Source organism: Rana temporaria, chromosome 3 (genome assembly GCF_905171775.1).
Source record: "Rana temporaria chromosome 3, aRanTem1.1, whole genome shotgun sequence".
In the NCBI taxonomy this organism is placed as follows: domain Eukaryota; kingdom Metazoa; phylum Chordata; class Amphibia; order Anura; family Ranidae; genus Rana; species Rana temporaria.
Window position 1 is genome coordinate 436,748,945 of NC_053491.1, and position 72,089 is coordinate 436,821,033.

Sequence of the window (72,089 nt, forward strand, 5' to 3'; positions counted from 1 at the left end):
ACCACCACAATCACTACTTGTACCCACCACTACTGTACCCACCACTACCACCCCCATTACTAGTACTGTACACACCACAATACCTACCTCTACCACCCCCATCACTGTTGTACCCACCACAATCACTACTGTACCCACTAATACCACCACAATCACTACTGTACCCACTAATACCACCACAATCACTACTGTACCCACCACTACCACCCCCATCACTACTGTAGCCACTACAATACCTACTGCACCCACCAATACCACCACAATCACTACTTGTACCCACCACTACTGTACCCACCACTACCACCCCCATTACTAGTACTGTACACACCACAATACCTACCTCTACCACCCCCATCACTGTTGTACCCACCACAATCACTACTGTACCCACTAATACCACCACAATCACTACTGTACCCACTAATACCACCACAATCACTACTGTACCCACCACTACCACCCCCATCACTACTGTAGCCACTACAATACCTACTGCACCCACCAATACCACCACAATCACTACTTGTACCCACCACTACTGTACCCACCACTACCACCCCCATTACTAGTACTGTACACACCACAATACCTACCTCTACCACCCCCATCACTGTTGTACCCACCACAATCACTACTGTACCCACTAATACCACCACAATCACTACTGTACCCACTAATACCACCACAATCACTACTGTACCCACCACTACCACCCCCATCACTACTGTAGCCACCACAATACCTACTGTACCCACCAATACCACCACAATCACTACTTGTACCCACCACTACCATTACTACTGTACCCACCACTACCACCCCATCACTACTATTGTACCCACCACAATACCTACCCCTACCACAATCACTACTGTACCCACCAATACCACCACAATCACTACTGTACCCACTAATACCACCACAATCACTAGTGTAGCCACCACTACCACCCCCATTACTACTGTACCCACCACAATACCTACTACACCCATCACTATTGTACCCACCACTATCGCCACAATCACTACTGTACCCACCACTAACCCCCCCATCACTAGTGTACCCACCACAATTGCTACTGTAACCAAAACCACCCCCATTACTACTGTACCCATCACCACTACCACCCCCAACACTACTGTAGCCACAATACCTACCACCTCCATCACTACTGTACCCACCACAATCACTACTGTACCCACCAATACCACCGCAATCACTACTTGTACCCACAACTACCACCCCCATTACTACTGTACCCACCACAATACCTACCCCTACCACCCCCATCACTGCTGTACCCACCACAATCACTACTGTACCCACAATACCTACCACTACTGTACCCACCACTATCGCCAAAATCACTACTGTACCCACCAATACCCCCCCCCCCATCACTACTGCACCCACCACTCCCCCCCCCCCCCCCCTCCATCACTAGTGTACCCACCACAATTGCCACTGTAACCAAAACCCCCCCATTACTACTGTACCCACCACTACCACCCCCATGATCTCCAGTACTACTGTACACAATATTATCACCTACATCACCCCCACCCATAACTTCTTTAGTCATTGAAACCACCCACTTCATGTCCACCACTACCGTATCCATTGCTAGCACTCCATCAACTTCACCTGCCCCAACCATAACATTGTTCATCATCCCAGTCATACCCATCACTACTAATTCCATTCCTCTCCTCCACCATCCCTTTCACTAGTGCACTCATCACTACCATCTCCATCAACCCTACTAGCCCCAGCCTCCCCCATTATTCCTACCATACTCACCTTTACCACCCAACCTCCTTAACCCCTCCATCTAGCATATTCAGTACTACTGTACCCACCAATATCACACTCTCAAGCCCAACCAATACCACCCATAACTACTGTACTCATCACAAGTACCCCCATCATGTACACCACTACAGTACCCATCAACCCCACATGCCCTATTACAACGCTCATCATCCCCCATCACTAATGGTCTTTCATTTCCACCACTACATCACCCCCCCATCATTACTACCCCTAAGTACCATTAACCCCATCATCCCCAGAACAACTGTAACCACCACTACCGGCACCATCATCCTGGCCATACTCATCTCTATCACTACCACCTCCATACAAACGCTCATCACCCTCCACTAGCACACAATCACTACCACCCTCAGTACTATTAACCCCATTATTTTTCAATACTACTGTAACCACCACTATTGGCACCATCAACCCTACCTGCCCCCCCCCCCCCCCCCCAATCATCCTGGCCATACTCATCTCTACCATCCCCCCTCATCCACTATTATTACTCATCACTATCATCCCCAATACTACTGTGCCCCCCAGTATCACCCCCTCAACAATTACAACACTCATCATCATCAATACTGTGCAATCCTCCCACCCCCTTCCATATTACCCCCTCCCCCCACCATTATCAGCGCCACCATCCCTCCCTACCATAACCTCCCCCACCATCACAGCCATACTTCTCTCCATCACCCCCACCAACCACCTGCATCACCCTAACCAAACCCCATCACAACCCTCCCCCGGTCAGTATACCTCCGACGTCACCTTCCACGATATGTCCCGCATGTCAGAATCCCCCTCCCCGGTATACTCACTCGTAGTCTCCGGTCGGCATGTTCCAGGCTGTGGTGATGGCGCCGCCGGAAGCTGAAGAGAAACTCACAGCAAGACACAGCACACAGGAAGGAGAGCCGGGGAGGAGAGCACACTTCCGGCGCCGCTCTGGCTACACAGCTCTGTGGTGCTGGAGGACTTCTTTGGTCATGTGGCTGCAGTGTGACTCTGCCATGTGTGCTTTCTACTGAGTACTTCATAGTACAGGTACAGCAATGTCTGCTAGAGGTTCTCTGCTATGTCCTGCACAGTATGGACACAATAATAGCACTAGAGGGGTTCCTCGCTATGTCCTGCACAGTATGGACCCAATAATGTCTGTTAGAGGTTCTCTGCTATGTCCTGCACAGTATGGACACAATAATGTCGCTAGAAGGGTTCCCCGCTATGTCCTGCACAGTATGGACACAATAATATTTAATAGAGGTTCCCCGCTATGTCCTGCACAGTATGGACACAATAATGTCTGCTAGAGGGGTTCCCCGCTATGTCCTGCACAGTATGGACACAATAATGTCTGCTGGAGGGGTTCCCCACTATGTCCTGCACAGTATGGACACAATAATGTCTTCTAAAGGGGTTCCCCGCTATGTCCTGCACAGTATGGACACAATAATGTCTGCTGGAGGGGTTCCCCGCTATGTCCTGCACAGTATGGACACAATAATGTCTGCTAGAGGGGTTCCCCGCTATGTCCTGCACAGTATGGACACAATAATGTCTACTAGAGGGGTTCCCCGCTATGTCCTGCACAGTATGGACACGATAATGTCTGCTAGAGGGGTTCACCACTATGTCCTGCACAGTATGGACACAATAATGTCTGCTAGAGGGGTTCCCCGCTATGTCCTGCACAGTATGGACACAATAATGTCTGCTGGAGGGGTTCCCCGCTATGTCCTGCACAGTATGGACACAATAATGTCTGCTGGAGGGGTTCCCCGCTATGTCCTGCACAGTATGGACACAATAATGTCTGCTGGAGGGGTTCCCCGCTATGTCCTGCACAGTATGGACACAATAATGTCTGCTAGAGGGGTTCCCCGCTATGTCCTGCACAGTATGGACACAATAATGTCTGCTAGAGGGGTTCCCCGCTATGTCCTGCACAGTATGGACACAATAATGTCTGCTGGAGGGGTTCCCCGCTATGTCCTGCACAGTATGGACACAATAATGTCTGCTGGAGGGGTTCCCCGCTATGTCCTGCACAGTATGGACACAATAATGTCTGCTAGAGGGGTTCCCCGCTATGTCCTGCACAGTATGGCCACAATAATGTCTGCTAGAGGGGTTCCCCGCTATGTCCTGCACAGTATGGACACAATAATGTCTGCTAGAGGGGTTCACCACTATGTCCTGCACAGTATGGCCACAATAATGTCTGCTAGAGGGGTTCCCCGCTATGTCCTGCACAGTATGGACACAATAATGTCTGCTAGAGGGGTTCCCCGCTATGTCCTGCACAGTATGGACACAATAATGTCTGCTAGAGGGGTTCCCCGCTATGTCCTGCACAGTATGGACACAATAATGTCTGCTAGAGGGGTTCCCCGCTATGTCCTGCACAGTATGGACACAATAATGTCTACTAGAGGGGTTCCCCGCTATGTCCTGCACAGTATGGACACGATAATGTCTGCTAGAGGGGTTCACCACTATGTCCTGCACAGTATGGACACAATAATGTCTGCTAGAGGGGTTCCCCGCTATGTCCTGCACAGTATGGACACAATAATGTCTGCTAGAGGGGTTCCCCGCTATGTCCTGCACAGTATGGACACAATAATGTCTGCTAGAGGGGTTCCCCGCAATGTCCTGCACAGTATGGAGACGATAATACCTGCAATATTCTGATGTTTCATTGGGTTGCAATGTTCCTATTCATCAATTTTAAGGGTCTCCAAACTTTCTAAACAAAGGGGCAGTTTACTGTCCTTCAGACTTTGAGGGGGCCGGACTGTGGCCAGTGAGAGCAGAAAATGCCCCATTATTGGTGTCAGTGGGAGGAATAGTGCCCCATTGTTGGGGTCTTTTACACAGATCATGCCGACCCTAGGCCCTATGATTGTAGCAATTCCAGTTGTGTGGGCCTAACTTCATTCAAGAAGACCTCAACGTTTTCTGCTGGAGAGGTATGACCGAATGGATACGAGTGTGTTGCTTCCAAAGGAAAAGTCTCTGCTCCTCCCCATGCAGGATAAGTCCAGGAGGGTGGATTTTGTAGAGCAGTCCCCCAATTACAGAGTTGCTAGCGGTGGGAGAAGCATTGTTATTTAACCACTTAAGGACCGCCTAACGCCGATATACGTTGGCAGAATGGCGCGGCTGGGCACAATCACATACCTGCACGTCCTCTTTAAGTGCCGAGCTGTGGGTCGCAACCGCGACACGTTCCGAAAGCCCCGTGACCGCAGCCGCGGGACCCGCGGACCCGATCGACGCCAAAGTCGGTCACAGGAGCTGAAGAATGGGGAGAGGTGTCTGTAAACACACCTTCCCCGTTCTTCACAGTGGCACTGTCATTGATCGTCTGTTCCCTGATAAAGGGAAAGGTGATCAATGACGCCACACGTCCAGCCCCACCCCTACAGTTAGAAACACATATGAGGTCAAACTGCAATTGTCATTTTCACAGTAATCAATGCATTTTTATAGCACTTTTTGCTGTGAAAATGACAATGGTCCCAAAAATGTGTAAAAATTGTCCGATGTGTCCGCCATAATTTTGCAGTCATGAAAAAAAACGCTGATTAGTAGTAAAAAAAAAAATATTAATAAAAATGCAATAAAACGATCCCCTATTTTGTAAACGCTATAAATTTTGCGCAAACAAATCGATAAATGCTTATTGCAATTTTTTTTTTTACCAAAAATAGGTATAAGAATACGTATCGGCCTAAACTGAGGATTTTTTTTTTTTCGATTTTTTTGGGGGATATTTATCATAGCAAAAAGTAAAAAATATTGAATTTTTTTCAAAATTGTCGCTCTATTTTTGTTTATAGCGCAAACAATAAAAACTGCAGAGGTGATCAAATACCACCAAAAGAAAGCTCTATTTGTGGGGAAAAAAGGGCACAAATTTTGTTTGGGAGCCATGCCGTACGACCACGCAATTGTCAGTTAAAGCGACGCAGTGCCGAATCGCAAAAAGGGGCCTGGTCCTTTACCTGCATATTGGTCCGGGTCTTAAGTGGTTAAAAAAAACATTATGGGGAAAGGTGTGTTAATCTTTTCAGACAATGCTACAGTGGTGGCATACATCAATAGGCAAGGGGGATTATGGTCTGGCACCCTCATATCTCTGGTGCAGGAAATTCACACATGGGGAAAAACAACATTAAGTGCCTATGGATAGTCCATATCAAAGCTACCTTGAATGTCCTAGCACACTACCTAAATGGGATCACTGTAAAATAAGAAGGCGCTACACGTGGACTTTTTCACCTCCAATCAAACAAGGACAGAGGAGAATTATTTATCGCTGTACAATTTCCTTTAGATTTACCAAAACTATGGAAAAGGATGTCCCACCTACCTATTCATTCACTCTGTATCCAATCAGGCAGGCTCTTGCACTACTTCGGGGTGTCCAACGCGCTGCCCCAGAGAGTTTCGCATGCAGCCTGGGCCCATCAGCTGTGGCAGCTTACATTGACAAGCCAGGCAAATGCACACCTAGAGGTATGCCGAGGCTGTGCAAACCTAGTTGATGGGTGCAAGGTGTGTGTGCTCATGAGGTTACGTCTTACAGGCTCTTACATCCCAAACCTACATACCAGAAAATCATGACGTTTTCTATAAACGGGGCTAAGGTAAGGCCTTGTTTTAAAAATCAAAGACAGCTTATATTTCTGCAACCAAAGTACATTAATGGTATATTGGTACATAGGGAAGCTGGATTTTAGAAAAAAAAAAAAAGTGAACTTAGTCTGGTCCAGCTAGGACTTCTCCTCTGAAAGGAAGATGTAAAAAGGTGTAGTTCTTCCCTATCGTATGAAGGTAACTTTTTTATCTTTTGAAAGTAGCTGCCCTGGAAAATGATTTAGGAAATAACTAGTAATGGTACTTCTGGGACAGCGTCAATATTTCCACCTAGGGATTTTTTTTTTCGCTTTTGATGGTTGGTAAGTGCATGCTTTTTTTCTGGTCTCCCCACCGTGCACATGGTGACGTTTTTTGCTTTATCGTAAATGAGGGCAAGAGAGTCGGAGTCGGACTCGGAGGGGCTTTTTGGTTTGAGTTTCCTATTGAAGGCAAAGCCAATCATGTCACAAGTAGCTGTCCTGGAAGATTCCCAGAAATATCATTACTGGGTTTTTCCTTTTTCATAATTTCATCTAATGCTTTTTCTATTTAAATGTTTTTCTTATTTTACTTTACTATCACCGGGGAGAAAAGAAGACTATACACAGCCGTGACAAGTCCTCTTTATGGAGACCAATTTAGACCTCTGATGTCTCCATGGTATTCTAATTAAATAAATGGAGGAAAGCAAACTATCAGCTGCACACAATGACAGCACTGGTCGATGAAAGTTTTCCTACCTGAACACCACTGATGCATTTCACCCTTATGAGCTTAGTGAGAGATCTGTACAGTTAGGCTCCTTTCACATTGGAGCGGGAGCCGCGGTGGCGGTATAGCGGCGCTAAAAATAGCGGCGCTATACCGCCGGGATTGCTGCGGGAATCGGCCGCTAGCGGTGCAGTAATAACCCCCCCTAGTGGCCAATAAAGGGTTAATACCACCTGCAATGCGCCTCTGCAGAGGCGCATTGCGGGTGGTATTGCCACGGTTTCCCATTGTTTTCAATGGGAAGGAGCGGTATACATGCCGCTTCTCTCACCGCTCCAAAGATGCTGCTGACAGGAGATTTTTTTCTCTCCCGCCAGCGCATCACCTCAGTGTGAAAGCCCTCAGGCCTTCACATTGAGTAGGCAGTGTAGGAGTTTTTCAGACAGTATAGCAGCGCTATACCGCCAGAACAACTCCGCAGTGTGAAAGGGTCTTAAAGGGGTTGTAAAGGTTTGTGTTTTTTCACCTTAATGAATCCTATGCATTAGGGGAAAAAACACCTGGCAATGACAGCCCCCCCCCCCCCCCCCGTTTACTTGCTGTGCGCATCCCCCGGCGTCCTCTTCTCCACGGAGTCTGGCTGATTGGCTACATTGACAGCAGTGCGAGCTAATGGCTGTGCTGCTATCAATTACATCCAATAATGCGGCCACCGGGGGTGGGACAGAGTCATACACTCTGTGTCTATGGACGGTGCGTCCATAGACACAGTCTGTCGTGTACGACAGGGCGCAAGCTAACCCACTCAGGATAGAGCTTCTCAGAGAGGGGGTTAGCTATTGTGGGGAGGAGCCGCCGAGGGATCCCAGAACAGCAGGATCGGGGCCACTCTGTGCAAAGCGAACTGTACATTGGAGGCAAGTATGTTTGTTATTTAAAAAAAACCCAAAAAAAACCACAAACCCATACAATCACTGAGGCTTATATGGGTGAAATGCATCAGTAGAGGCAGTCTTGAGGAAGGGATAGTAGAATCTTTGTGTAAAGGTTGTTTGAATAATGCTTTTGTAAGCTGGTGACATCACAAGAGTGCAGCTGGTTTGCTTTAGGCGTGCATGGACAGGCTCCCGAGCCTGCAGAGTGCTTGGACAAGAGGAAACAGAGTTTGGAGCATCAACATCTTCCGGTCTTTCACAAAAGTAGATTTGGAACAGGTACGTGGGTAACACAAAACAGCTACAAAACCAGAACAGGGTAAACCCCCACTATAGAGTTGCCTGCAGAACCTTTTGCCCCAAACTGCTGTCTGCACAGGCAAGAATATCTGCCTGGTAAACTTGTAATCAGAAGACCAGGTAGCAGACCTGCAAACTTGAACAGCTGAAGCTTGATTCTGCACTGCCCAGGAAGCACTGACTCAGTAGAATGGGCCTTTACTGGAAAAGGAGGAACTTTGTACTAGTAGATCAGGAAACAGTCCATCACTTACAAGGGCCATCAGGCAGAACAAACCAGGAACTAGACTACCAAAATGAACTTGTAAATTTCAGGTATACCCACACAGCGCAGAGCACATCCAAGGAGTGAAGAGCCATCTCCTAAGGGTGTTTTAGATTGAGACAGAAAGATGGTAACACAATGTTCTGATTCAAGTGGAAAGACGCAACTAGACAAAAAAAAGCCAAGGCCTCGAAATGACTATCTTGGTTAATGACTAGAATAGGCTCCTTACAAGTGCAGCTAGTTCTGAGATTCCGTGAGCCAAAGTAATGGCCACACTAAAAACACCAACTTGCGTGTAAGAAGCCAAAAAAAAAAAAAAAAATCCGTTACGTACCGGTAACATCTTTTTCCAGGAGTCTTTCAGGACAGCCACCTTTGAGACCTCGACTCCTCTCTTCACAGGAAACTTAGCTTCAAGATTTAAGCCCCTCTTGCCCTACTGGACCCTCAGTCTTCTAAAATACCTCCGGCCAGCTGGGGAGACATAAGAACATGTTATACATATAACATTTAATTCTCCTGACTGTTCCCCTGTCAGGGACTCCATTAGCATGTAGGGGGATTGAACCGGCAACCCCAGTACTGCTAGATGGAAATGCTGCCCACTGGCCAACACATTTTTCAGGTGGGTATCTGTGCTGTCCTGAGAGACTCATGGAAAAATACGTTTCCAGTACGCAACTCTGATTTTACCTAACCGTATTTCACCTTTGAGAGGATAAACTAGCACTTAACCCTAGGATGGGTCAACCACAACCCTTTTTCCAAAGGTCCGATTCTTTCGCCAAACTCTACAGGTTGGACCTATGGATCGCTAAGGTGCTATGACCTTTTAACATCCAACTTATGTTCACTCACAGGATTTGAACAGAAAGTTGGCAAAATTATTTCTTGGCCTCTGTAAAACTTTAAGGTTACTCTCAAAAAAAATAACAGAAATTTGTAGAAAAGGGGGCCCCTGATTGGAAATGCCCTCTGCGTACCAGCTGTTGAAAATGTCCACAGTAAATGGAGCGGGTTTCCCTTTTCCCACCCGAGCAGCTCTTGCCTTTAGCAATTTTCTCGGAAGCCATGCAGGGAGAATCCACCGCGCCACCTGAGGACAGCAGAATGCACAGAGATGAAGGTCCTCCCGGATTGGCAGTATCCAGGAAGGTTCCCTGTCAGAATGTACTGGCTTGGGAACCACAGCCTTCTGAGCCAATGCGGTGCAATGAGAATAGGAGACATAACCTTGGTTTTGGGGTGCAAACCCAGAAACTCAGTGCCGATAGGCAGAAATGCTAACCCATTAGCCACTGTTCTGCAACTTTTATCCTTCAGGTCATGGAGTGATAACTTCTACTCCTTGATTCCCAGGGTGGCACAGATGACTCCCAAGAGACCCTCCTCCAGGGAAGGCTCTTCGGAGGTAGAGCGGTTGGACGGCGAGTCCATTAGACCCTCTTGCTGACTCCACCTGGGAGCCCACGTGCCAACTGGCTCCTCAAATCTTTTCAAGGGAAGGTAGTCACCGGGTCTTTCCATCATTTCATGGCTTCCAAGCAGGCGATACCCTGTCCGAGACTGAACCTATGGTTTGAGTGCTGCTAATCCGGAGTGCCAGCCCCCAAGCCACTGTTGATACAATGTTTAGTATTTTTCAGGGAGGGTAGTAAGGCCAACGCTTTTTCCGTGCAGACTGGCAATAAGTGGTCAGGGATGGGCTTGCAAATTCAAGCTGGTGATACCTTACAATCCCCAAAATCAATGACTGGAGGAGACCACTACTCGCTATGGGAGGAAGGCCTCCAATCTTGCTTCAGGACCGTTCTGGGGGGGGGGGGACTAAATCTTTTGCGCCTTTGACCCCAAGCACTCTTTGAAACATCAGCCTTTGGGACCCTGAATACTCTGGTGTTGTAGGGGATGCAAGGAATAAGTCTATAGTAGATATAAAGATATGAGGCTTGTAGTTGTTATATATGTAAATAAGTCAGGTTTCCAGTCCTATAATTGCATATATGAAACAAAATGTTTGAACAAGAGGGTCAAACCAAAGAGAAGGACTATAAGGAAATACACCTGACTAAATAATTATTCAAAGGTAAAAAATTTTTAATTAAATATTAATAATACATATAATGGAAGAACTTGATTGGATAAGGAATAAGTCTACCTCCTCAGACAGGAAAGGACCCTCACCCATTAGCTGTCCGTTCTAAATGTTTTTCAGACCAGGACCGAACCAAAACAAGCCCTCCATGAGAATCCCACAAAGCTTAGCCTTGGATGCACTGTCCTACTGCCAAGCTTTAACCGAGAGGACTAGGGCTGAGGATCTTGCAGATATATGCAGTGAATCAGTTGAGGCATCCCCACCCCCACCCCCTGCAAGAGCATGGCAAAGGATGACAAGATGATCTCTGTCCCTATGCAAAGGCAGAGTCCTAGGTGTTCTTGTCCATGGAATCTCTCCAGGTAAGGTCTGCATGCCTGATAGAAGGCTGCCTCTGGGTACCCTACCGACTGATGGACCGCCAGATCTTGCCAATCTTTGATGGCTTTCACCAGACCGAAAATAACTTCTGCTCCCCAAGGCCCTGATGCATCTGGTCATAAACAGATAGCGGCTTCTTCTCCTGGGATTCCAAGGGTGGTACGGATGTCCCAAGAGATCCTCCACCCCCTCAAGGGAAAGCTTGTAGCAAGAGGGTACACCATCTAACCCCTCTCCCTATGACCCCACCTGGGAGCCTGAAGAAGCACCAACTAGCTCCTCACTAGTGCCCCCCCCCCCCCTCATTAGTCAGGATTAGAAGCGGGCTGATGCAATACTTTTGAGCCAACTAGGGGCTGAACTTGTCCAAAAAATATGGGGATCGCAGTTCCTCAGGCATACTGGGCACTGCAGTCCTCCAGCTCACCTTTAAACCAACCAAGTGCAAGGCCATACTCCTAAGCAAAGTGTCATCCCAACCCCCAGAGGGGGGTCTACACCTGTAGAGCCATTGGGTAAAAGGCAATACTCACCCCAGGGTTGCTCTCACCTTAGTGGCTGGCATAAGGAGTAGTCTGCGCCGCCTCTGCCACAGACATCTCCGGCTGAGGATCGTGGTGGTCCCGCCTCTGACATAAGGCTCGTGCCAGCCAGAGCCTGGCCCTCTGACTGCGGCTGGAACCGAAAGCTGCGGTCCCAGCAGAAGTGCACACCCCCACTACGCCCTCTGGTCCAGCTTTGAGCTCCCTCACTGGCCACAGAATGCAGGGAGGAACAGTGCACCTCCAACAACACCCCCTGGACAGAATGAGTGGAGCCCCCAAAACTGGAGGGGGGCTAGGTGGCGGACCCAACAGTAACTTCCAAGGCTCCAACGAAAATAGAAAAAGTCTCCCAATATAAAAAAAAAAAAAAAAAAAAAAAACACGCTTCAACGTCACCAGTTGATCGGCCCTGGTTCCCAGCAATGACTCCGTCAGAGGAAACACTGAAACCGAGTGTCCAGTTGGGTTTAAGTCTTAAAGCCAAAGCAGTGTTTCCTGTGAAGGGAGAAACTGCATGTTTTTTCCCCCTCAAGGTGACTGAACCAAAAGACATTTAGGGGAATAAATACTACTTTTGAATCTATATGGGATAGTCTGCATAAAACAGACAATACTATGAGGGTTGCCCAGATGCAATAGTGGCCTTTAATAAAGGAAATATTCAATAGGCCTCTGGAACAGAATAGTCAAGGATGGAATCTGACCCTTACAGGAAAATGGAATGTTGGGTTTACATATTTATGTGAGATTGCTGTACCATATGAAAAAAGTTTTTGGATCGCTTCTTTATGCAAAATCCCTGGTGTCACACACCCCCACTATAAGCAGGAACCATGTCTTGTCTTCTCCAATGGAGACATTGTTTTGACTCCTTCCCCCACAGCCTTTCACTGGTGAAGTTTAGTGCACTGTGGTTGCCCCCCCATATCTATACACAATGTTTGGTATAGAATTTGTATTTTGAATAAATGGTTTTATTTTACAATGCAGGGGTTTACAATCACATTAATAGTACTATAGGCCAGAGTAAACTCCAGGCCAGACTGTTGTGGGTATATTTTGTCATTTCCACATAATAGGATGAAACATTTGAGCCTTGCACCAGGCCAAATAAGCCTGTCATGTATGATGGTACACCTTCCTACAGGTCAGCTTCCTTACCCTGAGAAGGGTGGGAATAACAGTCAGAAATACTCTATCACCCCACTTCATTCATATATATATATATATATATATATATATATATATATATATACACACACACACACATACATATACACACACACACACACACACACACATATATACACATATATATACACACACACACACACACACACACTGTACCTGCAGATCAAGACATGCGCCTCCTGACAACTTATTTTGTCAAGCAGCAATCAGGAGTATTCTGTTAGCCACTGAAAACACACTTGGCACAGAACTGTTGCTGCTGAGCAGCTGCACATTTGTGCGCATTAATGCAAAAGGCCAGCTGCCCAATATTAGCATGCAGCCGGCACAAAAGTTCAAATTTAGCATCAGGTCATGAATTTTAGATTGCCAAGGGGGTGGGTTTAATGTAATCTGTATCCAAACAAATACCTTATTACCTGCAAAAGCCATATGGCCCAAAGAAATGTTAAATAAAAAAATTTACAAGACAGTTTTTATTTGAAATATTACAACATATAAAACCTACATATTATGTTCCATGAGTACAAAGTGGATAAAATGTAATACAGTGAATAAAATCCAACAATCTTAAAAACAGTTTATCAAAAAGACATTTAAATTGCCTTGCAAGCTGATAAGAAGATCAGAGTCTCAACAAAGTTGATGTTGCATTGCACAGATGTGAAGACTTTATACGGATGGAGCTTGAAGTGCTGTAGGAGGTAGCATTCTGGATGATTAATCCATTTCCATCTTCTCTTTCTTTACAACCTCTGCCAAAAAAATAAAAACATTTTTACACGGTGGAAGATAGTAAAGGCAGAAATCTCTGGGGCTAAAGCCATCTAAAAAGAAATTCATGTGCTGGGTAGGTGTTATTTATGAGCAACAGGCTAAATACACACCCGTTTCCTGCTCTTTAAGCCTTGCCACGACACAGGCCTTTATCTCTAAACCAATGGCTCTTGATAGTGGTGGAGGTACAGCATTACCAACCTGAGTGGAGAAAAAAAATAAAGTGTCAAGCATATGATCCTCAAACCCTTGCATTTTGCGATACGGTGTGGCCAATATATTTCACTTTCCTAACTAAAAGACATTTGCAACATTTTCCTTGATGTTTCAAGATGACCAGTTCACTGCCAAGCAGCAAGTACATACTTTAAGGCCTTGATTAGAGGATTTGGCACATGTACTGCATGCAGTCTACAGTAGGGGGGGAGATGATGCTGCATGTCTACATTCAGGCCTGTGCAGCTATTGCTGCACCACTGTCAAATTTTGACTGCTTGACAATTGAATAGTCCCAAATTTGACATGACAGTCCATGCTGCATCTGCCTACACAGCTTGGGGCAGATGCAGGGAGAAGAAAAAAAAAGAAGAAAAAGAAAGAGTGCCAGCCTTACAGCCAAGTATATGGTAAAGCTGGCCATACAGTGAGGGGGATTGATCCCTGCCGATTTTGTATGTGTCCCACCGACAAAGAAATTAGTCTACAATTTTAAATGGCGTTTATTTCAACAGTGAAGCAGAAATAAAATTGCATTTCAAGAAGTTAAATTGACTTGCATTTAAATGAGTAAAATAAGCTTAAAAAAAAATTAAGATCTGCAAAGCGGAGTAGGACAAAATCCCTTCTGAGGTGTGAAAACCTGTTGGCCAACTACAAGAAACGTCTGACCTCTGAATGCCAAAGGGTTTTGCCACAAAGTCATGTTTTGCGAAGGGGTCAAATACCAATTTCACTCATTAAAATGCAAATGAATTTATAACTTTTGAAATGCATTTCTGGAATTTGTTACTGTCTCATCGTTAAAATAAACCTACAATTATATAGACTGATCATTTGTCAGTGGGCAAATTTACAAAATTAGCAGGGGGAAACAATGCAACCAGTTTATATAAGCAGGGGAGGTTGTACCGAAGCAGTCACTTGATCAGCGCTGCCATCTATATAAGGTCCCCCCCATGTCAAAATACATGAACTCAATAGGGAGAAAAAAAGTCTCAAGAAATAAAAAAAACTCATTAACTATGAAATGTATGACATTTGCCTAAGCCTGGAAACCAGGAACTAAAGAAATGGGTTTTAATTTTTTTGTAAAATAGGAAAGTATTTTATTTATATACTTTACTCATACGAAATTGACTATTTTTATCCTTATGCTGCTAGTGTTAAGTTTCACTTTAACAGGAGACCTACTTGTCTGTGTTTATCCAATACGTTTCCAAAGAATCTGTAGGTGTCTGGAAAGCCCTGAGACCGCGAACACTCCCTTACACTCACAACACGGTGCTGCTCTGGGTGAAGAACACGGCCCTGTGGAAAAAACAAAGTTAGAAATGAGATCAATGTCATGAAAAATGAATTTCTTTACAGCTTTGAGTCTATAGAGTGACACAGGGAGCAATCAACCTTTTCTTTATACCACCGACTAGACAATTGGATACTGGAAAACTGTAGGCCAACACAAGATAAGCTTTTCCACCAACAGCATGCCTCAGATTTTGTACCGAAGCATTCAACAAGAACATGTTCAAAACAGGAGGGGTGGGGCAACTGGGTGCCTCAATTGATGAAGCAAAAAGGATGTGATGGAGGAGAAAATAAAAAGTGGGAAGTTCCACATCAACAGCTCCTTACCCTCTCCTACGTTGGAGGTTTGTACTAGCTACCCACTTCTGCCGCTGATCGGAGTGGAAGTCTCCCTTCCACACCCCCCCCCCCCCCAGAAAACTAGAACACTTCACAGGAGGCTGTGGGACCATTTACACAGCTCATGCATACTGGGAAGCCAGCTGTGAAGACCAAAGATCCTCTAACCTTCAGGATATCCAAGACGACATGAACAGGCCAAAACGCCAGACTGGTTCCACCAGTGGGCCAGTAGCCGTCTACAGGAACTTGTGCTTTAAACACCACCGTTTAAGTCGGTAAACATGAATGGAAATACTAGTCCTTGACAGACTCCAATGATCTGGTAGCACTCATGGTGTGTCTGCCAGAAGTCTTACAAGGCCAGTTGTGAGCAGTTTTAAAGCAGATTAAAGCCTCGTACACACTATCAGATTTTCTGCTTGTCTTGCATACAAATGGCACACAATTGTCGACCAAACAAAAACCATAGTTTGGTACTACGTAGTTTTTTGGTGAGCATTGCTTCCAAGCATGCGCGTTTCGACTTTTGCATTCGATCAGAAAAATCTAAAGGCCGTGCGGACAATTTTAAAGCCTGCCATCCAACATTTGTCTGCGGAATAGATGTCAATTGTCCGATGGAAAAAAGTCGGATTTTCTGCCAAAAGCCTGTCACAAAAGTCACCAGACAATCCGATAGTGTGTACGAGGCTCAAGTTTCAGGGGAGGCAAGACATAATCATGAAAATATAGCCTGTACCTGGGAGGCAAGCCTATCTGGTTTTAGCCTGAAATCCCCACCTGCAACAGGTCCTAAATACATCAGTGTCCACTCCCCCCCGGTAATGCCCACAAGAAGTCTGCCCGTCAATGTCTAATGTACATTACTGACATATTAATGTGCCAGTTAGGACAGGGTCCAAGCCACTTTTATTGCCGTGTAGAGACAGTTCATCCCTCACGGAAAGGCCCACCAACATAGAACATTACTGCAAAGACTGCCAACCCCCCCCCCCCTCAGCATTCAGGGTGAACCAACATCTGCAATTTTAGGTTCTGCACAAAAAATTAAGCCATGCCTTGTCCCAATCATCTCACCTGCTTGCCCATAGGTTCAGGGTTAGTTACGGTAGTGCTGAAGAAGCCATCCCACTCCAGTCTGCCATAAAGACCGGCCCAGTGATTGTGCCTGTTCCCTGTGTGTGGCAGACACCAGGGAATAAGTGTGCCAAACTGTCGGTCTGCTGGATCGCACGGTTTACCTGGGGATTAGAAATTATATTAAAACATGCTGCAAAGTTCTGAAAGTTAAGACAGCTTTTGTAATTCAAGCCTTAAAAAAAATGGGTTCTGTGAAAGCAAATACCTTCAGCACAGCTACAAACACCCCTTAGAGCACCAGTACTGCTGCGCCCATTCTTCTTGTCGTTGTGAGTGTAACGCAGCTTCCGTGTGGTTGTACCATCAGTTAAGCGAACTTCAATGCTTGGAAGGTCTCGCCAGTCAGAGCCAGGTGCAAGAGGTATGTGTCTCATTCTAGCAGCCACCAAGGCGCTCATATCCTGCAAGCAAAAAAGAAAATTAAAAGTTACCAATATGCCAGAATTGTGCATTTTACCATTTGGGCAGTAAACTTGAAAAAAACCTACTGCCAAGTGTGGACCCCACATCTGTAGATTTGATTCTAGGACAATACCTTACATTTACAGAATTAGGCAAAGCCCCGCCCTCTTGCTAAACACCAAGCCTATGATCTGTACTGTAAATCCTCAGTGGACAAGATGTTTGGCTATGGACAGCAAAACCAGCATTTAAAGCGGTGGTTCCCCCTAAAACACATTTCTAACAATAGATTCGTAAGACCCGTTACACTGCGGGTAGGCTGGCTTTTTTTTTTTTTTTCGCACATACCGAGATCTCTGCGTCTCGTCCCTTGGCGGTGGGCGTTCCTATTTGATTGACGTTCCTCGGACGGGCGCATACGTGACGTCACGACTTTCCGACAGAAGCCGAACATCATTGCGCATGCGCCGTATAGAGTCGGCTCTATACGGCACCTGCGCGACGTTCGGCTTCTGTCGGAAAGTCGTGACGTCACGTATGCGCCCGTCCGAGGAACGTCAATCAAATAGGAACGCCCACCGCCAAGGGACGAGACGCCGAGATCTCGGTATGTACGAAAAAAAAAAAAGCCAGCCTACCCGCAGTGTAACGGGTCTTACGAATCTATTGTTAAAGGGGTGGTTCCCCCTAAAACACATTTCTAAGTGCTAGTCGAATACATTCTGCCACCACAAGATGCCAGATTAGATAGCACTGCTGGGAACCGAACATTAAGCCTTTGAGGTATGGGAGGAGTTTGTTTGCATGGTACTCATGCTACATTTGAATTAGGGCATGCCAAGCTTTCAGAAAGTTTAAATATTTAACAGGGCTTTTCCCTATTGCTAGTAGAATTAAAGATGGCCGACAGATTGATGGAAACAGGGGCATGCAATCTCACCTTACATATGTGATCCCTGAGTATAGGCTGATATTGTGAGCCCCGAATTTGCCTCTGGAACCAGGACTGGGGTTCACCATTGTAGGAAATCTCAAGAGCCGATGCACCATTGCGGATCTCTGGAAGGTCTGACATTGAATCGCGCACAGTGATTGTTCTAAAGAGGCTGGAGTTTGTCCTGCAATAGAAAACAGATTAAGTTCAGGGCAGCCGCCAACTCAGATTCACAATACTGACTGAAATTAAGGACCTGGTAAGGTTCTAAAAAAAAAAAAAAAGTTTTAAAGTCCCAAAGTTTTTCATCTTAATGCATTCCAACTGCACAGTGGAGGCAAGTTTTTAGCATGCCCCCTGATCCTCTTCTCGGTTCCCCCAACAGCACTAGTAGCTCCTCCACGCATTGTGTCCCATCAGGAAAGGACTCTATGGGACACCTGTGCAGGCGTGTTTGAGTCCTGCATCTATTAACACAGAAAGCAAGATTCTGCCCTGAGTCATTGGATATGACAGCAGCGGGTGCCAATGGCTGCACTGCTATCAATCTATCCAATCAGGACACGAGATACCAGCTAGAGCTGGTGTGCTTGTCCCCAGGGAGATGAAAACCAGGGAAGCAGCACTACAGAAGGTTTTCCCTAATGCATTTCTCCATGAATGTGTACAGCCCATTAAAAAAAAATAAAGTGAAAAACCTGTGCAGCTGCCACACAGCAGCGCCTTTCTTACCCGAACCCGATCTTTTCAGCGAGGAGCATGAGCCCAGCAGCTGTCTCGGGTCCTCATTGGATAGATTGCAGCAGGAGCCAATCAAATCCAGCGACATGGCCAAGTCCTGCTGTCAAAAGATGCAACAGGGCCTGATAAAGTGGGTGCCCCCCCCATGGAAGGTAGGGGTCACCCAATGAAGAGGGGCAAGGAGCACCCCAGAAGAGGATTGGGGATGCTCTGCAAAATCCTTGAAGAGCAGTATAAAACCCACCTTTAGGCTGGTTCAAACCCATGAATTGGATGCAGATTTCTCCACATTCAATTAGCATAGCAGGAGAATGACTGGCTCTATGGGCCCAGTTCACATCTCTGCAGCAGGTTTTGTGCGATTTGCTGGGGAAAAAAAAGTGCACATGATGTGGTGAACCAGCATGCACCGACCCCCTGCTGTGTGACGGATCCGGAAATGGTGCAAACCATACATGGGACATTTTAAAACCTCCAAAACTACAATGGTCAGGTGTGGTAGTCTTTGCTAGTGTTCAATATTCTAGTCTAGTGTGTCCTTATAGTATGAAGAAACACTTGTCACACCCACCTTGTGATGTTGCTCACATATTTCTTTTCATCCACTACAACATTCAGCGAACAGGCACGGGGTGCAAACACATGCAGTGGCTCAGGGAACATTGGCAGCTTCTCCCCTGGAGCAGCAGCAAGTACAATTGCTCGTCTACGTGTCTGAGGTACACCATACTGGCCTGCCTGCAGGTCAAAACAATGAACACATTAATTTTCAAGGCAGAGCCAACCTTCACAGTACTTTCCTGTCAACAAAAAATATCCTGTTAAGGTTGCATTCTAACTCATAGGCAATTTACATATCCTGCATGCCACCCAAAAAAATAAACACCCCACACCCCCACCCTGGCAGTTCAGCAACAAACTTATATAAAACTGAGGCTTGGCCTTTACACAAAGTAGAAGACCCATACAAAAACTTACTTGGAGCACTCCAAAAGTACACTGGTAACCCATTTGTACAAGGCAACGCAGGGTCAGTTTGAGCACCATGGAGCTTTTGAAGGACACAAAGTTCCTGACGTTCTCCAGCAGGAAGAATTTAGGCCTATAATAATCACAATAGCTGCAAGAGAACATGTACAGATGAGTAATGAAGATGTAAAAATGATAATGGCACACAGCATCATCTCTATTAAAGATGCTCACCTGAGATAAGAAACCACTAGAGAGTTCTTGAACTTTGAGTAGGTTCTGGAGTTAAACCTGTTCATACCACTAAAGCCTTGACAAGGTGGACCGCCACACAGCATTTCAACATCTCCTTTCTGTGGTAGCTTCTGGCCCAAGGTGTTTGTCTTCTCCCCCGCCATTACCAGCTTCAGCAGAACATTACAATCTTCTGTAAACACTGTTGTACCAGGATTGTTTAACCTGAAGGCCTGAGCAGCTGGTTCCCACATCTCTATGGCCCATTTACTCTCTGCTATACCTGTATAACATATGAAGGTGATAAGTGAATCCATGATTATCTGCAACCAAATCCATGATTATCTGCAACCAAATCCATGATTATCTGCAACCAAATCCAGGAATGCACTGCAGAGGGGTGAAAAGGTTGAGCCCATGTTAAAGCGGAGCTCCACACCAACTCGAGCTTAAATTACATTGCAGCCTCGAAGGAAGGGAGAGACAGTACCTGTCTCATCTTCATCTGTCACTCTCCTTCCCGTCTGTTAACTGCAGGTATTGCATCATTTCCCTTACCCGCACTCTCCCAGGAGTTTGTCATAACTCGCAGCAAGCTTCCGCAATGACTCCTGGGAGCAATGACAAAAGCTCCCAGGAGACAACTGGATATTGCGTATTTCCCTTACCCACACCAAGAGGGGAAGGAGAGTGACAGATGAAGCTAAGACAGTCAGGTACTGTCATAAAAAATAGTTTCTTCCTTCATGCGAGGCTGCAATGTAATTAAAGGATGACTAAAGGAATTTTTTTTTTTTTTTGCTGAAATGACCGTTTACAGGGTATAGAGACATAATAGTCAACTGATTCCTTTTAAAAACGATTAAAAATAAAGAATCAATCATATAATGTACCTCTTAGATGCAAAAACGAAACTGAAACTAGTTTAGTCTTTGCATGTTATTTTATGCCTCTGTGCTGGACAGTGCCATAGAGAGTCATGGCTAGGAAAACGAAACTAAACTCTGCCATGACTTTTTTCATACGGAGCCAGACAACCAGGAAGTGTCCAGAGCAGTTTTACAGCAACATCAGAGCAATGAGGACATGAAACCAGGACTGCAGTAAGGTAAAGGAAGCTATTTATAAAAAAAAAAAAAAAACCTTTAGTGACCCTTTAAGCTCAAGTGTTAAACTAGGGTGGAGCTCTGCTTTACATTTTTACTGCCATTTGAGGTTCTAGCTATACAAACTCTGCTAAAGTTTCTCATCTGTGTTAGTGCACTCATGTATGGTCAATATATGACGAGTCATCACCCACACTCCCTTCACTCAAACCTCACACACACACACACACACACACACACACCATTCTGACCGACCCCAGCCATCCATGTGAATGAGCGTGTTACAAAATGATCAAGTCCCATTACTGAGCACCTTCAGAATGTTGTTCATGCAAGTATAAAGCCCCATACACACCATCAGTTTTCCTCTTCAGGTTTACCAAAACCATGTAGTGCAAGGGCCTGATTGCATACAAATTGAAGCTCTTAAGGTTTGAACCTCATATTAGATGGTTTTGGTAAACCTGCAGGAAAACATAGTGTATGGGGCTTTAGGATCAGTTTTACCACTACATTTTAATACTAGACTAAATACACAGCATCATCCTCACCTGCTTGATGGAAGCCCTCTGACAATCCGCCACAGCCTGAGAACACATCAAGTGTACGGAGTTTAGGCAGTTGATCTGCTGCTGGTTTCGATTCTTCAGACTGAGCAGAAGATTTTCCCTTTCCTAATAAAACCGCAAAGATTTAGGCATATTATAGTATAGATCACAACTTTGGGTGGAGGATTAAATAAAATATACAATTAGTCCATACCTTTCCCCTTGCCTTTTCCTTTCCCTTTGATTATGGCACTACGAGCATGATTGGGTGGGTCTTCAAAGCTTTTTGTTTTTGCACTGTAGGCCTGGAAAAAAATAAAATAAAAAAAAGTGCTTTATTAAAAAATGGCTAACACACACACACACACACACACCCTAGCAGTGACAGTATCTTTAAAACTTCCCCCTCTAGGTGCCAAAGAGCTTCTACACAAATATGGGACATCTTAAGTTATATTTACATAGGGCATGCATGTGTACACACGCAGCTGTACCCAAACTTGGCCAAAGGTCAGTTTTAGGTTTAATGTCCATATTCACTAGCTACAGATTGGTTTCTTTATATTGATAAAAGTCTAGGTCATCAAGTTACCTCCAAGAAGTAAAACCTGTCTGATCCGCCATCAGAGTACTCCTGAATAGACTCCATCAAATCTTCTGCATATTCTACCATACAACGGCCCTGGACATCTTTGAATTCTACTGTTGCCTCTTCATCACTCCAGTATACCATGTTGATATCTGCATGGTAACTGGCTTTGCTTCCTTTATGTGTATTCTCAGGCCTGGGAGGAAAAAAAAAAAAAAAAAAATTCAGATTTCATATTTGAAAGACCGGTGTCAAATCTAAAAATGATGGAAATCCCAAGCTGGGAAAATGGATTCACACTTCCAGGAAGCGCAATGTTTTCCCCCTCCCAATATATGGTTTTTATTTAATATTCTCAGAAACAGAGAAAACACTGCCTCACCACACAATACAGTAAACAGCATGTTTTATCTCAGTTTACTGCTTTGTAGTTTTAAGATTTACCACTGGATACTTTTAACCATATTCAGGAATGGATCTTGCATTTAAAGAATTTGATTGACATACTTTGTCTAAAACTGGAATTTGCCAGAAATTTAGTATTCATGTACTGCGTGTCTTCAGAGGGCGTATTGCAGGCGCTACAGCGTTAAAACTAGTGCCTGCAATCAACCATCAAACAGCTGTTCCATTGTCTCCAGTGCGAAAGCCAGAGTGTACATTAAGCCTTAGAAAGTGCACAGTGTTAACATTTTTGGAGGAAAGGCACACCCCACTCCATATAGGCAAAGGAAGGTACATACAGAACTGTGCTGTGAAAAGACCAGCTCTCTGCAAATTTATAGCACCCACCCCGACACAAATTCCGAGCCGTTTTTTTATCCGTTTGAGAACTTGTTAGAAGTTATGCTGATAAACAGGTGCACAGGTAAGATTTCATGAGTCAGGTTTTACACTGAATTAAAAAAAAAAAAAAAAAAAAAAAAAAACCACACACATCCAGTCAGGAGGACCAGCACTAGTAATCATAGAAGACTTCAACCAGAGTCCAAAATCCACACCTGTAAACCAGCAATTACTGCTGTTTTTTTATTTTAAAACCACTCTCCAACCCTTGGCACCAACAGTAAACAAATATGCAGCCTCTTGACAGGTAATGGACACCGAGTGGCTGCATATTTGTGTTCCATAAAGTAAACACAGCTGTTCCAAGAGTTTGCCCCAGCAAAGTTACCGGCAGCTAATGGAAAGCTCCCGATTGCTACTCGCTAATTACATGATCAAAACTCCCCACCCAGCATCTGAAACACTTTAAAAAAGGGCCAAGATGAACAACCTTTAGAAGTTTTTTTACATGGAACCAGAAGAGGGGCTTTGATCAATTTGTAAACCTACCTGTAGAACTTGTACAATCGGAGCTTGATATCGGACTCATTTGGTTTCCCATTGCTTTTCTTGTTACAGTAGATCTCCTTAATGCGACCTATTCTATATGGCTCAGGGGCATTTAAGTTGCTGCCTTTAATGTAGTCGGAAGATTTGCGGTAATATTCTGGATACAGATCTTCATCAACATCATCCTTTTTATGGGAACGTTTAACAGGACTGCTCAGCTTAACACTTGAAAAAATGAAAATAGATAATGGTTTCCAGGCTTGTTCAAATTTAGACTTGCAAAACAAACAGAAGCCTATATGATCTAGCTTTGTTTTGACTAAAGCTAGGAAACACAGTATGGGTTACAAGACAAAATACCTGAACATGAAGGCATCGGGCAGGAGCAGTACACCATCACCAATCTTGTATTGCGTGCCATTTTTTGTAGCCATGTTATAGCAGACTTTACCCGCAAAATCTTCAGCAACATCAAAAACTTTGGGAATCTCCTTCTGTCTTATTTCATCTAGTCTGGTACAGCTGGTGCAGAATCTGCAATTGAAATAAACATGCAACTTAAATTATGAAGGTCTTTTTTGTTTGATAAAAAGGGGAACAGAAAATTAAAAAAAAAAAGTTAGTACAGGAAACCAAAGACTTACTTGTGCTTGTGTTCATCATCTGTTGGTTGCAACTTTGGAGGAGTCTCAAAGCGGGCATACTCTGGATCATACCACAACTGGTAGAAGTAGGATTTACCATCATCTTCCACCACATTATGATCATCATCCACTCCTCCCTGGAAGTGATACAAGAAATTCAACCAACTGCCAGCATCTTAATATATTCAGAGGAGAAGTGCAGGTTAAAGAAAGCCATACAATTTAGGACTAAATAAAGATGTCCTAGCTATTCATCAGAATAAACCACTAGATTTTTGCTCACCTCCATAAACCAGTCCTCAGATGGTGCTTTGTAGACCACATTGACCTTTCCATGAATATAGGACAGCTGCATGTCTTCACACTCATCCACAATAAAGAGCTCCAAGGGATCAGCTGTGGCACCAAGAACAGTGTCTGAGCCTAGGCAGAACCAGTGAGCGTGGAACATGGGGCCATTGACATCTTCCCACATAGATGTGATTCTGTATATTAAATAAAAATTATATATGAAACAGCAAAGCTAGCACAAAAAGATTAGGCCCATAGATAACTCCAGCTACTACTGTACAAAGAGGCAAGGGCTGAACAGCATAGTCAAAACTATAAAGTGGTCTGTATTGCCCAAGCCCCTCTTATACCCCACAGCTGTCTTTAGCCAAGAACTAAACTTACACCCAATCCTAGGGTTAGCTAAAATATGCCATCTGATGTACTTTCCAATCCAGCACATCTTTATGGTGAATGGTACATTTTGAACATACCCAACAACTACAATTAAACTGAAAAACATTGAACAAAAACCCTGATAAAAGTAAAATTTTAGATCTACATTCAACCAACTACTTGCTGACTGTCACATATCAGTTTTACTGCTTCAGGGCATCTGCATAGGAATATAAACAATCCTAAGCTTCCGGGCACCAGCATGTGCTGCCGGCTTGCACTCGCTGATCATTCTGTACACAGGCAGAACAGTGATCTGCCCATGCAGATTGCTGCAATATCAATGCAGAAGGCATGGATCACCAACCCATGACTTCCTCCCCACTACACTGAAACACCAGGAAGGTACAAAGTTGACCCTTTGACCCCCCCCCCCCCCCCCCATTAACCCCTTCCCAGACCACTTTACTACTACAGGGAATGTACATATTTTTAGCACTGATCACCGTCAGTGTCCAGTGCAATAATTCTGCTCACCGCCATTATGAGTAGAATATATAAATCAAATATATCCCATAGTTTTTAGATGCTATAACTTGTGCAAAGATCACTATACGCTTACTGGAATTTACCAAAAATATGTAGAATACATATTGGTCTAAAAAGTTAAGAAATGTGATTGGATAGGTGCTACAGGAAGGGGGGGGGGGGGGATAAAAAAAAAATATATACAAGCCTGGTCAGGAAGGAATGAAGCTGAAGTGGTTAAGAATGCCTATTGCTTCTGCTGTCAGAACACAGCAACCGGACATCTTTGGATAGACCAGTGATCCATGTAGATACAGGAGGGGCAGAAGTCCGATTGGTAAAGTCAATAGACTGCCAAGAACATACTAACCTTGCCAAATACACAGGCTCGGTGGGATTATCTGGACTCACAGATACACAATCTCCAACTTCAAGGATTTCATCATCAATAGTAACTTCAAGATAGTACCGCTTCTTCCCTTCAACCTTGAAGAGTAAAAGTATGCAAATTGGTGTATGAAAGCATCAATCTATGAAGATTAGCCCTGTCAGACTTTTGGTAGCAGTGCCATGCAGCAAGAGTATCTGTTTGAATCCCAACAATGACATGTGCAACAACTGGATGGTATGTTATGTGGCTCCCAAGTCTTCCCTAGGATGTATTATGCAAGGTTTAAGTTAAACCTGCACACATGGTTTGCTGTATACAAGTTGGGTACAGTCCTCCCATAGACAGCAACCACATACACCCCAAACACACCTGACCCATGTAAGACAGCTTTTAGTCTATTAACAGCCACTGCTGTGAAGTGTGGAATTTAAATCACAATAATGACTTGCTGCCAAAAATGTAGCGTACATCTCTATATCCCATCAGTGGCAATCAGCTGTTTTACCAAGATGGCAGCCGCCATTATCCTAGTACCCATTTCTGACCAGTAGTGGTCATTTGTAAGTGATCAGAAGGGGGGCAGCCCTTTTTACATTTAAAAGTACATAATGGACTTTTATCCCAGACTCACCGTGGCCCAGGGAGTCATATTCTTCTGCTCCTCCACTGCCTTATAGCAGTGGTCATCAACCCTATCCTCAGGGCCCACTAGCAGGCCAGGTTTTATGCATTACCTTGGGGAGATGCAGACTAGAATACTGCAATCACTGAGCAGAAAATGACATCACCTGTGATGTTTTTCAGCTATCTTGCAAACCTGCCCTGTTAGTGGGCCCTGAGGACAGGGTTGATGACCACTGCCTTATAGGACCTGTGCGTCCCAGAAGACGATAAGGCCATTCAGAAAGCATTGCGAGACTTCGCACATGCCTAGTAGAAAACAGGCGGTGAAGCCTGAAAGCTCCACTGCAGTTTTCCTTTAGTTAGAATGGCGGCGCCTGATCGGCTTGGCATCATAGGCTCCCTGGAACGGCAAGTGTCCTTACTAAAAGTCAGCAGCTACAGTGTTTGTAGCGGACAATAAAATAAAGCACAAGCTGCAGATCCATTACCTTGACAGGGTCGCCTCGCCAACAAATTCTGTTTTTCTTCTCTTGTTTCTTTTTCTTTCCCTGGAGTATCTTCTTAGGAGAAGGCATTTCTGGGATGTTATCATCCAATTCTTCATCTTCATCAGCTTCTTTAACAGCCAAGTTTGGACACCTGTCCAGCACAAGAGGTCAGAATGTCAGAAAGTCCAAACCAATATCACCCAACCCTGTTACAACCACATCAAAACTGCATTACCTTCTCTGCAGGCAGGCCTGCTTATTACGGCCACTTCCACCAAACTTTATCATGTCCTGACAGGCTCTGCATTTGCCACAGTCTGGCTGCTGACAAACCTGTGAAGAGATTAGGACAGACCTGAAGTCGGTACATAAAACCAAATCAGTTGAGGGAAAGACTGGACATTGGCATTTTTTTTGGAGCCTGTAAAGCATGGGTCTTCAAACTATGGCCCTCCAGTTGTTCAGGAACTACAATTCCCATCATGCCTAGTCATGTAGGTGAATGTCAGAGTTTTACAATGCCTCATGGGATGTGTAGTTCTGAAACAGCTGGAGGGCCGTAGTTTGAGGATCCCTGCTGTAAAGCATTGCACCAGCGTGCATGTTCCCAAAAGGTGAACTTATCCTTGAAGTTTACAGGCAAGCCATTTCATGCGGCAACACTGAAGACATGACCTTTACCTGTTTACAAGCCCAGTTAATTTTGTCAGCAAAGTTTGTCAGCTGCATTTTTTACAGTGGCAAAAATGAAATGTAAAAACACATTTTCATCCACTAAACCCCCCCCCACAATTTCATTAATGAATGAAAAACCGCAAGGAGGGACATTTACCCTTGTGAACTTCCAATTGCTCACACCACACGAGTGTCTGCTTTCTGTTCTCACTGAGCCTGGGCTACAAGCCCATCTGGCAGAAGTTTCAATCAAGCAGCTGAAATTTGAAGCAGTTCAGAACCGTGACCATACTACCACTTATCCTTCAATTTGTTTCCTGTCATTGCTCCCTCTTATGTTGTCCCTAGCAGAACCTTTAACAGCAAGCATATAGCTTCTTCAGACTAGAATTGTACATGGTACTCTGTGCATTTAAGTGGGCTCACCATGCCATTAATTTTAGGGATTGGCACTTGAAGTAAAAACATGCAGTGAGTAAATAATCACCCTCCTCACTGCCTGTCAAATGCCTCTGCAAAGTGACCTGATCATGGATCACTTTTCAGTGGAGGGCATGCTGCAAGTGTGAACTTTTTGGTTTCACACTGGTGGTGTACTTGGTTTTCCTGCATGTTACCATTAGTTGGTCATGGACTACCATTAGGGCGCAAATTTTCTGATAGCACACCAAGTGCTGCATCTTTGGTGGGCTTTCAGAAAACCTTCAAAAAACATGCAACCCAATAGTCTATTGCACTGCAGCCAACACCACCACAGTGCATTACAGGCCTCAGACCATCCAGAGCGACTAAATCTATCAGTCTGCTCAAACCTCAATACCATAACATATTATATACTCCTGAGTACATTTTATAGAAATTACAATTTAACTAAACCGATTCAATTTTTAGGCAACTAAAATGTACTGCAGTCAACTAAAGCAGTTGTAGATGGTCAAAAGCCAAAGTCAAAATTTGCTGCCAAAATTGACACTGGAGCCCATGAGGCTAGAAAAGCAGCTGGTCGCAGACCCGTTTTAGCATTTGCATAAGGTTAGAACGTACCTCACAAACTCCACAGCGTCTACGCTTCAGGTTCTCCTTATCTTCATTGTTCTCAATCTGTTCTGAGAAGAAGGTGTCAAAGATCTGGTAAACCAGTCTAGTGGTTGTGGCTTTTGTGGGCCCTTTATCCTTTATGATCTTTGTGGGATGTCGTATCGCTTGCTTTCTCACAGCACGCCTGTAAAGACATTCAGGTCACTTAGCTCAGTCAGAAGGCAATGGCCAAAACAAAGGGCAACAGAGCCAGGTACTCTGTTCAAAACTGAGGGACTATGAATGGGGGGGGGGGGGGGGGGGGGGACGACTCACCTTTTACCCAGTGTAACTCCAGCCAACTTGATGAGATCTCTCATGCAGGGAGTTATAATTATAGGTTGCTCATCACTGTCTGCAGCATCATCATAACTTTCCACTTGCTCAACAACAAACTGGGCATGTCTCAGAAGAGAGTCTTCTGTGAAGCGGTTGAAATTCAGACCGGCTGGTGGTACAGTGGTCTATAAAAAAATAAATTAAATTATGACCAGTCTTTAGAGACTTAAAAAGCAATCCCCATTTGATACTTTTGACTCACTTCTATCCGGTTCAGCAAATCCTCATATGTTGAGTCTTGATTGTGCTGGAGAAACTCAACCACAATTTTACTCATATAGATCTTCTCCTGCATCACAGCAAATGTTGGACTGTACTCTTCACTGGGATCCATCAAGAAGTAGTCCGCAAAGGCTACACAGAAAATATGTTGGTTTTAAAACTCCAGGACAAAATTTCACGATAAACAATTATGTCAACAAAAAAAAAAAAAAAAAAAAAAAAAAAAGTCAAAATGGTCATACTGAGGCAGTTGTGCGTTTTAGCCTCTGAAAACTGCCTCCTATTCATTGCAATTTCTAACGCTGTGGGAGGTTATGGTTAAAGATAGAGGATGTGCCTACAGCAGGGGTGCCCAACCTTTTGAAGAGCGAGGGCCACTTAAGTGACTTGGTAAACGGTTGCAGGCCACAATGAGCGGAGCAGGCGGATGGCAGGGTCTGTGTCTGCTCTGTATATGGAGAGCAGACACAGCCCACTATACTGTTTGGGTTTCCTGCACTTTGCAATAGACTGCATGTTTAGTGCACTTTCAGAAAGCTCACCAAACCCGCAGGTAATAACAGAAGCCTATGGCTCAGTGCAGGTAACCTGCAGGTGCTCTGCACCTGCGGATCAGTTTGAAAGCAGTCCAATAACCACTGCAGAACAGCTATGACCATATACACTGATTTTAATAAAACTGAATGTTAACAGTATTCTATACCAGAGCAGGAGGTCATGGGCCACAGAGGGCTCCACGGGACACATGGGGGCCCCCCCTGGCCTACAGGAAGCTACAATGCAGTGTTTGAGGAGAAAGGAACTTTACCTGTTGTGAAGCCAATCAAAGCTTTTTCTCCTCCATCAAAACCAGTTATCCACCAGGCATTAATAGGACCCAACTTCTTTGCCCGTACTCCACCTATTATATGGAAGAGAATCACATTCAGTAAACTAATCGGTGCAACCCATGTGCAAATCTTTAACAAACCACCCCCCCCCCCCCCCGTGCAATTTGTGGGAAATGGCAGCCAATTGCAAAAAGGAAAGTGGAGCAACCAAACACAAGATAACTCACCATCTAAAGAGGGATTGTCTTCATAGATTGGTTTTATGACACCGCTAAAATATAGCTCAATGTTCTTCTCAATCAAACCGGAGTCAAACGCACACAAGTGTCCCCTCTTGTCATAAATACTGCAAAGCAAGGACAAACACTTAATCCTTACAAACTCTGGAAAATGTCAGTCAAGGCCTTTTTCCAGCCAGAAACACCTACCTGAAACATGTAACTTTGTGCTGAGGGAGGTCCTCATAGCTTTCAAAGCCATCCTCATTTGAATCAAATAGAGACAAGCGCTCATCAGTCAACATTTCTGGTTCATCCAACTTGAAAAAAAATAAATAAAAAAGTCACGGAGCAGCACATACTATTCTCACTAGTGGTTTATAATATTTCTCCATGGAAAATTGCATATAGTCTGATCTTTGAAAAAAGCTCAAGCCATTAAAAACTAAGGGGACAGGTTGTAGTATTTAACTACCTCCCTCTGTAGACAAATGCCGCTCTGTTTTGAAACAAAATCATCCGTCTGCCCTGTAGTGGTGCACAGCGTGACCCCGATCTCAGTAATGAGCCGGTGATGTGGCTCTTTACATGTGATTGGACACAGCTGATCATATAATTAAAAACAAGGAAATGCTGGCTATCAGTGGCATTTCCTTATAGGGGAGGCCTTTACAGATAATCAGGGTACTGAACTATGCCCATCAGCAAGGCCAATCTGTGTATACTCCAGTGCCACCTTACCAGTTTTGTTTGGGTACAGCATTGCATGACAGTGCTGAACAAACAACCTAGGGAGGGGGTAGGTGGACAGAAACGTGACATTTTAGATGTTGGGACATCCTAGCATGGCGAATTGAGCCCAAGTTTAAAGTTTTCTGAAGCAGGAAAATAGGGACAAAATCCAGGTGCAAGGTCTTGTAATCCCAAACTCACAATGCCAAAAAGTACATTACAATACTAGGAATAGAAAGTCATTTTTTACTTACAGCATTATCTGGATCTCCTTGAAAAAACTTGAGATCAGGATCATCCAGGTACTGCCTGCAGTCAACACACTTTGGAGGAGGGGTCTGCAAGGAAAACAGCCATGTTTACCAATTTGCAACTTGGAGGAAAAAGGTTGAGGGGGTGCACAGCACACGTAAAATTTTTACCTTTGGCGTTTGAACAGGTTTTGTCTTGGGAGTTTCAGTTTTGACCGCCCTGCAAGGGAAAAAAAAAAAAAAAAAAAAAAAAAAGTGTAAATTCTATATTTGCTCTACACTGCCTAGGTAAAGCTGGTCTCCACCTTAACTAGCGAGCATCATGCTGGTCCAAGATTAGCTTTCCCTGCAAAAACTAATGCACCCTTGTAAAAATGATGTAGCCTCAGCAAAATGCAGCACTGCATTTTGGCAATGGGATGGGAACTTCCCCATCCTAAACCCAGAACAAAATTGAGTCAGGCCGATTGCTGTTCATAGGCCGGTTTGTATTTTCTGAATACAGTGCTTCCTCCGATTGGAGATCATGGCATAATGCACCCTCTTCCAATCGAGTTAGAGGAAGCTTTCAGTAACAAGCTGCATCCTAAATACATCTTTACAGTTTCACATTTGACTAAAGTCATATTTAAACCCGAATTTATAGAACTGCTAATATTTATGCAATCAGTTTAATACTTAAGAATGCTGGCATCAGGAGACTTTGCAGTTAATTTCACAAGAAAAGCTTACCCCACTTCCTCAATAGTTTCAATCTTCAACTTCTTTTCCACCTGCTCCTAGAGAGATTAACAAAATCAGATTACTAGCAAAATTAAAACAAGCCAAAAAAGTTAACTCTTCCCAGCCAGCATCCCTCATCATGGTCTACAATGGGGACTAGGGGGTCCTGACAGCGGGTGCATAAGAAACTAGGATCTTTATTATTAAGAGATTGGCCATTGTACAGCAAACATGCAGTGAGCACAGAAACTTCAACCATTCTTAGACACACTTTATGCAGATCAGAAACAGCAAATTAAAAGCCCAAAATAAGCTGTACAGGGCATAACATACCTTAGCTTCTGTTGCCTCCACTTCAACAACTTCAGGTTCAGCTTTTATGTCACCATTTTCCTCGCTTGACTTACGTTTGTTAGGCCTGTGTACAGAGAGAAAAAAAAAAAAAAAAAGACACATTGAATTTTTAGAACTTTCTAAAGCTTACAATATAGGTTTATAGAGTAAATGCAGTGAGACATTACAAGCATGTTCTCACTGTAGAGAAGGAACAGTAAAGCCCATCACTATATCAAGCAACATTATAAGAACCTGCCTGGATACAAACTCACCCCCTATATGGCAACATATTTACACAAACTATACCTTAGGAATAAATTCATGCTGTCCAACATATGAGTGCTTATCCCAACCTGCATAGAAACACTGCCTTTAGCAAACATATTTTAGCAAGCCAAACTACAAGGTCACAGAAGCATGCGGTTCAGCAAGAGTCATTTTTGAAAAAGGGTCAGATACTTTCCTCATGCAGTGGGTAGCCCATTGGAACAAATGGTCAGTCCAATGGGCTGGGTGCACCTGTAGGGTGTAACCCTAGTGTTAAAGAAAAGCACAACACCTCCATGCCATCACAAGACTGCTGCAAAATTTTCCTTGCAGCACCAGCTAATGGGATTGTGTTTGGTGCAGCAAAAAGTGATCGGCAATGGCAGAAAGATTGAGCCAACAAGTGGCAGCTGGAACCTACACATGCCACAGTCCTTGTACCACAAGACATGCTTCAGCTACTGCACAACAAAATATCAGACCATTTAAACCTCACAACCATTCCATATGCTCCATTTGTGTACCCTTCAACCACTGCTGTACACTCCCCCCCCCCCCCCCCCCCCCAATACTAAACAAGGTGTGAGCAGCAGTACATGTCACTACACTGCCGGTAAAACAACTCTATTGTATCTGCACCAGCTGCCCAATGCCAATATCCAAAAAAATAGAAATTCATAGTTCAGAATCCAGTGCCACAGAACAGACTACAGTTTAGTAAAGTAGTTTAATTGCTTACATTGACCAACATATCTCAATGAAGTTGCCATTGGCACACACACACTAAACTGTAGCAGTTGAGATACCAACCCTTTAGAAAACATTGACATGATGGTGGGCTGTTTTCCAGTACTTCTTGTGGGACGTAACCGGCCAGAGGATTCTACAGTGCAGAAAGAGAATAAAAATAAATTAAAAACAAGCCAACACAAAAGTCGATCACCACCTAACAAAAAAAAAAAAGTAGTTCTGCAACTCCGGTGTTACCAACTCCATGCAGGTATAAGATGTCCCGCCTAGCAATGCAACATTAAGTTTGCCAAAAAAATGGAGCAAAAGCAGCGAATCACGATACTCACTCTTTGTCTCCCCATTGGTCTTGCTTTTCCTGCTTCTACGGCCTTTTGTTCCAGGTGTTACCGCTTCCTCCATTTCCACATCTTCGTCTTCACTGCCACAAGTGCCATTTGGAGAACATCCATTAGTCTCTCCATTTACTGCTCCATTCTCAAAGCCAAACTCTTTTTGCAACAAGGCTTTCACTTTTGTCAGATAGCCATCCTGATATAGGAAAAAATATAAAATTTATGATTATACCCACCCATCAGCAAACAAAGCTGGCACAAATTAGTATAACCTGTAATGCAACCTAGTTGCATCATATTGACTAAGGCTCAACCCCCATGGCAGAGGCAAGAAAACAGGCACTTTTCCCAAAAGCATATCGTTTAGACCAGTGGTTCTCAACGCCGGTCCTCGGGACCCACTAACAGGTCACATTTTCAAAATAACTGAAACGTTTTCCTCGAGGCAATATTTAAAATCTGGCCTGTAAGTGGGTCCCGAGGACCGGAGTTGAGAACCACTGGTTTAGACTAAAGCAGGGGTCTTCAAACTACGGCCCTCCAGTTGTTCAGGAACTACAATTCCCATCATGCCTAGTCATGTCTGTGAATGTCAGAGTTTCACAATGCCTCATGGGATGTATAGTTCTGCAACAGCTGGAGGGCCGTAGTTGGAGTATCCCTGGACTAGAGCCTATGCCTTGTGGTACATCCATAGGTAGGCAAAGCATTAAAAAAATAAATTAAATCTGCGCTATTAAATAAAATGAGCAGCTACAAAAACCAGTGAACGGAAAACAGATAAAACATACAAATAGTATAGCGCTAAAAAAAAAAAAAAAAAAAAGTCCAAATATATAGTGAAATAACTTGATTGATCAGTGAACAAAGTGAATAGTTCCAAAACAAGACTCCTCTTTGATTTATCAGTTATTTGATTTTTTACCATCAGATTTTTTAGCACTACTATTTGTATGTTTTAGGCAAAGCATTAACCACTTTCAGACTGCTTGCCAGCAAAATGTTGGTACTTGGACATTAGCTGCCATAACCCTGGTATTTTCTGCAACAGCAGGCGGTCCGCTTAAGATAAGTGATCCAACACCACTTAATCGAAAGCGGGTGAGGCGGCCACATGCCACTCATCTCCGCCGCTTAGGCTGGGTTCACACTACGGTTTTCCCGTCCGTCAGCCGCATACGATTTATATGAAAAACCGTATGCGGCTGAAACGAACGGGAACGTATGGAACCGCACATATGTACGTTTTCCATTGACATTAATGTTAAAGGAAAACGTATGCGGTTGCCATACTGTTTTAAAAACGACTGCAAAACCGTGGTTGAACACGGTTTTGCGTACGTTTAAAAAACGTTTTGCCAGCAAATCGTACGCACCCGGATGCATCTGAGTGCATACGATTTGCAATGCATTCTCTATCTATACGTTTTCCCGTCCGGGCCCGTACGTTTTCGATACTGAAATCGTATGCGGCTGACGGACGGGAAAACCGTAGTGTGAACCCAGCCTTACCTGATCTGTCGGTAGTGGCAGATACAATGCAATGCTGTGCTTTGAGGAGGCAGAAGTCGAGTGAGAGAATGGAGAGTTTAGGAGCTACTGCCGTTAGGGAAAACATAAACCTCCCTCTTCTGAATGCAGAAGAATCACATTTGGGATTAGGGATGAGCTGAACAACCCCCCGGTTCACATGCGAACAGGGGAAAAAAAATAAAAAAAAAAATAAAAAAAAAAAGTGCGAAATCAAAATCTATGGGACATGGAGTCAAAAGTGCTAATTTTAAAAGGCTTATATGCAATTTATTGCCAAAACAAGTGTTTGGGGACCGGGTCCTGCCCCAGGGGACATGCATCAATGGAAAGGGAATAAGCTTTTGTAGTGGATTTTTAATAATGCTTAAAGTGAAACAAAAATGAAATATGCTTTTAAATATCATGTCTGTAAAGTAGTGCATCTTTCCCATGTTTATAACAGTACCACAAAAAAGTGTGTTCCCCAGGATGGTACGGATGTTGAGAACCCCACACTAACATTAAATGGTGTGGGTTCCCCCCCCCCCCCCGAAATCCATACTAGACCCTTATCTGAGCATGCTGCAAGAAAAGGGGGCCAAGAGAGCACCCCTGAACCATACCACATGAATCTCCATTATTTTTCATTTCGTCACAGGGTACCCCTTAATATCCATACTAGACCCAAAGGACCTGGTAATGAAGAGGGGGGACACGGGCAAGTTTTTTGCCTAGGATCCAGCAATACATTACAGCAGCAAGCAGTTTTAAATGACATTTCCTTTAGAAGTGTAATTTTGCTGCTCATTTATTACACTATGTATGGCAGCCATGTAAGCAGCATTACATAGTGTGGGGCGTGGACATGGCCCCCTGAGCCATGATCGTCCAAAGGCACCCTGCCTTTTATCAATCACGAATCTCACAGCAGAGCGCACGCTGCGATTGGCTAAAGCATGCAGGTCAGGTGCATGCTTTGGCCAGTCAGCCAACATTAATGAGCTGCGATCTCACCAAAGCTCTTGTAGAACGAGCCCAAATACCAACTGGACGTGATCATTCTCGACCATCTGGCAATTTTTCCTCTGGTAGCTTGCCCTTCACTACCAGCATATGAAACAAATAATGCATCTGAACGCCTAAAGTCCTTAGCGGCTTCCAGGTAACTTAAAACTGCTCTCATCAAGGTATGGAATTCTTCCTTCCCAATGAAGAGCAAAATATAGGAAGTTTCACCTGAACTTGATTTTGGACCAAAGAAAAAACACACAAACACCCCACTCAGGGAGGCCAAATAGGTTCAAACAGTTCCACTGTCACAACCCATCAGTCCCACTTTGGACAGCTTCTGATCTAACGGTCTGCTAGATAGGAAGTAGCAACCTACCTCCACAAAAGCTTGTATTTAGAAGCCAAGCTGTGAGTTTTTAGCTTCGCTGCCTCATTGGTGAAGTAGGGGACCTTTTATATCAGCAGGTCTGGTCTCAATGGAAGGTGCCAAAACAGCAAGACCCGGTTCACACTGGGGCGACACGACAGGCGGCTCAGCTGCCTGACGTGTCGCGTTCACTGCAATGAACTGTTCTAATAGGAGCGACGCAAGTCGCTCCACTTAGAAAAAAGGTTCCTGTAGTATTTTGGGGGCGGCTCGGGGCGATCTGCATTGACTTCTATACAGAAGTCGTTTTGCAAATCGCCTCTGAAGTCGTCCTCAGGATGACTTGCAGAGTCGCCCCCGAAGTCGTGCCGCCTATGTGTGAACCGACTTAGAGTTGCATCTGAAGGGCTGAAAATCCAAGCCCTCTTGGGCCAAAAGGGAGCAATGAGGATTACTGTTGTAGCCCCTTTCTGGATTTTCCCTATGAACTCTGTTCAGAGAGAAAAGCGACACCTGTGCATTTTTCACAAAGATACACTTTTGGCTGCCCCCATTTCTTCATGATCATATGAAAGATTTCTAGGTTCAATTGCCACTCAGCTTCGTAAGCCTAGTTTCTGCTGAAGTCCAATACACCGTTTAGAGCCCTTTTAGATGGACTGCTGACAGGAATAGAATATGAAGCTCTGCCCATCTTAGAATACTTCCTGCCAGGCAAAGAAAAGCTCCGCATCTGGTGCACCCATCTTATGTAGGCCACTGCTGTGGTATTGTCCAACAGGCCCTGTATATGATGTCCCCACACTTCTCTGGCAAACATCAGTAAAGCCATTTCTATTAGTTTCCTCCAAATTAAGGATCTTACTGCTTCTCTTGTGGACCACAAACCCAGAGTCCAACAACTGCTGCTCACATGAGGCGCCCCCCCCCCCCCCCCCGTGCATTTGCGACCACAATTAGCGACCTGGTGGAGCACAGTTGTCTGTGCGCCCCCCTCAGGATCGCATCGGGCCACACCGGACAGTAATTGAGGCCGAGGTTTTGCAGCCTTCTGCAGGCCTATGTGTCCTGTGATCTGGCGTCATCTTGTGGTGGCCGTTGGCATGACAAGAAAAAAAAAAAAAAAAACAGCAAAGCCAATGGGGCTTCCTGCCTGTTTTTTTACTGCACTCCCATCTCCTTCCCAAAGTGAAAAGGAAGAGTTTGCAGCCATCATCTGGCACCTTTTGTCTTTGGCTGCTCAGCACCACAAAGCAGGTGGCCAATGGGGGGCTCCACACATCTAATGGACAGACACACATGAGAACCTTTGTCTCCCAGGAAAGCCCAGAGATCATGGCTCCAACCAGAAGGAAACCTCCTGTTAAAGCTTTGGCTGATTAATTTCCTGTTGGGGGCGGAGCCATAATCTCAGGTGCTGACACAAATTATTGATAAGCTGCAATACAAGTTCACTTTTGGGTTCAAACACCATGTTACCTAGTTTTAAATGTGCAATTCCCATGAAAACTGTAAATGCCATTTAAAAAAAAAAAAAAGAGGCCACAACTTGGCCAATAGCTGCCTCTAATTAATCTTCATATCAACCCACAACACTGAGGGGCCATATCATCTGCACTTCACAGCCGTCAGATTTAGTATTGTAAGCAGAAATATTGAACATAAGACATGTTCATAGGTCTCCTTAAAACTGCAAGCAGGATTATAGAAGAGACATACTTTGTCTCTTGTGCAGAAGAGGCTTCCTGTCTTCCTCCTTGCAAGAAGCTTGAAAATGTAGACTGAGTTTTGCATGTGTTGGGAGTCAAATAATCCCAACCAGCATGGTTGGAGATCCCAAACCTAGAAGGAGCCAGGAGACATCAATGTGGGAGGTCTGACATTTGAGTTCCGCTTTAAGGCCAAAAAAAAACCAAACCCAGCAAGTTCCTAGGTTCATACATCAAGTTAAAAGGATTTGTGAAACTGTCCCAGAATCTATTGCAGCACACTAGCAAGTTGTCAGGATTACTGAATAATGCCAGCCTTTCTATGAAGGGTACATACTTCAGACAGCTCTTCTTTGTTCAGCTTGGTCTCCAAATCAGTCAATTTATCTTTAGCATCTGCTTCCAGGTAGTCTGTCACCAAATTCAGTTTCTGTTCTATGCATTCCTAAGAGAAAAGAGACAAAGTTGTTACAAAATTTGGACCACAGACCTAATCATAAAAACCTGGCTGAGCAAAACCGAATTCTGTCTTCAGGGACTAGTGGATGAAGGTCCAAACCACTGCCAGGTTCACCAGCTGAGTCAGTATTTGACAACCAAGGCAGATGCAAAAATGCAGACCATCAAAACCCAACTATAACTGGCTCAACTTGTTTAGGTGCAGAAGCTCAGTTCACTTGAACAGGCAAAGCTCAGCATCTACTCCCTGGACTACAAGGCTACTTCACACCGAGGTGTTACGCCAGTGGTAAAGCACCGCTATTTTTAGCAGCATTTTACAGTGCTATTCGGATGCTAGCGGGGAGCTCTTAAACCCCCCCCCCCCCCGCTAGTGGCCGAAAAAAGGTTTAAAACCACCTGCAAAGCGCCCCGTCCATTGATTTCAATGGGTAGGAGCGGTGTATACATTGCTCCTATAGTGCCTCAAAGATGCAGCTGGCAGGACTTTGGAGTGGTGTGCTGGCAGGACTCTGTGTGAAAGTCCTCAGGCTTTCACACTGGAGTGAGAGAAGAGGCCCTTTCTGGGCGCTTTGCAGGCGCCATTTTTAGCGCTACAGCCCCTGCAAAGGGCCTCAGTGTGAAAGTAGCCTAAAGCCAACATACAATTAAAGACTGTGTGTCCCTATTCATAACACAAACCTACTTTTGCATACCAATTCTGACCTTGTAAATAAAGGACTCAATCACATGTATGCTTTGAAGTAAAACTTGCATGTCACCATAACAGTGGTGCGATGCCCATTTTTGATGGCATTGCACCATTACAGTAATGGTATTGACACATTGCAGCATACATGACATTTTGTGTGACATCTGTTAAGGTGCAGTGCCAGCGTATTTAAAATGGGCTGCCTTAATGCATATAAAAAAACCTGCACTGATTTTACATATAAAACATAAAGGCAAGGGAGTTGCATTTGCCATGATAAACTGTACTGTGATATTTCATTATCAGTTGTACACAACGTCCTGACAAAGGGTTCAAGAGGCTTGAGGCTGGGTTCACACTATACTATATGACAGTGGTACGACTTTCATCCTACTTTGCGACATTGGTCCTACATCCATGAACAGGATACTACTTTGATCCGACTAATAGTCGGACTTGTTCTTTGACCAATCAAAACAATCTCAGAGTGAGATAAATTATTTTTACTGCTGCTGTAAGCACATGTCGGATGGTAAGGACAAGGATCCTACTTTGGTCCGACTTTGATCCTACTTCAGCCCATTGAATATCATTGAAGTTGGACCAAAGTAGTACAGGGAGCATTTTCAAAGTCGGGCCGACTTGTGTCGAAACATTAGGGAAACGTTGATTTTCACACGACATGAGCTCCCAATGTCGGACAAGTGTGAACACGGCCTGAGGCTGGGTTCACACTACTACACTACTTTCATCCTACTTTGCTCTGCTACATTGGTCCTACATTTATCCTACATTGGTCCTACATCCATCCTACTTTCATGAACAGGATACTACTTTGGTCCGACTTCAATGATATTCAATGGGCCTGAAGTAGGATCAATGTAGGACCAAAAGTAGTACAGGGAGCATTTTCAAAGTCGGACCGACTTGTGTAGGACGCTACAAGACGCTCTCATAGGGAAACATTGAACACAGAGAAAAGTAGGATGAAAGTAGTGTAGTAGTGTGAACCCAGCCTCAGAGGTACAAGATCCCTTCTGTGCACATCAGAGTACAATTCCCATAGATTGCTTCTACCAGACGTGGGTACAACTGTATGAATGGAATCCAAAAAAACATTAGGCCGCATGCACATGACAAAAAAACACCCCACACAAACACCTGTTTAAGCAGCCAATTTACATCTCATGCATCCAAATGCCTACTTGCATATTGTGCAGAAGAATACGTTTTTGCGCATTTACATGAAAATGTGCACAAAATTGCGATATCATAAACATGTATTAAAAAGTGAAAAACCAACTAAAGCACAAGCTGAATATATTTTCTACACATGCACATTTATTCACACAATTTATTTACACTATACTTTGAGCAATGTAAATAAAATACAGTCCGCTTTGTTTACATACACCCTCAAGCCAACAGAGCATTCTTACCTTTTCGGTTAGCCCGTCTTTATCCATTGCCTTCAGCCTGAAAGGAAGATAAAAGCATCACAGCTGAACATAGAGATATCAGCTTATCTGTGCACAGAAACAAAGTAAGGAAACACCTGCATCACCCCCCCCCCCCCCCCCCCAATAAACCAAAACAGCCAGTGTCATGCATTTGCATATCAACCACTTGCCTATTGGGCACTTCCACCCCCTTCCTGCTCAGGCCAGTTTTCAGCACTGCCACACTTTAAATGACAATTGCATGGTCACGGAACACTGTACCCATGATATATTTAGCATTTGAGAAAGCTTTCTTTTGGTGGCATTTAATAACCACAGGGGGGGGGGGGAATAAAATTGGAGTTCCACCCAAAAATTAAACGACCACTGTCTGGATTCTTCCCCCCTCTGGTGTCACATTGTCTAATGCAGGTTTTTGCACCCACTTCCCATCCCCCACTGTCTTCTGTGAGACATGTCCCAGAAGACAGCAGGGACTATTTGGATTGCGCAGAGCGACTCACGCATGCGCAGCAGGAACCAGGAAGTGAAGCCGCAAGGCTTCCCATACTGAAGATGGCAGCAGCAGCATCTGAGGGCCGGGTCAGCTTCGGGTACTGACACAAATTTGTCAGACCTCCGCTTTAAATACTTGCCTAGGTGGATGCACAATCGGCCCGATGCTGCATCTGTCCCCCAGCACTAAAAGCCAAGCAAACACTGCCGATTCGCTCAGTTTTCAGAGCTTGCTGAGCAGAGCGCTGCAGTCCGTCACGGCTCATTGCTGGGCTGTGGAGGGGCACAGCAGCCAACTCTGGCTTTCAACAGCTCACCGAGAAGCTGAACCGGGTGTCAGTGCAGGCACCTGGCGGATTCTGACCTCCATTGTCGGGAGGACGCGGTGCCTGGACCGATATCTGTGACATTAGAGAGCGAACTTCAGACCGCTCTGCTGGAAACTGGTCACAGGTGTGCAAAATAAATTGCACTTATGCGATCCTTAGAGGTCCAGCTGAATGAGACACACACACACACACACACACACCTGCCAATCCTTCCAAGACATTCAGAACTTTATAAAGGCGCATGCAGGAAGGGGTTAAACCCAGTTTACAGGGTCCATGCTGAGATATAAAGAGTGCAGTCGATGGTAGCAGCGTGGTGTGACCATAAACGACTGCGATCCTAAATGACTAAAGGCCGAGGATGTCCTTCCTCATGTAAAAAGCTCATTGGGGGGGGGGGGGGGGGGGGGGAAGTGTCAATTTATGCTCTGGCAGTGCAGAACAAGGGACACATCACATACCAGTGGAGGGGTGGGGGGGAGGGGATTTGAAGGAGCCAACATGCAGTACAGGTTCTGTTTACAAAACAGATATTGCATCCAGCAATGTCCAACGTAAATACTACACAGCTGTGTGTGGCCTTAATACTTTTGCAACATTCTGGGTTAGAGACACACACACACACACAACTTAGGTAGCCAAGGGCCAACCATATAACATCTCACCCAACACCCCCAATACATTGTACTGGGGCCTCAGAGGGAAGTTCCAGTAGAAAGATCGGGGGTCCAAGACGAAAACACATGATTGATGGAAAGGGAGAATGCCCAAAAATTGAGCTGGGGAACTCCCACAGGTGACAACCTTTAGATATCTAGGGGTGGACTAGTAGACATCTATGGGGATCGCCTACAGAGGACTGGTAGACATCTTTGGGGGAGATCCCTGGAAGATATCTATGGGGGACCCCCTACAGTTGACAACTGTGAGACAACTATGGGGGAACGCAAACAGGTGAGGACAGGTAAAAATCTATAGGGGAACCCCTACAGATGGCAACATCTATGGGGGGGGAAGACTGGTAGACATCTTTGGGGGATCCCCTACAGATGAGGACTGATGGACATCTTTGGGGAGATCCCTGGGAGACATCTGAGGGAACTCCTACAGGTGACAACTGGAAGACATCTACAGGGGGACCCCCTACAGGTGACAACTGAGAGACAGCTATGGGGAGGGGGGACACCAACAGGTAAACATCTATAGGCAAACCATTACAGGTGGCAACATCTATGGGGGACCCCCCCTACAGGTGACAACTGGGAGACATCTATGGGGGACCCCCCCCCCCTACAGGTGACAACTGGTAGACATCTATGGGGAAGACTGGTAACATCTGGGGGGGGGGGGGGTCACCTACAGGTGACAACTGGTAGACATCTATGGGGGATCCCCTACAGATGAGGACTGATAAACATCTTTGGGGAGATCCCTGGGAGACATCTAGGGGGAACCCTACAGGTGACAACTCGAAGACATCTACATGGGGACCTCCTACAGGTGACAACTGTGAGACAGCTATGGGGGGGGGGCCCCAACAGGTGAGGACAGGTTGACATCCATTACAGGAGGCAACATCTATGGGGGAACCCCACTACAGGTGACAACTGGGAGACATCTATGGGGAAGGACTGGTAGACATCTTTGTGGGGTCCCTGGGAGAAATCGTTACAGGTAACCCTACAAAGGTACAACTGGGAGACGCTTGGGATACAACTATGGGGAAACCCCAACAGGTGATGACCAATAGACATCTGTGGGGAACCCTGGAAGACATCTTTGGGGGAGGGGGGTCTCCTACAGGTGAGGACTTGTAGGCATCTATTGGGGGGTTTTCCTACAGGTGAAGACTGGGACACATCTTGGGGGATCCCCTACAGGGGAGGACATGTGTCCCGGGGGGGGGGGGGGGAGGAGGTGACATCGGCCTCATACCACCAATTAGTGAATGTATACCTTTATAAAGCTATGTGACCCCACAATGGACATCTGGGGAGGAATTACCCCCCGTGATGACCTCATCGACGAGCCCGTGACGTCACTGCCACTTACCTCTTCTTGACATCAGCAGGCAGGGCGGAAGAGGCGGACTGGGCCGGCATGGCTCCGGTATTCCACGAATAAAATGAGGGGAAAGTGCTGAGGATAAAATCTCCCCGGACCGCTGACAGGCAGATAAAACCGCGGGAAATACACCACTTCCCGCCAACACAGGGATAAGAGCCGCCGAGGGAGCGTGGAGCCGGAGCACAGGACACCGAGACAGACCGCCAATAAGACCGAGCGAGAACACCGGACACAGAGCCAGATACACCCGGCAACACGCGACCGCCTCAGCTTTTCAAATGGCCCCGGGATCACGTGACTCCGCCTCTCCGCAATCTCCCGCGCTTTGTGTTTACGCGCGAAGGTATAGGAGAGAAAAAAATGTGTGAATGACAGGCTGACGTGAGGAAAGGGGGCGCAGCTCCGAGCCCGGTCCGCCCTCCCTCCGGGGAGATTTACATGGAGGCAGGGCGGGTTCGCAGGGGGAGAATATTCATAAGGCCGCCCACTTCTCCCGGTCCTCTGGAGCCTGACGGTGGCGCGTTCGCAGGCCGTGACGTCAGGTTTAAAGGTCAGTGTGGCGGGAAAGGCGCGCAGGCGCGCCGAGAAGTGTCTGCACGGGAGAGCACGCCCCCTGCTGGAGACGTCAGGCGGGAGTTGTTATCGTTCTCTCAGCTGCTGTGTGAGGCGGAAGTCCAGAGCTGTGTGTGGGGCCATTCCACCCCCACCATTGGAGAAAGTCAAAGTAGTCCTAACACACAGACCAGGCAATGTGTGCTTTATAGACTATTGTGTTCAGTGCCCACCAAGGCGTCTGAAATAAAGCATAATATACACATAATACACACAAAATATAGTGCCGTTATACACACATAATAATAATACACACATAATATAGTGCTGTTATACACACAATAATAATAATACACACATAGGGCCGGATTCAGAAAGGAGATACAGCGGCGTATCTCCAGATACGCCGCCGTAATTTAAAATGTGAGCCGTCACATCTTTACGCCGATTCACAAAGCTAGATACGCCTGAAAACATGGCTTCAGCCGACCGACGTAACTTGCCTACGCCGGCGTATCGTGGTCGCATAGTTACGCTGGAAGCATTCAGCGTTCCCATTAAAAAATATGCAAATAAGTAAGATACGCCGATTCACGAACGTAGTTGCGCCCGGCATATCAATAAACGTTAAGGCGTCTGACCGGCGTAAAGTTACCCCTGCTATATGAGGAACAGCCAATGTTAAGTATGGACGTCGGAACAGCGTAGAATTTTACACGTTTTACGTCGTTTGCGTAAGTCGTCCGTGAATGGGGCTGTGCGTAGGTTACGTTCACGCCGACTAAGCATTGAGTGGGCGTAATTTACGGAGACAATTCAACGTAATACTGAGCATGCTCGCATGCACCGTTCGTTAAGCGTGTCATTTACGTGGGGTCACAAGTCATTAACATACAACATGCCCACTACCAGCCTAGTTTGAATTAGGCGGACTTACGCCGGCCCATCCACACAATGCCGCCGTAACTTAGAGCGCAAGTTCTTTGTGAATACGGGACCTGCCGCTCTAAGTTACGGCGGCGTAGTGTATCTGAGATACGCTACGCCCGCCTAAAGATAGGCATTTCTTTCTGAATCTGGCCCAATATATAGTGCTGTTATACACACAATAATAATAATACACACATAATATAGTGCTGTTATACCTACCTTCTTTGTCCATGCGGATTCCTAATCCCTCAGCCGGTTCCAATTTTTACATTTTTTCCGTCATTGCCTTGATATAATGGGTCTCCCCTCGCGCAATTTCGCCACCCACTTTCGTATCGGTGCTGCCACCGCTGCTTCTGGTATAGGTTTTACCGATACGGAACTCCAGCGTCTGGGTAGGTGGGAATCGTCCCGGTTTTCTTTGTACGTCCGCCCACACTTGTTGTTTTAATTTTCAGATTGCCTCCCAGCGCAAATATGGATGATGGGGGATTCTTTCATCTACTGGGCAGCTCGTCGGTCGGGCATTTCGGAATTACGGCAATAATTTGGGTTTTGACAATGATCTTGCCAGGATCCGTTGGCTTGGGCTCCGTGGGTTACGCTGGTCGCAGGTCCTTCCGGAATGATTGCGCCTTCGTGCTCATGTTTCTGGCCCCATCAAATTGGTTCCCCACGCCGGTGGGAATGACGTTGGTTATGTCCGTTCCGTGGACTTGATTTCCGCGATCAAGAGCGACATCGCCCAGTGTGCAGTCTTTACCAATTTATTACTCGTCTGGTCAGAAATCGTGCCTCGATTGCTTTGGCCTCGGGTGATACCTGGTCCTCGCCTGGAACGCTTTCGTCGCAAAGTTAACTCACAGGTCTCCAAGTTTGTTCGCCAGATCGGGGGGTTTGTGATCCAACACAAGGATTTGGAGGGTGCCAATGGTGATCTGCTGAGATCAGATGGTGTTCACCTGAATGACATTGGCTTGGATATCTTTAACATTGGCTTTCAGCGCGATGTGGAACAGGCCCTGGCTGCGGTGGGGTGCCCGTCAGTTAGCCACTGACAGGCGGTGGCTGTTTTCTTGACCTTGCCAGCAGAAAATGTCTGTAATGGGTCATGCCCTTGTTGGAAAACCAGAAGTAGGCGGCCTGTCCAGCCCCTTTGGTAAGGACAGGCCCCTCCCCCCTTTTGGAATTGTGTGCTCACAGTAAAACTGTGGCTGGCACTGGTTATCAAATGTTCAATGTTCAAATGTTGAGTTTGCTTTAATAAAGCTGTGGCCTTGCCCTTTCCAACTTAATGGTTGTAAGAGTGTTTATTTAAGAGGGTGAAGGGGCAAGGGGGGGGGGGGGAGTTTATGTACAGGTATATTGCAGTTAAGCGCCCGCTAGGCGTCTGGTTCAAAGCAAGGTAAATATATGTTGCTTTGCATGCCCGTGCCATTCTGCCGACGTATAAGTGCGTGAGGCAGTTGGCAAGCAACAACAAAAGACAAGCTAGGTACCTCATTCCCAATGCACCTAGACTACCAGTAATATAGCAACTTCCCAAAATCCATAAAAACAAAGAAGTGCCACCCTTGGAGAACCATAATTAGTGGGATTGACGCAAACACCTAATGAACATTTTGAAAGATGTCCCCATTAGACCCCATTCACACCTGAGTGTTTTGTAGCTTGAAGCCTGAAGCTACAAAATGCTGGAGGGGAAAAAATCAATTATTCTCTATGGAGATGGTTCACATCTCCACTCCAAAACGCCTGAAGCTCAAACAAGTTCTGGAACAGATTTGTGTGTTTTTCTGCTTTTTACATTGGTAACCTTTTGACCTGTACAAAAGCGAGTCAAATTGTGGCAAAATTGCAACAAAAAATGCTGCAAAATCGTGGTAAAATCGTGCAACTTTCTGCCTGTAAACGCTACGCTCAGGTGTGAATGGGGCCTTAGTGATAACACATTGATTGTGACTACCAATGTGGAATCTTTATATACAAGCCTAGGGCAACATGATGTAATATCTACTACTAGGAAGGAACTGGACTTAACCACTTGCCGCCCGCCTTATGCAAAAAGACGTCGGCAAAGTGGTTTCAATAACCAGTGGACGTCCTCAGGATATTAAGCCGATGTGCGCCCCCTGGGGGCGCGCATCGCGGTGATCGTTGTTGCAGGGTGTCAGTCTGACACCCTGCAACACCGATCAAGGTAAAGAGTCTCCGACGGAGACTCTTTACCACGTGATCAGCCATGTCCAATCACGGCTGATCACGATGTAAACAGGAAAAGACGGTAATTGGCTTTTCCTCACTCGCGTCTGTCAGACGCGAGTAGAGGAGAGCCGATCGGCTGCTCCTCTGACAGGGGGGTTTGTGCTGATCAATAATCAGCACAGCCCCCCGGAGGATGCCCACACTGGACCACCAGGGATGCCACTAGACCACCAGGGATGCCCACCACAGGTATGCCACCCTAGACCACCAGGGATGACAATCACAAATGGATGCCAATCAGTGCCCACAATGGATGCCAATCAGTGCCCACAATGGGCATCACTGATTGGCAGGCATTATTGTTTGGCACTGATACATTAGTAAATCCATTAGTACAACACATACTATTAGTGCGTTTGTGCCACCTATCAGTGCCCATCCATGCTGCCTATCAGTGACCATCCATGCCCCCTATCCGTGCCCATCCATGCCCCCTATCCGTGCCCATCCATGCTGCCTATCCATGCCCATCCATGCCGCCTATCCGTGCCCATCCGTGTCACCTATCCGTGCCCATCCATGCCGCCTATCTGTGCCCATCCATGCCGCCTATCAGTGCCCATCAGTGCCGAATATCAGTGCCCATCAATGCCACCTCATCTGTGCCCATCAGTGCCGCCTTATCAGTGCCATCAGTGCCCATCAGTGAAGGAGAAAACATACTTATTTACAATGTTTTATAACTGAAACAAAAAAAACTTTTTTTTTCAACATTTTTGGTAATTTTTTTATTTTTTTTAGCATAAAATAAAAATCCCATAGGTGATCAAATACCACCAAAAGAAAGCTCTATTTGTGGGTACAAAATGATACAAATTTCGTTTGGGTACAGTGTAGCATGTCCACGCAATTGTCATTCAAAGTGCAACAGCACTGAAAGCTAAAAATTGGTCTGGGCGGGAAGGCGTATAAGTGCCCTGTATGTAAGTGGTTAAAATCTAATCTACAAAGGGAACAACAAGATTTTTTGGTAGATGCATTAGGTTTGTCCATGTCCAATAACTATTTTTGGCATGAGAATTCCTATTTTACCCAGATCAGGGGAGTGGCAATGGGAGATGGGAGAAAAATATGCTCCCAGTGTGGTCAAGGTTCTGATGAGCCAATGGGAGGAACACAGTATTTTTGGTATACATATTCCCAAGATGTCTCTTTAAAAGAGATTCATTGTAATAATGTATGTTATTACAATGAATTATGTATTACATACATTTTGGAGCTGCCCTTTTCTAGACCAAATATGGCAACATCTAGATTTGAGTCATCCTATGGTCAATAAAATCTCTCTTACTCCACAAATCTGTCTTTTGTATGCAACGATTCCAGATATACCAACTTCACACATGAGATTATTCCATTCCCTATGCAGCTCGATCCAATGGATGATCGCCCTTAATTGGAAATCTAATACTATCCTTTGGTCACAAGTATTGGAGAGAATGGAAGTTTATAAGATTTCTGAGAAAATATATCATACCTTAAATGACAACCTCCATATTTACAACTCTAAATGGTCGAATTGGAACGTACCATAATACTCAATATTCTTCTCCTCTCCCTTCCCCTTTTTTTTACCATCTCTACCCATACCACTTAAGATATTACTAGATTGCAATACATTTAAATACTGCTACCTGTTTATTATTACCTTTACTGTAGTATAACGATGATTACTTTGTCTGAATGATATACTATGTACTATTCTACTGACTTTCTATTATTGATTACATTGTCATTATATTTGTGCAACCTTTCATTATTATTACAATAAAAGTTTGTAAACAAGAGATCCATTGACGATATAATCATTTTGTGGGATGGCACTGAGGATAATTTTAATATTTTTTTAGCTAGTCTCAATACAAACCGATATGGATTAAAATTCACTGGTAGCTGGGATTCAAATGAACTCAGTTTTCTGGACTTGTTTCTAGTAAAACGGAATGGACAAATCAACACTAAAACCCTTTTTTAAAGAAACTGACCGGAATAGTTGTATCCCCACACCCAGCTGCCACCATCTTAAAGCGGAGTTCCACCCAAAAATGGAACTTCCGCTTATCCCACTCCTCACCCACGTAATTTTTTTGGGGGGGGAGTGGGGGCTTCAGGAGAAGGGGACTTCCTGTCCCACTTCCTCCTTCCGCCGAGGGGCTGCAAAGGCGATTAAGCTTAATCGCCTTTTGGCAGCCCCTCCCTGTAGGCGATCGCCTAGGACACGTGACAGGTCCTAGGCGATCGCCTGTCCAATCAAACAGCGCAGTGCCGCTCGCGCATGCGCAGTGGGTGCCCGGCCGTGAAGCCGAAAGCTATCACAGCCGGGTGCCCACAGTGACAATGAAGACGCCGGCCGGGGAAGGGGGGAGAGGAGCGGAGCCCCGGCCGGCGTGTCGCTGGAACGCTGGAGCAGGTAAGTGTCTGTTTATTAAAAGCCAGCAGCTACACTTTTTGTAGCGGCTGACTTTTAATAAACATAAATATTGGCTGGAACTCCCCTTTAAGTGGCTGGGGGGTATTCCAAAAGGTCAGTTAATGCGAATCCATCGAAATTGTAATAACATGGAATATTATATGCAACAGTCCAAGCTAGTTGTAAATAAGTTTAAAGAAAAGGGGTATCATGACGAGATCCTACTACCCATGAAAAGGCTCACTTTTTTGACCAACTTTAAATCAGGATTATAAATCGTTCGAACAAGTTATTAAAATACACTGGCCAATACTATAAGGGATAAAACATTATCCAGTATTCTACCTAATCAACCAAAATTCATATATCGAAAAGCACCAAACCTGAGAAATAGAATATCTCTGAACATTCATGATAAACCCAAGAAAAAAGTGACCTTTCTGAACCAAACAGTTTTTTATTATTGTAGAAGATGTAAAGCATGTAAAATCACAAGAAAGAACAAAAGGAAGGTACAACAGTTTAAACCATTTAGTACAGGAAGAGACTATGAAGTTTATAACATGTCATGGGACAGCAGGCAGGACCCCTTACCAATTAATAAATAACTTTAAAAGAATAACAAACTAACACTTGCATGGAATAAATAAGGCCGCAGCTGCTTTATTATTGGTTTAAAGACAATTTAATTCATAAAATTCATTTATTAACACTTAAACAAACCCAGCCACTATGGCTCAGGCTCTATAAACTTCAGATTTAAAAATAACCCAAAAGACAGGTGACAACAAAGTGGTCACCTGTCACCAACGACCCCAAACCGCGGCCATTTCCACACAAGTGCCCAAATTAGCATTGAAAATATCCAAACCAATGTCGGATAAATGAACCCCATCTGTCCTATAAAGACCTTTAACAAAACCCTCCAACTCTGAATGCCTAAAAGACAGAATGTTCAAATGTGTTAGCAACCTAGCAACTGCTCTATTGATACGGCGCCTAATCTTCTCAAAAGGGTGCTTGACAGGCAAGGAAAGCCAACACATCCTTTGCACCACTTCAGAAAATATTATCACTGTGTTAGGAAAAGATGACTGAAGCCTAAGAAGTTCATCCCTGATCGTAAAAATAATTTCCAATGTTTTAAATTTACCTATATCGTTACCCCCTAGATGGATGATCAAACCATCAGGAGGGGGAAACTTCTGAAGAAGCCTTCCAACTTCTGGCAGCAAATTAGACCACACCATACCCCTTTTACCAAACCACAAAACTTTAAAACGTAATGGATCCAAACCTAAATTACAAGAATAAATTCTTTCAGCAGCTCTTTGTTGCGCCCAATAAACAAAAGAATGGCCAATTATCCATATCGTTCTGGCATGACCTATAAAGAATCAAAAAGAGTGGTTAGGGCGAACATATAAAAGATAGCTGTTCGACTTCCATCTACCCACTTTCTTAATAAAATCAGTGTCTAATCTTAACTTAGCTGCTTCAGTAGCAGCACAGATTCTGAAAGAATGTGATGTAATATGAAAATCTTGTAGATGTAAGGTTTTTAAACATTTTTTAAAAACACAAATAAATTTATATTTTGTCAGTGGGGCACCGGATTCCTGGATAAAGAAATTATTACCACCTAAAGGTCTAATCTGAGAATAACAGAATTAGAACAGGAGAATAACTTTATCCAAGCACCTCTACCAAACTGATCCGTTTTAGAACGACGAATGAAAATCCTAACCATAGTAGCTGAAATGAAAACATCCGAAGCCTGAATGATATTCAGTTCTGAAACCCTAAGAGCTGCAAAAAATGCTAAAGAAAAAACTGCCCGAAAAAGTATAGCCTCAAAACTAAAAAAACAAATAACCGAAACGACTGAACAAAGCTTCTCCAGACACCCGCTAGAGTCTTCTGGACATAAGACCATGAATACTGCTTAATGAACAAAGACTGTAAAAAAAAAAAAACAAATGTTCAGAAAAGGAACCTGGGTAGAGGCCAAAAATGACAGCCACATGAACCAGGCCGATCGGTATCCAGCCATGGTTGAAGGAGCAACAGAATTTTCAATATATTCAGAAACAGGCATCAAATTAGGTCCCATAAAGCGAGAGGGCACCACAGCCCTACTGGATTCGCATCCGGACAAAGCTGAAAAAATTGATCCATCTGAAATCGAGATAGAGAATCCGCCATATCATTATCCTTACCCGCCACATGAACTGATTTCAACCAAATATTAAGACTTAAACATTTAAAAATCACGTGGCGCAGAAGGACAATGACAGGCGGAGATTTTGAAGTTAGACAATTAATAGCAAACATTACCCCTTTATTGTCAGTTCTTACCAAAATGTGTTTATTCTTAAAGAAGGGGCCCCACAGCTCCAAGGCTAAGATGATTGGAAATAATTCCAGTAAAACAATATTTTTCAGAAAACCTTTTGCACGCCAATTGGAACTCCAATGGTCCGCACACCATGGTGACTGCCAAATAGCAGCAAAACCGCAGGACCCGGCAGCATCAGTGAATAGAAGGAAGTCTTTGTCTAAGACAAAGTCCTCCTGCCAAACAGTCCTACCGTTAAAATGTGTGAGAAATTGTAGCCATACTAACAGATCTTCTTTCATATACTGAGTGACCCTAACATGTAAATAGGGGGATTTTAAACCGGAGATAGCAAGGTACAATCTCCGAGAAAAAACCTTACCAACCGGCATGATTCTGGAAGCAAAAGCCAACAAACCAAGTAGAGACTGCATTTCTTTTAAACATACTTTCTTCATTCTATAAATTGGGGTAAGATCAGCATTTTAAATGCAGCTAGACGCCCAGTCCAGGTAGATTCTTTCCAGGAAAGGTCCTGTAATTTATTACCTAGTGTAGCGAGGAATGGGGTGTAGTTGGCACCAACCAGGTCCTCCACTCGAGCAGTTAACATGATACCTAAATATTTTATACCTTTGTCCACCCACTTGAATGGATAGCGGGATTGAAGTCCAGAGCGAGTTTCAGGATCAATTCCCAACCCCAGGATAAAGGACTTGCTCTCATTGACCTTATAGTACGAAACATGGTTAAACAGTTTTAACGCTTCAGAGGTCGCGGCTAGGGAGGAACCCACCTTCGTCATGATCATAATGATGTCGTCTGCGAAAAGACTGATTGAGTGCTTTTGAGTGCCTATGTTGAACCCGGTTATGTCCGGGTGGGACCTAATGTATGCTGCAAAGGGCTCCATTACTAAATTGAATATTAAAGGGGACAGGGGGCAGCCCTGTCTCGTGCCGTTTGAAATAGTGAAGGGGGTAGAGAGAATGCCGGACATGAAGACCCTGGCGGAGGGCCTGGATTAAAGAGCCAGGATAGCCGAGAGGATCTCGTCCCGAAATCCAAAAGCCTCAAGTGCCTTGGTCAAATATAACCAGTGGACTCTATCGAAGGCCTTCTCTGCATCCAAAGATAGGAGCAGAGAAGGCCTTCGTCGCACCTGAGCTAGATGTATAATATTAATCATTCGACGAGTAGCGTCGGATGTCTGCCTGTGTTTAGTAAATCCAGTTTGATCAGGATGTATCAACATAGGCAAAATATCCACCAGCCTCAGTGCTAATAACTTTGCGTAAATTTTAATGTCGATGTTTAATAATGAGATCGGTCTAAAGTTTGCCGGGCAGGTGGGTTCCTTCCCAGGTTTAGGCAGTGTAATGATCAGGGCTTCTAACATTTCTGGGGGGAAAGAGGCCGAGGCAGCAGCAGAGTGAAATACTTTTAATAAGTAAGGGGATAGGGTTGCTTTGAACTTCTTGTAATATTCTCCACTAAAACCATCTGGACCCGGGGATTTATTTAAGGGGAGTGAGTCAATTACTTTGGACAGTTCTTGGTCATTAAATGGCGAATTCAAGGCCAAAAGATGTTCGGGGGACAATTTAGGGATATTTAGTTTATTGAGGAAATTGTTAATTATTTCTGGTGTTGGTTGGAAGGTAGAGGGATCATCTTTTAGGTTGTATAGAGTGCTATAGTAATGACTAAAAGCGTCAGCAATGTTTTGAGGATGGTACTCTTTTTGGTGAGATTGTGGGTGATGAATAAAGGGTATCTTACATTTATACCTATGTCCCTTGAGAGTTTGTGCTAGTAATTTCCCGGCTTTATTGCCCGTAGAGTAGTATGTCATCTTAAGTTTTTTGGTTGTCCTTTCGAAATTCTCTAACAGCAGTAGTCTAAGGTCATACCTGAGTTTTGATAGTTGGTCAGAAACGGTGAGGGACGTATTTTGTTTGTTTATCAATTCTAGTTTAGCTATTTGGTCAGTCAATTCGACAACACGCTGCTGCCTCTGCCTCTTGAACCGCGCCCCTACTTGAATTCCAATACCCCGCATGTAAGCCTTATGGGCATTCCACAATATAAATGGATCATCAACCGAACCAGCATTATCATAAGAATAGGAAGACAAGTTAGACTCAAACACCTCTCTTGTGTCGCGGTGTTGTAGAAGAAAGGTGTTGAGTCTCCATACTGAGCTCCTCTGGGGAGGAATTGCATTGTCAATAGTTAGAACAATGGATGCATGGTCAGACCATGTTATAGTATTTATGTCCACAGATTTAGTTTTAAGCAGTATCTGCTGGTCTACTACGAAAAGGTCGATCCTGGTGTAAACCCTATGAGGGGGAGAAAAATAGGTGAAGTCCCTCTCGGAACCATGCAGACAGCGCCAGGCATCATATACACCCCGGCCCTGCATGCATGGAAGCAAAGAGGGTTGGTAGCGAGTAGACTGGGAAGTAGAGTCCATCTTGGGGTCAGGAGTGATATTAAAGTCACCGCAAATTATTAAATGACCTCTTTGCACCTTAAGAATTCTTTTCATCAATTTGTTGAAAAATCGGATCTGGTGAGTATTTGGTGAATAGGCTGTCACTATAGTGTAAGGAACAGAGTCCATGTCGCATAGGAGTATAAGGAATCTTCCCAACGGGTCCTGGATCTGGGAGTGTAGAGAAAAGGCCACTGAGTCCTTTATGGCAATCAGTACTCCCTTTGTCTTAGAATCTGCATTGGCCATGAATACATGTGGGAAGCTTTTATGTGAACACTTGGGTGGGGCTGTGCTGTTAAAGTGCGTTTCCTGGGCACACAGAACGTCTCCCTTGTGTGAGATAACTTCAGCCCACATTGATTTCCTTTTTACTGGGTGGTTCAGGCCTTTAACGTTCATAGACACAATTCTAAGTGGCATATTGTTCAGTAAAAATGTATGCTCGGCAAGTTGAGTAACATTTCAAAAGGTCGGTGCAGTAAGTGGTCTGTATAGCTGTTCGATACCTGTTGCGACTCTTATTCAACCAGAAGTACTCACTGTCAGAAGGCTTCCACTTCATTCGATCCTTGTGGGTGAAGTGACGAATTGATTGGCAAAGCAGATCTATATCAACATTCATCTTGGTGCTGTGGTGCATTTCCATCCGTCGACTACTAGAAAATCTGGGTGTAATCCGATCAACCTCGATGATAGAAAAAAAAAATGAAACAAAAAGAAAAAAAAGAAGAAAATAGAAGAAAACATGAACAGAACAGCACAGCATTAACCCTGAGCCCAGGGTGCGAGCCATAGAAGGCGACAAGTCACTATGGGCAGCTACCTGCTGCATAAAATTGGGGTAATAATGTCAATGGCGGTAACTCAGTGACAAGTGGAAGACATAGTAGGAATCTAAAAATCTCTGCAGACTATATTAAGCATGAGTTTTTGCGTTCCTGGAGGTAACCTGTTTCCAGCCCGGCTCCACGTGGTGTGGTGTGCTGGTCAAGGCCTGTTGTTCATGGTCCGTGGGGAGGAGTCCCCAGTCCCTAAGGAGGTCAAGGCCTTTTTCCAATGATGTTATTATGTAGGTACGGTTATCCTTGGTCACTGACAGTTTTGTCGGGTAACCCCATCTGTATATAATTTTGTGGTTACGCAAGATTTTTGTGACAGAGGTTAGATTTTTCCTTTTTTGTAGCGTATATTGGGATAAGTCGGCGTAGAACTGTATGTTCTGATATTGCTCCGGGATTTGTTCCCGTTTCCTCATATTGACCATAAGCTTGTCCTTGACATGAAAAAAATGTAAGCGGAGCAATACATCTCTCGGAACCTGCTCTGACAAATGCGATGGTGTTGGCAGGCGGTGAATGCGGTCAATGGTGACATTCAGATCAGAGAGATCCGGCAGCATGTCTTTAAACATGGAAGTGACATAATGGTTCAGGTCTTGTTGTTGGACCGATTCAGGGATCCCCCTGATTTTAAGGTTGTTCCTTCTGGACCTGTCTTCCATGTCTGCCAACTTTGCTTTGATCCATTCATTATCTGCCTCCCTGTCCTCGTTAGCATCAACCAACTCGTTTATCGTAGTAGCATATTCCTCCATTTTTGATTCGATATGATTCACCCTGTTCCCCACCTCCTGTACATCCCCCGTTAATCGATGCATATAGGTGGCCATATCCGACTGTAAGGTACTACGTAGGGATATCAACATATCCTTGAGGACAGTGTCCATCACGGGTTGGTTTTGCGTGGGGAATGATATGATGGATTCTGGCAATTCCCTGGTATCTTCCCCTGAGTCAGAGGCCTGGCTGGCTGTCGGGCTCGTGGCCCGGCCTAATCCCCCGCCATCCAGCCTAGGCCTTGACTTTGCTGGACTACAGGAGGATGGGGTAGGTGGAGGGGATGAGGATGCACCATCCGATGCTCCTTGTGCAGAACCAGTACCTTGTGGTGAGGCTCGTGGCGAGGTCCGGGCTCCGCAGGAGGTCCGTTGCGACGAGTAGGCCTCAGCGCCATCTTGCCTGGCGCGTCCTCCGGCCGGAACGAAAAAGTCCGTCAGGCGGTGCGGATTCTGCGGCTTCTGCCTCTTCCCGGTCATGGCTGATGTGCCGCGGGACTTAAGCGATGGGTGGTTGGTGTATAGAGCCTGTGTCAGAGTCGGATTGTGCCGCTGGTCTCCCCGTTAGTCCGGAGCTCCGTGCTCAGACGTCCATCCGGCTCACGCGCCAAGCCACGCCCCTACTTTCTTCATTCTTATCACAGACAATAGTGAAGATCTAATCTTGAGTATTTTTTCCTCTGGTAAACGAAACTTCAATAGGTCAGAGTCAATGGTGATACCTAGAAATTCAATACAAGTCGAAGGCCAGGCTGTTTTTTCCAGAGCAAGCGGAATGCCGAAATGACTGCACACTTTGAAAAAAGTATCCAGCAAAAAAGAGCACCCCAAAGAACCTGAAGGGCCTAAAAATAGGAAATCATCTAGATAATGTAACAAAAATTCCAAACTTGCTTCAATACTAACCACCCATTCTAAAAAAGATGAAAAAGACTCAAAATAAAAACAAGATAGAGAACAACCCATGGGTAAACACTTGTCAAAATAAAACTTGTCATTAAAGAAAAAACCCAGGGAATTAAAACAAACTGGATGTATAGGTAGCAAACGAAAAGCGGATTTTATGTCCGCTTTCGCCATAAGGGTCCCCTTACCTAATGTTCTAAGCTTGGCTAATGCATCCTCAAAGGAAGCATAACACACCGAGGAAAGACTACCATCAATTTGGTCATTCAGAGATCGGCCTTTGGGGAAGGACAAGTGATGAATTAACCTAAAGGAATTTTTTTATTTTTTAGGAACAGTCCCCAAAGGGGAAACTCTGAAATTTTTAAAGGGAGGGAGATCAAAAGGACCTGCCACCCTTCCTTCAAGAATTTCTTTGGAAATTTTTTCAGAAACAATATCAGAAAATTGATAAACAGATTTTACATTTTTTACCAAACAACAGCCAGTACCAGAAAAAGGAGGCAATAAAAATCCATCTCTAAAACCCTCAAGGAGCAACCTGGCCTTCGACTTGTCTGGGAACACTCTGAGCCACGGGAGCATATCTCACCATTTCACTGGAGTGTAGGCTCTTAGGAACAGGTCCTGACTGCTGGGCAGCAGACATTCTCTTGAAACACTTAGCGACCGAGTGTGCTCCTGAACAGAAAGCGCACTCATGTCGGTACCTACAGGAATTGGGCCATTTACATTGGCCATCATTGTAATTGAAACAGATTCCTTTTTTTAAGTGGTATTAGAGACCTGTGGAGATGATTGGCTTGGCTTGGGAAAACTAGCTCTTTGGGGGAGAAAAAGATTGAGCCAGAGGCCCACATCCTTTACCCCCCATTTCAAAGAAGGGTGTACAGACAATTTCTGTCTAAAGGCTTTGTCGTAGTTGAACCAAACCGTGCCACCAACATTTTTGAAAGCCTCTAAAACAATATCCAAGTGCTGAAAAAGACCAAGGCCCCATACACACGATAGAATCCATCCGCTGAAAAATCCCAGCGAATGGGTTTCAGCGGATAGATCCTATGGTGTGTACACTCCAGCGGATCTGTTTCCGCGGATATTTATCCCCTGGGATGGATTCCAGCAGATCAAAACAAATCTATCTGCTGGAATGGATCCGCTGGTCTGTATAGACTCACCGGATCCATCCGTCCGAAGGGATCCCCCGCATGCGTCATAATGATTCGACGCATGCGTGGAATTCCTTATATGACAGCGTCGCGCACGTCGCCGCGTCATAATCATGGCGACTGTGCGACACGTCATCGACAGAGGATTTCGGCGCGGATTTCAATGCGATGGTGAGTACACTCCATCGCATGGAAATCCGCTGAAATCCTCGAGCTGGACCGTATTCGCGGATAAATCCTCTCGTGTGTATGGGGCCCAACACTCTTTTCAGGATTTTTTTCACAAAGAACACCACAGAATATGCAGAAAGCCTGTAACCAGTTGTTAAACGACCTAGTTACAGGCCTTCTCCTCTCTTCCTCATCTTTTTTCTCTTTACCAATAAATTCCTTGGCAGAGGGAAGTAATGATAGAATATCCAAAAATTCCCCACGCCAAATTTTTTCTTTTAATGCAGAAGAAAGATGATAACCTAACGGGGAAATTTCACAAGAAATCGGTTCTTTTAAACAGGTTTTCGGCAAATTTTGCAGTCTAGCAGAATAAAAATTAACAGATAATTGAGAATCAGTATTAAGAAAAGTCTGCTCGTCATTTGCTAAACCTCCACTAGATGGCGCCCAGATTCCAACAGAATCCTGAGCCTGAACCTGAGCACTGCTGACAAGCTGAATGTCCTTAGCTACTTGTGTCAGTAAGTCAGCAATGGTAGACAATGTGGGTGTATGAACAGACTCACCACCTTGCTGTGGAGCTTGCTGGCTAGGAGGAACTACTGGAAACAATCCGCCTGAAGACTCAGCAACGGATCTCCTATGGCTCTCTTGAGGCGTCGTTGGTTGCCATGGCGATGAACCCACCATCGAGTTCAGGGAGCTCCGTGCTGAAGTACCGCCCCTTGCTCCGCCTCTAGGTCTTCCCCCTCTGCTGGCCATGCCTCCCGCCGAATGTACGGCCGGGGTTTCTCTCACCTCACCATGGGAAGACGTTATGGCTGCGCCTCCTGACGCTCCTCCTGCTCTGCCTCCTTGAGTGGTCGAGGACCGCCCCGATCTTCTGGGCACAGGCGATTTCGGAGGCGAAGGGAAGTGCCTTCTCGGGGGGGCGCGCCTTCTCTTCTGGGCCCCGCTCCTTCCGTTGGAGGTGACACTGCTGCTCCTTATGCGGCTATGCCCCAGGACAGCCTCTTCCTCTTCTGGGCACAGTATGGGCTCACCGACGGGGGAACCACCAGACGAGGATCCGTCTTCAGCCACGGCAACGCAGGGTCCCGGCGCGACCGATGCAGCTCCCACCGGAGCCTCTTGACCCGGAGCTGGAGGTAGGTCAAGGCATCGCCGGATCCAGGCTTCTCCCCCTTCTTTGCCCGCCCGCTCGATCAGCCGCCTCAGAAGGCTCATCTTCTGGCCTCAGAGAACCCTGTTTGCCCAATGGAGATAACTCCTAGGACAAATAGGATAAATCCTGTTCTCTGAGGCGACTGATCAGCTGAACGGAACCCTCTCTTTTATAGCCCTAACTAACACTGGACCTAACTGGCTAAAACTGGTACTGGGCCCAAAGAACCCTAAAAGCCCAGGAAAGTCACGTGTAACCCTCTCCCAGGCCTCGTGAACACCAGGTGTTTTTTGCTCTCCCAAGCTTCGTGAAAGGGAAACCTTGCAGAGCCAGAGCAGGCCTCTTCAAGGGGAGCCTTGAAACCACCTGCCCTGTCGCTCTCCCATGAGAAAAGGGGGAATTGAAACTTCTCCCCCTTTTCTATCATTCCATCCATGTCACTTACCTTATAACATGTCCCTGTGGGTTACAGTACATCGATCGTATGAGGAAAAATTGGGCATCAGAATCCTAAACAATATAAAAAAGGGGTTCCCAAAGCATAGCCTCTCAAACCATTTTTAAAATACATCATAATAGGGATCCTAGATTGCCATCCTTTTGTGGGATCGACAAGGTCGAACCACACTGGAGAAGAGGTAACATGAGTGGATTTTTGAATGAAATACTTTAAATCCATTAGGTATTAATGTAGATATTGATCTAAATTGCTTCATATCCAATTATTAACATTTTAGCATTTTTAAGGTGCTCCAATTGGATTTAATCCATTGGTGAGTTTGAGTGGGTAAGGATATTTTGGGGATTTTTTACCTAATATCTAAACCTACCACAAGATGGTGTAGTTGAGTATGTCCCTATTAATTAGTTTCTCCTACCACTAGAGCAGTGTTTCTCAATTCCAGTCCTCAGGCCCCCCCAACAGGTCAGGTTTTCAGGATTTCCCTCAGATGAAAAGGCTGTGGTGATTGCTAAGGCAGTGAAACTGATCAAATCACCTGTGCAAAATAATGGAAATCCTGAAAACCTGACCTGTTGGGGGGGCCTGAGGACTGGAATTGAGAAACACTGCACTAGAGGGAGAAGAAATTGATCCCATTTTAAGATACAATGGTAGTCCCTGGTCTCCACCAAAGAGGGCAGTATAAGGATGGGAATCCCTGGTTAAATATACAGTAATACATTGGTTTGCGAGTAACACGGTGTACGAGCGTTTTGACGCTAACTATACCCCAGCCAATCCCTTAATGCGCACTCTAAACCAGTGTAGTATCAGTATCACTCACAGTTTATTTAACATTTATTGCTGATTTGCTAATTCAAGTATTGATTTCAGTTAGTGGTCAAGAACCTGATTTTAGTTACTTTGGTGTAGGTATTACTCTCTGTAGTGGACTGTATTCAGAGAAACCCGCGGTGTGCTCATTTATGTTCTACTGAAATTTATTCCAAACTCATATCAATAGATGAAGTGCAGTAAACAGGTGTGTGTCTATTTTTCTGGTAGAAACCCACAGCCAGGGAAAAAGGATTTCTACTTCAGCCTCTATACATGCTTGCAGTGATTTTTATTCAATCAGGTGTGTCAGAGGAGCTGAGGATGTTCTTGGAGACATAGCACAGAACCCAGAATCCAAAATTACTAAGAAGCTTCTGGGGGGGGGGGGGTCACTACACATGGTGAAAAAGGTGAGAACATGGTGGGTCTTAAAGTGAATCATGAGGAACGCATGGAGGCTGCTATTGCTGACCTCTACTTTGAGAATGTTAGTCCCCTGGCTGCCATGCTTATGCTTTGGTTGCAATTTTATTTGAGCCTCTGACCTGGAACAATGACATATATAAGGAATTCTGGCACTTTTATTACACTCATTTTAAGCACACTTGTTCTAAATCTATGAATAAAAAGTTTTGAAACCAGATACAGTCAGGCAACTAGCATGTTAAAAAGATGGTCAGCAATTGCAGCTCCCATACCTTTCTTTATGACAAAGTCAATTTATGGTAGGGTCAAATCTTTTTCTTTTTACAATTGTTGGATTGAGAGGGATGGGATATAACCTTTGTCAAGTGTTTATTGCTTGTCTTTTTTGTTTGGTTGTGTGCCAGCCAACACACCAAACTTACAGGGGTTGTAAAGGTATAATTTGTTTCCCTAAATAGCTTCCTTTACCTCAGTGCAGTCCTCCTTCACTTACCTCATCCTTCCATTTTTGCTTTTAAGTGTCCTTATTTCTTCTGAGAAATCCTCACTTCCTGTTCTTCTGTCTGTAACTACACACCGTAATGCGAGGCTTTCTCCCTGGTGTGAGGAGTGTCAGAAAAATGACGTCATTGCTCGGCACGTGTGCTCCTCATCAGCAGTAATTCCTGGCACTATAAAGTCACCGCTGCAGTATACCACAGCATTCCTTTATTGTCGGCCATAGCCTGGTGAACCCCGGTCCATGCTACCATCAAACTACTGGTTCCTATTACCCCCTACGGATCAAGCTATCCCAAACCGGGTCCACGCCACCATCAATACTTTACTTGCTGTGGGGACATGCAAACATATTTACCTGCACTGGACTCTCACTTCCTGAATTCAAAGCTGACAACAAAACTCTTCTGAGAAAAAATGGGGGAAAAACTGCGCTAATAAAACAATGAATATGACCCGTAACTCAAATGGGAAAGTGTTGGCTAATAAACCAAATGTAGAGCTGCACCTTATTGTGTGACATTAAACAGTGATACAAATATAGAAAAAACAAGTTGCGCTAAACATTATAAACAATTGGTGTGACCAAAAATTAAAAGTGTGTTATATGGTCAATAGAGTTTGACAATCATGTTACGATCATATAACATACAGAAACATTCAAACAAAAGTCCATAAGTGATGTGAATGGTTGAATCACGAAAGTGACCAGAGTGAGATGCTGTTCCCCGGTGACGAAAGAAAGTCCTCAAAAATAATATAACCAGATGAACCACCAATAAGGAGTGACCACCAGATAGCTAAAATCCTCCACCACCAAAGCAAATATGTCTGCTTACCAGAGCCCGGCAGTCCCTTGATTATAGGGGACCCCAGGTAGCATGTAGGTAAATGAGATAATGAAGCCGCGAGCTGGATGGAGCCAATCTAATGAGGATCATCACCTCGTTCCATTAATCCAGGGAATGAACGATCATGTTTCATGAGTTGGAAAAAGAAGAAGAGGGGGCCTCGATAGTGTGAAACCTTTAAAACTTTTATTTTAAAAACTTGTACATGCTATTACACTCACATTTATGTAGTTAAAAAGAGCCTTTAAGTCCGATGTCCCGACCTAGCTTGGAGATAACCACTATGGATTCATGTTACTATTGTGAAACTTGTCATACTAATTGTTCCTTAAGGCATTCGTATAATTACCAAGTGATTCTCTCCAAAATGTATTATCCTAACACCGTACCTTTTTAAGCTACGTGCTTGACATCTGTTAATCGTTGAATAAGTTATTTTGCCCTGTATATGAAACATGTTCGCATATGCATTTTAAACTAGTGCTTGTAGGTATGCAATAGTACCTCCTTGCCTACTTTCTGAAAGCATTCCTCTCTGTGTGGCAGATGATGTAATGAACCCCAAACTCTTCGCCTAAGATTAAGAGTGACGCCTGGGGTCCAATACTGAATGTCATACTACATTGAGAAATGCATTGTTCCTTTTAAGGTGATATAACTCTCCGCAGTTGTGGTTTACTTCCGTTCACCATAGTTTGTGTCACTAATACCATCTGAAAACAGCACGGATCTCTTGGAGTTTGGTCTCCTCTATACGTCCAGGATACCACCTATAGAGGGATCCCCAACCTTAGACTGCTGTGTCCATGGCTTAAGTTTGTGGATGCCTGCCCATCTCCTGGCCGGTGAGAGAGTTTAGGAGGTGTGTATGATAGCAACCAGAGGCTAGAGCAGTGGCAGCGGCAGGGGAGCCAGACAGAGGAGCCAGACAGAGGAGCCAGACATGTACTGAGGGAATGAAGAGCGGCAGTCAGCCCTTCAGTAACCCCCCTCCTTGAGGGGGATTGAAAGAGCCACAGATTGACTGAAGCTGGAGGATTGAGGTAACAGGAGGTAATCTGTAACCTGTTAGGATATGCTCAATAGTTCTTAGGACTGTCAGTAGTTGCCCTCTCTAAAAATGCAGACTGTATTTAATTTAATAACTGCATATATTTGCACAGTTTTGCTTTTTATCTTCTTTTTATTCCTGTTTTTATTTTTTTTATACCTGCTTTGCCGTCCAGTGCCTTTCCAAATAGCTATAGACATTGTAGCTAAATAAACAAATGCATGAAATGTGACCGGTGTATCTCAAGGCACTTGAGTATCACTACAAACTATTTAGAAACTATCTTCAAATTGTCCAATAGTCAAATTTTTTCACAAATTATCAGCTTGTCGGGACGAGTTGTAGTTCCCCACAGGTTCCGTGTGGGATGGGAGAGGACGCTGGTGCTGTCTGTTTGCCGTTTCTCCAGTCCAGTAAACTTTCTAATATTTTCTAACTGTTTTGCTATCAGGTAGCTTTTGAGTCTAGCGGTGGCCTACCTGTTGCCGCTATTAAAAGTCCTGCTCGGAGACTCCCTGGAATTGGCTTGTCTCAGCCTGTCCATGCCTTTGTGAAGTGCATCTGGGAAGCCTGAAGTCTGAAACTACCCATTGCCGCTGCCGCTGTGTTGAAAGCCCTTGTAGCTAGCCTTTCGGCTACGCAGCAAAAACCTACCTGCATTTCTTCTATGCCGCCGTCGGCACCACCATTATGCTAGTGGTTATTATGAGTTATTCTGTAAATCAGCTAATAAATCTCAGTAGTTTCTTCATTCCACTGTGCATTGCAATGATTAAACAACTAGGACTTCTCCGCCGTCCACGCTATATCCATAGAAGTTCCCGCAGAAAGTTTGTCCGTTCACTGACTAGCCATACCATCCCGGCTCTCTGGTCAGCAACGCAAATTGTTGCCCCACGCACGCGTCATCAGAGTAATGTCTCCTATCGGACATGTCGTTTGGATGTCTCCATGGCAACACCTCTTGGTGAGCTGAATGGGAAGCTTGGAGTGGATGTGAGGCCCCGTACACACGGCCGAGGAACTCGACGTGCCAAGCCCGTCGAGTTCCTCGTCGAGTTCCTTGTTGAACTTGTCGAGAAGCTCGACAGGCTTGCTTTGCGTACACACGTAACAGACCAAAATTTGGTCGTTCTCCGGCGCGGTGACGCTCACGACGTATGACGCGACTATAAAGGGGAGGTTTGATTTTGTTGGCGCCACCCTTGGGGCTCCTTTTGCTGATTCCGTGTTTACGCGTGTTAGTAAAAGTTTGGTGAGTGACGATTCGTGCTTTTCAGTCTTTGTGCTTTCAGATTGATCTCTGCCGTTCAGTTTGTACTTGTGGGGGTCGTATCTAGGCAATCGGGACGTGCGGTCAGGTCGTATTGTTTTACATTGCGGTCCTGTCCCCGCGTTTTTCATTGTCAGGGTCGTTCTTCATAGGTCTTGCTGTTCTTCACTGCGGTCTGTTTAGTGCAATTCTGATTTGTCGTTCGTTCCTAGCCTTGTAGCCATGTTGCAGGCACCTAGTCGTCGCCGACTTTGTGCTAAGCATCTTCTGTGTGTAGGTCTGTTTGTTTATGACCTAGACGATGAGGAGTTCATGAACAGGAGGAGGACGCGTTCATGGACCAAGAATTGGTTGCTCCGTAGGAACCAATTCTCTCACATGCCTTTGCTGCGGGAGCTTCAGGAAAATAATCCTGTTGATTACAGGAATTTCCTGAGGATGTCTGATCCCGTCTTTCAGCACCTGTTGGCTTTGGTGTCCCCCTATATTACCAGGCAGGACACCGTTATGCGGGAAGCCATCAGTGCTGAGCAGAGGCTAGTTGCCACCCTCCGTTATCTGGCAACTGGGAGAAGCCTTCAGGACTTAAAGTTCTCGACGGGCATCTCCCCCCAGGCTCTGGGCCTCATCATTCCTGACACCTGCTCTGCCATCATACAGGTTCTGCAGGAGGAATATATGAGGGTAAGTTTGGTCCTTTAATATCACATTTTATGTCTATAATGTATGCTAATGTCTTGTAGTTATCTCCTCCTTCCCTATTTACCATGTCTGGAATATGCTGTGAATGTTCCCTTTGCCCCCATGCATGCTGTAAACTTTGATGCCCCTTTTTTGGCCTACATGCATATTTCCCATCACTTACCTCCCCAGCATGCTATCCTGGGCCCCAACCTACCTAGTCTAGTCACTTCCCAATGTATTGTGTTATATCCATTGTAATGTCCCCCCCCCCCTCCCCTCCCAAATGTGTTGTAAAGTCTATGTTCACCAATAATCCTAATTATATTATTTTTGTAATCCCAAACTCATCTAGCCCTCCCCTCCCAAATGTGTTGTAAAGTCTATGTTCACCAATAATCCAAATTATATTATTTTTGTAATCCCAAACTCATCTAGCCCTCCCCTCCAAAATGTGTTGTAAAGTCTATGTTCACCAATAATCCTAATTATATTATTTTTGTAATCCCAAACTCATCTAGCCCTCCCCTCCCAAATGTGTTGTAAAGTCTATGTTCACCAATAATCCAAATTATATTATTTTTGTAATCCCAAACTCATCTAGCCCTCCCCTCCCAAATGTGTTGTAAAGTCTATGTTCACCAATAATCCAAATTATATTATTTTTGTAATCCCAAACTCATCTAGCCCTCCCCTCCAAAATGTGTTGTAAAGTCTATGTTCACCAATAATCCTAATTATATTATTTTTGTAATCCCAAACTCATCTAGCCCTCCCCTCCCAAATGTGTTGTAAAGTCTATGTTCACCAATAATCCAAATTATATTATTTTTGTAATCCCAAACTCATCTAGCCCTCCCCTCCAAAATGTGTTGTAAAGTCTATGTTCACCAATAATCCAAATTATATTATTTTTGTAATCCCAAACTCATCTAGCCCTCCCCTCCCAAATGTGTTGTAAAGTCTATGTTCACCAATAATCATAATTATATTATTTTTGTACTCCCAAACTCATCTAGCCCTCCCCCAAACTTGGGCACTGGCCCATCAGAGGGGGTGTTTAATGTGTTAATTGTCTAAATATATTTAGATATAATATGCTAGTTCCCAGAAATGTTATAATGCTTATAATGTCTTTGTCTTATCTGCTTGCAAGGTTATGTGGCTAATTTTTTGCATTTTTTCATCCCCAGCTTCTGTCCACACCACAGGAGTGGCAGTCTGTGGCTTTGGACTTCCAGACCCGATGGAACTTCCCCAACTGCGGGGGAGCCATCGACGGGAAGCACGTCCGCATCGTGCCTCCACCCCGTTCGGGATCCCAGTTCTTTAACTATAAGGGGTTCAACAGTATTGTGCTGATGGTGTCAGCACAGTATGAATTCCTTTTTGTGGATGTCGGGATGAACGGACGGATATCGGATGGGGGAGCCTTCAGGCAGACGGAGTTTGCGCTTCGCCTTCAGGATGATGATCTGTCATTGCCACCGGATGACCAGAATGTAGAAGGCCTGCCATTTGTTTTCCTGGCTGATGAAGCGTTTGCCCTGGGACCCCATCTTATGAGGCCATTCCCTCAGCGCACCCTCACCCCAGAGAGGAGTGTCTTTAATTTCCGGCTGGGCCGAGCACGCAGAGTGGTTGAGAACGCTTTCGGCATCATGGCCAGCCGGTTCCGCCTTTTCCTCACCTCTCTCCACATGGCGGAATATAAGTGGAATACTATTATTTTTGCATGCTGCATTCTCCATAATTTTTTGCGGAGACAATCTCCAAATTATATGGCCCTGGTTGGGCCTGAGGCACAACTTTTAGCTCCATCACAAACTTTGGCGGGCCTTGAAGCTGGCCACACAGGACTGCCCCCCCAGAGTGCCCGTGAAGTCCGGGACAAATACATGGACTATTTCATGGGTAGGGGGGCAATACCATCTCAAGCAAATTTGCCATAATTTAATCTTTCCCAAAAATAAATCCGAATATTTTTTATAAACTTGTTATGTCTTGCTTGTGTTGCTTGGAGTTCTTTACTAAGTGTAACTAAGTGTATTTTCATTATCAACTAGCAAACATTTCCCAGGTGATCCCCAAACCAAACCCCTAGAAAATTTAACGTATTTTAGGAAAAACACCACACACTTTTTTGAGGTTCAAAAGCTCTTTATTTTACTAATTTTTTTTTTTGGTTTGTTTTCCAAAATACCCTACAAAAATATTAGGTTTTTTTTTCTCATACAATATACAATCATTTTTGTAATTTTTTTGGTCTTTTTTCTCATACAATATACAATCATTTTTGTAATTTTTTTGTTCTTTTTTCTCATACAATATACAATAATTTTTGTAATTTTTTTGGTCTTTTTTCTCATACAATATACAATCATTTTTGTAATTTTTTTGGTCTTTTTTTCTCATACAATATACAATCATTTTTGTAATTTTTTTGGTCTTTTTTCTCATACAATATACAATCATTTTTGTAATTTTTTTGGTCTTTTTTCTCATACAATATACAATCATTTTTGTAATTTTTTTGGTCTTTTTTCTCATACAATATACAATCATTTTTGTAATTTTTTTGGTCTTTTTTATCTTAATAAACATTAAAATCTGTTTTTTTTATTTTTTTGTTGTTTTTTTAATTAAATAAACAGTAAAATCTGTTTGTTTTTTTTTGTTGTTGTTTTTTTAATTAAATAAACTGTAAAATCTGTTTTTTTTTTTTTTTTTTTTTTTAATTAAATAAACTGTAAAATCTGTTTTTTTTATTTTTTTGTTGTTTTTTTAATTAAATAAACTGTAAAATCTGTTTTTTTTATTTTTTTGTTGTTTTTTTAATTAAATAAACTGTAAAATCTGGTTTTTTAGAATATTTTTTTTTTTTTCTGATTCAGACTCTCCCCAAAACATCAAGTAAATTTTTTAATTTATTTTCCACCCTCCTTGTTCTTTCTTTAATTTTTCTGTTGGCCAGATGAATCTCCTCCACCTCTTCTCTGCAGGCCCAGATTTCCGAGATAACCATCTGGACAGTATGCCTGTCCAAGTCCAAGCCACCACCTGATCCTGAAATGTGGGACAAAACCATTTTTTAAAATTAGGCAGGCCTACATCTACATTACCTGAAGCTGGGTTAGTTATATGTTACTTTACCTGATGTGGTGGCAGGCTGCGCATCATCACCATCCCTTGGGGGTGTGGCTTGATGGACTTCTTGCTCCCGTGTCGAAGCTTCATGACGCCCTACGAGAATGAAGAAAATGGAAACAGGATTTTTATAGCTTATAGGCCTGAAAGAGGAATATGATTCACTTTATACAATTTCTGGGACTATTGATGTTTTGAAAAACCCCTCAGGGCAAAACACAGGATTGAAGGCATTCACAAAGATCATGACAATTCTTGTAGCTTTGGTCTACTTTTAAACATGTAAGCCAACCAAGTATACACTGGATCACCTCACCTCTGTGTGAACCCCAAAATGGGTTATTAAAGGGGACAACAATTATGCAAATGAGTCCACATGTGTCACCGACTGCTGAGCAGACTCTCATTTTACTGTATATATTTTAATTTAACAAAAAGTTTTGTTGTTTTAATAGCACATCTACATAATTTTCAATATTGATCTCACCCCAATTTTTGTGAAATGTCATAATTTTGAGGATTTTAAACACAATATTTTGTCGTTCTGAATGTACGTCCAGTTTGACGACAAATTCTTGTGCAGAAAAACATAATACAGTACAACCTGAAATAAAAAACACATGGCGCGGAACAAATCTTACAAAATATATAACAAACTTACTTCTTCTAATCACTCTCCTGATCCTCTTCATTTGTTCCGGCTCCCGTTTTTTGAGGTCACACCACCTTTTCCGGATCTGCTCCTTGGATCTTTTCACCCCAAATTTCAGATGGAGACTCCTCCTCACCTTCTCCATTATTTGGGCCTTGACCTTATTAGGGTACTTGTATGGCCCATGCCTCCCATCATAGTCCTCTGCTTTGAGGATGAGGACCATCTCCACCATTTCCTCAAAGGTCATGTTGGTGGCCTTAAAACGGATTCTCCGTGTGATTCCTCGTCCCGCCTGGCCTGGCTCCTGTCTTGCTGCCATATTATCCAACATGTGCTCCCAACAAAAAAAAGATTGAAAAGGGGCGGGGAAAATACGACACCATGAACGTCAGGGGCGGGGAGACGTGCGTAAAGTCCCACATGCGCGTGTATAAAGGGCTACCACGTGATTAAAAGGGGCGTTCACAGTTTGTGGAAGACGGCGGAGATAACGATCGGGTCAAAGACCGGTATGTAACTACATTTTACATGTTATTCTTGATTGAATGATTTTGTGGGCTACATCTTATGTTCATAAACTAAAACATAGCTAGTTCGAAATTTTAAGGTAATGGTCCGCTATAGTGCCGTCGTACGTAACCAACGCTTTGCTTATGCATTTTGATCCAACTACTGTTGTGTGGGCAATCTCGGTTCTCATCAGGATGTCTTCTAAAAAAAAGTCGGTTTAAACATGATGCAAATGGTCGCTTTTATGTCTTGACCAAACTAGATCGGAGTGATTTTCTCTAACGTTTCATACACAAATGAGGATGAGATCTGGCTTATTAGTTCTGCACAACTGGTCATCTGTTTCCTAGGAACTGACCCAACATGATCTGCTGCCAATTCCTCCTTGTCGTTTTTGCGACGGAAGATAAGGGGCGGGGGGAAACATCAATTTTTTTTAAGCATGGGCAGATGTCGTGTGCGGAGTGTATATAAGGCTCGAACACACGTAGCGTCCATACGACCGGGTTGCGTAAGAAAGACGTTTGAACGACAAGCGTGTAGGTATGCTTCGAACTTGGGACAGCAGTGGCATATTCAGGAAAGACAGACATTTAAAGGAGCAATAAGCCCAAATTGTTTGGGGCAGAAATAACTAACTTTACATTATATCAGTCTTGATTTCATGTCCTCATTGTCCCTTTTTGCTTTTAAGCAGCTGTAATCCTTTGCATAAATCCTCACTTCCTGGTTCTCTGGCTCCCTCTAAAATTTATCAGGGGAGCTTGTCACTGTGGTCTAAGCTGTGTGTCTAAAAATCCACCGAAACAATGCTAATAATTTTTGAAATGAAAATATGCCCTGGATTTTATTTTTTTTGTTCTGTGTGTCTCTTTACTTTACAGAAACATTAAATCATTTTAAAAGCAAAAGTGAAACTAGAGGCACATTATATGTATGCACTTGTATGTCTCTAGACACTGTAAACAGTCATTTCCTCCAAAAAAAGAGTTATCCATTAGTGACCCTTTAAGGGCTAGCTGGTGAGAAAGAGTAATTAACTTTATAGACTGTGTATTGACATTATTTATTTCTCCTTGGTTTTGGACAGGAAAAGATGAACCTGTTTAACAGACCTGATTTTTTGGAGATATTTATCGATCGGTGGCAAGAACTTCCTGTTCTGTGGGCCACCAAAGACCCCATATCACGAAACAGAGACTTGCGCAAAACCGCACTGGAGAGCCTGCTCCCACTTGTGCGGAGACAGGTGGGGTTTGATGTGACAACTGACCAGTTGGAGGTCAAAATTGGGACCTTGAGAGGCACCTACAGGAAGGCACGCAACAAGGTCTTGGCTTCGATGAGGTCTGGAGCTGGAGCAGGGCGGGTATTTAAACCCAAGTTGTGGTACTATAGCAAACTGAGCTTCCTGGATGAACACCTGGAGGTAAGGGAGTCACTTTCGAGCCTTGCCCGCAGAAGGAACAGAAGGTCCAGCCTTCCCTCCAGCCTTCCCTCCAGCCAACCTGCTGCTCCCTCTGCAGATGAACCCTCTCAGCAGCCTTCCATCCTGGATGAAGATCCGGATTTGCCCAGCTGGAGCCAGGTATATAGTACTTTCAATGTGCAAATGTGTGGTGTTTAAATGTTGTTAAAGAGATGTAAATTAAGATGTTAAAGGTAAAAAAAAGTTAGAGCTAAAAGTGTTATACAGAACATTTGTCATTATTGGCCAGGAATTATTTTTGTGTGATTCACCATAAAACATGGGTCACAATGATTGGCTTAGCGAAGTCGTGACTAAAAAATATGCAACAGTCAGGAGCTGAAATTTTTTTTTTTTTTTTTAAAAAAATAGTAAAACTGTACTTTTTTTCCATACACAGGACGAGACCAGGCAGCAGGAGGATCGGGAAAATGCCAGGCAGGAGGAGGACAGGGTGAGTGGCTTGGAGGAGGCTGCAGGCCC

General features: G+C 44.4%; 2 protein-coding genes across 2 annotated transcripts in view; both read right to left on the reverse strand.

Annotated features, from left to right (window-relative positions):
- Positions 1-2,754, reverse strand: part of EIF3G (eukaryotic translation initiation factor 3 subunit G) — a 19,164-nt gene extending 16,410 nt beyond the window's left edge. Inside the window, exon 1 of the mRNA XM_040346398.1 lies at positions 2,646-2,754. Within this exon, the coding sequence (XP_040202332.1) occupies positions 2,646-2,665 (20 nt within the window). The 5' untranslated portion in view covers positions 2,666-2,754. The remainder of the gene's footprint in view (positions 1-2,645) is intronic.
- A 10,607-nt stretch (positions 2,755-13,361) lies between these two features.
- Positions 13,362-44,249, reverse strand: DNMT1 (DNA methyltransferase 1). Its single transcript, XM_040346399.1, has 34 exons — positions 43,726-44,249; positions 40,829-40,865; positions 38,577-38,684; positions 33,635-33,836; positions 33,366-33,438; positions 32,286-32,370; positions 31,962-32,008; positions 31,401-31,449; positions 31,233-31,316; positions 30,457-30,566; positions 30,256-30,374; positions 30,007-30,099; positions 29,179-29,330; positions 28,914-29,101; positions 28,605-28,782; positions 27,121-27,218; positions 26,886-27,036; positions 25,753-25,868; positions 24,472-24,673; positions 24,189-24,325; positions 23,905-24,078; positions 23,545-23,769; positions 22,213-22,405; positions 21,835-21,925; positions 21,624-21,746; positions 19,967-20,249; positions 19,742-19,883; positions 19,335-19,501; positions 18,029-18,206; positions 16,892-17,087; positions 16,624-16,787; positions 15,091-15,207; positions 13,791-13,881; positions 13,362-13,658 (listed from the first exon to the last, which is right to left on the reverse strand). Exons 1-34 carry the CDS (start codon positions 43,773-43,775, stop codon positions 13,624-13,626), a joined length of 4,458 nt encoding a protein of 1,485 aa, XP_040202333.1. The 5' UTR covers positions 43,776-44,249; the 3' UTR covers positions 13,362-13,623.
- Positions 44,250-72,089: the final 27,840 nt, after the last annotated feature.

What these genes read in the sequence shown, in the direction of transcription:
- DNMT1 (XM_040346399.1), bottom strand. Translation starts at nt 43,775, where the DNA reads ATGCCGGCCCAGTCCGCCTCTTCCGCCCTGCCTGCTGATGTCAAGAAG. An exon ending in AAGGAGATCCAGATAATGCT is followed by an intron (nt 30,567 to 31,232) that starts GTAAGTAAAAAA and finishes TTTTTTTTCAAG; the next exon opens with TTGGATGAACCAGAAATGTT. An exon ending in GAGCCTGTGTATTTGGCAAG is followed by an intron (nt 24,674 to 25,752) that starts GTTAGTATGTTC and finishes TTTAATATACAG; the next exon opens with AATCACATCTATGTGGGAAG.